This window comes from Streptopelia decaocto (assembly GCF_964273445.1).
Source record: "Streptopelia decaocto genome assembly, chromosome: 10".
In the NCBI taxonomy this organism is placed as follows: domain Eukaryota; kingdom Metazoa; phylum Chordata; class Aves; order Columbiformes; family Columbidae; genus Streptopelia; species Streptopelia decaocto.
Window position 1 is genome coordinate 3,524,680 of NC_138665.1, and position 50,910 is coordinate 3,575,589.

The following is a 50,910-nucleotide window of genomic DNA, read 5'->3' on the forward strand; positions in this document are numbered from 1 at the left end:
GAGGGGCAATTGACTCATGTAGGTGCTCCGAAATGCCCCTGCAATGGAGAAGTTCCTTGTGAGAGGACGAAGAAGTAGAAGAAACTATGCACCAAAAATTAGAAAAAATGTCTGAAAGTTTAAAAAAAAACACCACTTCTTTAGAATGAGATTGTAAGCCACTTTGACCTACACTGCTAACAACTAAAGCACAATAAACCTATAAGTTTATTGGAAGTATTGTATCAACAGACACAGAGCATCTCCATTTCTTTTTCCTCATTTTTAAACTGGCAGATTGATTTGCCCACAAGAAAATCCTCAATCTAAGCAAGACTCACTGTTCAGCACACCAGTCCTGCACTGACCTTCTGAGCAATAGGCATCCTGTTGAAGATGTTCCATAATATGATTCCTGCCACAACTTTATCCCTGAGGTAGAAAAAGGCACCTTTGCTGTTATCTTTTCCTTGCTTTGGAACTTGAGGCGTTGGGGAAAAGCTTGGAGAAATGTCAGCTTCTGAGGCTTCTGCTTGTGTTTCACTCTCTGATCAAATACCTGTCCCTAAAGCAAAGAGAAGAGATATCAAACATCCAGAGCAGAAAAAAAGCAGCAGCTCTTTGCCTGTGATGGTGAGAGTGGACTAAAGAGCACGGCTCTGTAAGAGACCGACTCTGGACAGAACCCTCCAGCACAGACCGGGGTTACTGACAGCAATACCAGCCAACCTGACCAGGCACCCAGCAGTCAGGGCTCAGCAGGGATCCTGAACATCCTGAAAAAATGCAAGAGGAGTTCCTGCCATTTGCCAGAATTTTAGCACAGGAGGAGGAAGTTTCACTGAGTGCCAAATCCCCAGAGTTCACACCTGCCAATAAAACACAAAACTGCAGCTTCCAGTCCCGCAGTTCTCTGCATCTCTGTCACGTCACGGTATCCTGAAGAAAAACACTCAAGTGAAATTAGTGCTTCTGTGGCTTGTTTAAAAGTGAAGAGAGAGACTCTTCTGGGTCCAGAGTCTGTGCAGTACAGGCCAAGTATTCAGGTAAATGACAGCAAGTCATCAATAACCATTTCTGAGGGCATTTCTCCAAGATAGGTAAAACTCTTTTCCCCATATTTAATCTCCTGCTAATTCTGAATTTCTGATCTGTGTCACAGAGGCATCCTAAAAGTCAGTTCAGGCAGGCAACAAACTCTGAATGGACTTTATTCTAACCAGAGCTGTTGAACAGAAACCAACAAACAGGGTTTATGCAAACTTACTCAGCACTGCAACAACATAACACAGGTTTGGATTCCCCTTAGGACTTCAATCATTACACAGTGGGCTCAAATCTCCAGGGGATTAGATCCCCAGACTCTAGAGTGGTGATTCACAAAGGCACATCTGCCCACTCTGTGTCAAAGTGAGGACTCTCAAGGGTACCCAGATGGTCACTGAGGTGTCTCGCTCCCCACGCAGTGTTTCTTAGAAGGCCACTCAGGGGAGGAAAGTCTTCAACTGCAGACCCACAGCTCCCAGAAGCCCAACCCTGAGGCCTCCCAGCGGGCACCATTTCCAGCCATGCACTCTGGGCTGTGCTCACCTATGGCCGCTCTCCGGAGACTTCTTCAGCCTCAACGTCTCATTGGCCAAAAGCCCCGTCTGTCAACCAATGGGTGTTTACATGACCATATTTGTCCATCAGCCGAGAAGTTTCTGGCGGTCTGTGGTGAGGAGAGTGCGACCGCCAGACGTGTCCCCAGTGCGAGCGCAGGAGATGCCAAACATCCAGTGCAGGAAAAAATGAAGCAGTTCTTCCCCTGTGATGGTGAGAGTGGATTTGGGTATCTCCACATGTACATCACTACCTTTCTGGCCACAGCCCCAGCTGACTTGTTGCAGCACGACCCTGCACCAGCAGGACACGTGGCCGGTCACCTCACACTGAGGAGCACAGGTTGGACAGCTGTGACAAGTTAATCGCTTTGTGCCATGTCGATTTCACTCCTTTCGCTTTTCATGAAGTGAGGCTCTTTTGTGCCCTTTTTGTCATGAAGTGTGACTTTCCCTGAAAGTGCTGGCGTCACTTTATCCCGGAGAAGGACCGCGCTGTGAGCAGGGGGAATACACCAGTCCAAGCCAGGAAAAGAAGGGCTCTGCTCCAGGGACATGGCAGTGCTGTGCTTTGTCCTGAGCTCCCAGCTGATCACCATTCGACTCTGCTCTTCCGGGGCTGAAATTGCCCAAAGAACAACTCAGCAGCTGGAGGCTGGGAAGAGAGATGATGCTGCTGCTGCCCGGCGCTGCCCCAGTGATTGCAATTAGCTCGGGCTGTGCAGCACCCAGAGGTGCTGGGGAAGAGGAGGATGCTGCGAAGGCTGCTGCCCAGGGCACGCAGCAGCCACAGACAGCCGTGGCCATTTTGCAATGGGCCACATGTGGATCAGCAGCTGCTGTGGCTCTTGGCTAACTGGGTTCATACCTGAGCCTCTCTCCATTTTTAGACCCCAGAAACCCAGGGCGGAGGAACTCGCATACGATATGAAGCTCTGACCAGGTCGATTTCTTCTGACCTTTCTTCTTCTGGCCCTTCTCTCCAGTGTCTCAGGCCTGAACCTGCTCTCTTGACGCTGGAAGCCTTGTGCAGAGGTGGATCATGGCTCAGCTCTCCAGCAAGGGAGCGAGCAGCCGCTGCTTCCAGACTTGGGAGACCCTTGGCGGAAGCAAGGGACCCCATCTCAGCACCACGTGTGGGTGCAGAGGGTCTCGCCTGTAATCAGCCCGTAAGCCAGCAACACCAGCACCATCACAGCAGCCACCACCTGATGGCACCAGAACCAGGAGGTGGTGCCCAAGTACAAGAAAGCCAGGGGGGTGAAGGTTCATGCAGTAAGAAGGGTACTGCAGTTCAGCAGGCTGGCAGTGACGTGTTTCTCAAAGGCAGGTACCTCCGGGCCAGGGTTTTGAGCTGGAGCAAACGTGCAGACCTGCCAGGAGCAGGAGCTCCGCAGGAAGCATCCCAGCACTCCCTTGAGCAGGACTTGTGTCACAGCCCCCAGCATGTCTCCAGTGGGGGCAACTGGCAGACCCTGGGGCCAGACTCCTGCCTGGGGGATGAGCAGTGGCAGAGTGGCTGTCAACCCCGGCCATGGGCGTCACTGCTCAGCACAGACTCCAGGGGAAGGACAAAGCCAGAGCAAAGGGTGGCCTGCAGCCTCGAGTCGGGGACTGTTTGGATCAGCCAAAGAACCAGAGAAGTCACCAAAAAGGCTCTGGCAGAAATCCACGAATCCCCTGCTGAAAAATCTGAGAGCAGCATCACTACAGAGAATAGGTGGGTAAATGGGATGGAAAAGAACATTTCAGATAAATGTCTTGAAACAACGAGGCAGCCAACAAGGCAGGCATCACGGCGGGGCAGTGAGAAGCGCTGCAGGCAGCAAGCACGGCATGGCAGCAAGCTGGTGTCGAGGCACGAGTCAGAGCGTGGCAGTGAGCAGGTCCCAGGGCAGCAGTCATGGCCCCACCAGCCTGGAGAGGAGCAATCAGGGCAGCCCCCGGGCCCCTGCCAGCGTATCCCTGGGGTCAAACCTGGGACTGCCACGGCATCCCACCAGCATGAACCCAGCATCATGACAAGACAACCTTGGTGTGATTCTGGGGTCAAACCCAGGACCAGACCAGGACCCTGCTGGCATGACATCTCTGTCCGCTCTCATGTAGTATCCATGGTCCTTTCCCTCTGAAGGGCTCTGCATTGCAAGTGCTGGTGTTCAGAGCCTACAGCAGCTCTGTGCAACAGACTGAAATGAGTCTGTGTTTGGCAGAGCACAGAGCTGGAGGCAGGTTCAGTTCCCAAATCATTGAGACTGGCAGAAACACGACAAAAAGAGAATCTGGCCAGATCCCACATCTACTTTCCTGCTCGTACTGCCTTATTTTTCCAGGAAACTACGGCTGCCAGGGAGGAATTTCCCCAGAGTTCCCAGTCCAAAGGGGACCTGCGGTCCCCATCTGTAGGGCCCAATCTTGAATGCCGATGGGGGTGCCGGGAGTCCAGTGCTCTGATTGGCTGGCACCCACGCTGCCATGGCGACACAGAGCAAACACTGCCAGATCGCTGGGTACCACTGCCTGGGAGCTGCTCTGCGGGGCTTTTCCCCCCAGAGAAAAGGACAGACGCAGCAACACTGCCAGGCCACCGGCCACCCCAGTCTGGGACCACCGGCAAAGGCAGCTGGGAAGCACCAGTGACCGCTCAGGGCAACTGTAAGTCGAGCTGAGTGAAGGTGAGTTACAAATGAGGGGTCAGATGAGGGGGACTGGCCTGCTGCTCTTCACACTGTTTTGGAACCCCGTTCCACAGCAGCCCAGACTTTCTCAGATGGGTCCTGCAGCTCTGCAGACCAACTCTCTCAGAGTGCGTTTGTGTCTTTCTAAAGGTAAAGAAAATGGATAAGGGAGAGAAAAACAATGCCTGTGAGGAAAAAGCTCACATTCCCATGGAAAATGGGAGAAGCAGTACAGAGAAATATCTTCCAGAACAGAAGAAAAACGAGAAAGGTAGTGTGCCTGCTCTACTTGCATGTGGCAGGGTCTTCCCATAATGATTTTTCAGCATTTTATCTATTTTAGAAGCCAAGTACGTAATAAAAAATATCCAGTGGGGTCCATGTGACAGCTTCACAGTGCAGAGAGGATGGCAGCAGATCGAAGAATACATTTCTGTGAGTGGCAATTCTATCCACTCAGGAAAGGCATGCCTTCTCACTGTTGAGGAGCATGAAAAATTAAAGGAGAGCACCTCAGTTCCTTTTTAGCATCTCCTTTAAGTCACCTCTGCTAGACAGGAGGAATCTTAGCGCCACGTTTGTTCAGCAGACATGGGAGATTCACGAAAGCTGGCTTCACTGGTCAGAATTTCTCCAGGAAGAAGAACTGAAGTACAGCAAGAGATACCATTACAGAGCTTGCTTCAGCATCCCAACACGCAGAAAACCCATCCCACGAGCAACAGCAAGTGTCTACTTCATTATAGAGATCTCCAAAATCAAACCTGCTGTAAGTACTCAGAAATGGCATGCACCAGAGCACAGGGGGGTTTCCTGAGGCAGGGACACACCAGGGCAGCGGAGAGACTGGCCAGGAGCTGGCAGCTCTCAGGAGAGACACTGACAAGGTCTGGCTGTTGTCAGAGCAACGGTGGGAGATTTAAATGTGGTGTAACAGGAACCTGCAGTCAGTCACTGACGGGAGAAGAGCACAGAGCCAGGGGCTGGTTTAGTTCCCAAGTTGCTGAGACTGACAGCAACTTGACAGAGGATCTGGCAGGATTCCACATCTACTTTCCTGCTCATACTGTCTTCCCCTTCTAACTGCAGCCGCTCTGAGCAGCTGTAAGCAGGACTGAGTGGAGATGAGTTCCAGAATAAAGGGTCAGTAGAGGGAGACTGGCCTGCTGCTCTTCACGCTGCCTCGGCATCCCTTTCTAGATCTGCTTCAAGTTTGTCACCTATACAATAATATGTTGCAGCTCAAAAGAAAAAAAGAAATTGCACTGAGTAGAGTTTTTACCTCCAGAACCCATGCTTAGTCACACCAAACCTTAACTTTCCTCCTTACTGGCTACGCATCCCCAACCACAGATGTTGTGGCTTAACCCCAGCCGGCAACTAAGCACCGCACAGCTGCTCACTCACTGCAACCCCATCTGGTGGGATGGGGAGAGAAGTGGAAGTGTAAAAGTGAGAAAACTTGTGGGTTGGCATAAAAACAGCTTAATAATTTTTTAAAAAATACTAATAATAACAGATTGTAAGGAAAAAAAAAATAACCAGGAGAGAGAAAAATAACAACTGAGAAAAAATAAGTGATGCAAATGAAAACAATTTCTCACCACTAACCGACCAATGATCAGTCAGTCCCCAAGCAGCACGACTCCCTGCACCAACCTCCCCGTGAGTTTTATTGCCGAGCATGATGTCATATGGTGTTGGATATTCCTTTGTCAGTTGGGCTCAGCTGTCCTGGCTGTGGCTGTGTCTCCTCCCAACCCCTTGTGCCCCCAGCCCACTTGCTGGTGGTTGCGAGGAGCAGAAAAGCCCTTGACGCTGTGCAAGCCCTGCTCAGCAGTAACAAAAACATCCCTGAGTTATCAAGACGGCTTCCAGCACAAATCCAAAATACAGCCCCACACTAGCTATGGCAAAGAAAATTAACTTTGTCCCAGCCAAACCCAGCACAACAGCTCATAGCCACTGGTCAGAAATCTTATATCCTATCACAAACTTAAAATTCTAACATCTGAGTCTTTGCCTTCACAAGAAAATATTCACAGAGGCTTTAAACCAAAACTATTCTAATCCAGATCAGAACTGTTGTACAACTACACAGGTTATTCTTTAAGCAGATGATAGATCTCACTGAATTAAAATGTCTGCTTTGTGCGGTTCTGTATGCAAACTATGCCCTGTCTCTCCTCTTGCAGACTTTGCCCGTGGAGGTATTCTTCACTCTGGAGTCCAGCAGGCTGATTCACAGGTAAATCTTATTGCTCTTCCATTACTGACACAACTCGGGAGGTTCTAGCAAGCTTTCCCATGCCAAAAAACAGAGACCTTGATGAAAATAAATCTGCAATATAGCAGAGAGGGGGAGTAAACTGTAAAAATCTTGCTACACAGAGCCAAACGACCCTCTTTATCCTGAGTTTCACTCCACCACAAACATGGCTAGTCCTGGCTTTACACAGGTCTACGTGGTGTTTCTTTTTCAGCAGATAGGCTTGCCCTGTGAATAACAGCCAGCTCTCAGCTGGCCCAACTTGGATTCAATATTATTCTTAAAATTTACCTTCTCTTTATTCCATCCTCCAGGCCAGGACAGTGTCGGTTTAGAGAAAAGTGGCTTAAGGACATTATCGAAAACAAAATAATCCTTGTGGAAAGACTTACTTCCCAATGAAGATCTCCAATTCACCATCACAAATGCTCTGTTGGTATTTTGTGGAGAATATATAAACATAATGAAGAAAGAATGGCTCTTCCTTATCAGCATTTCTACTTTGTGGATGCACAGAAAAAAAATTACAACTGTGCAAAAATTAACTATAGCCTGACCTGGTAGCTGGCTTTGCATGATGGTTCCTTGCAGGTATGGGTGGGTATGGCAGGACAGAAACAGGTTCCAGAGTGTAAACGGGAAGAAGCAGCTAAGCTGGACTTGCTGTTGGCGAACACCAGGTCTGCAGAACTCCAGGGCAAACATTATAGGACTTTTATTTTCTTTATATACAAACATACAAGACATCTCTGCTGCCGAAACTACAACAGAGAGATTTAGGGGAACAAAAAGCCCTCTAGAAAATACTTTGTTTTTAAAAGCACATGCGAAAAAGAAAGCTAAGGGGTTATATTTGGAAATATGCAGTTGAATCAAAGATCACCACCACAGGAGCACTACCCCAAGTAGGCCTCTGAATACAGAGTTCAAAGAAAGCCATGTATTAATAATAACTGCTGAAACAGACCAAATTAAAATACCGCAGGAGTTAAAATAAGGTTTTAATCTAGAACACTTCCACAGACAAAAAAAATTCAAATAAATTGAAAGATAATTCCTTGTTCCCACCTGTGTACATCCAGGGGTTCCCATCACTGCACTCCACTGCTCAATACCTATGTATAACATAGGAGAAAAAGAAGCAAGCAACCGAGTTCTTCACCACGGGCTTTGGTGGACTGAAGGTCAGACCCATGTATTACTATTACTTTCTACCCCAGTTGCGATCCGCTTGCTTTAAAGTAGCTGAAGCCCATCTGTAGTAAATTACAAACTCATTTCTATTTACAAGTCTAGTTTGAATCGCAAATCAAACTGAACTGTTTTGAGAAAAAAATAAATCTAAAAGACTTCTGAAAAAAATACCTAGGTGGACAGTCTTAGACATTAAACAGAACTTAGGAATTCCTTGACTTTTGCTGCTGTTACTAGCAGCTTGCTTCTGATGGCAGTTGAGTCTCGTTAATGAAAATAAATGGAAAAATTGCACTTACAGCCATCAGGTAACAAAGCCCTCCCACAGAATCCTCCTGTTTGCCCGATTCAAAGTGAGCACAGAGCATTGCCACCTCTCATCTCCCTGCCTGTTCCTGCCTTGTAGCCTTTCACCTTACAGGGATTCCTTGTAGATGGTGAACACAACATCCAAGAAAATCTGACAAAAGCAATTCTGTTTCCTTGACACAAGTAATCCAGTCCTGAGGCTTGGCCCTGTGGGGTGAAAGGCACTGCATCACTTGCAGCTTTTTCAAATCACGAGTGGAACAGGCTAGCTGCTGCTTGGTAGCATCTATGCTGTACAGTTCAAATAAAGAATTATTTTTCCTCTTTGCCCTTAGTCTTTCTGTAGACCATCTCTCGAAAGCTTGCAAGGATCTTATTCTCTCTTTCCTCCTCTCCTCCTGGTTGAAGGATGCCAGAGCTCTCTTTTCATCTGCGCTGTAAATCTGGTTCTCTTTACGCAGACGCACAGCTTCCATTCGGCGATGTCTGTGGAGAAGAACATTGCGTACATCACATCAGCACGGGCAGAGGGATGTAAACGCCCCGTCACAGCTTAAATCCATCAACTGACCTGATCGATTTCAGGGCCTTGTAAATAAAGACACCTACACCGGAGAACCCAAACTGTGCTCAAACCTTCCCAGGAAGGAGCATGGCAGAGCAAAAAAATTACTTCTAGGGGTGTCTGCTCTCAGGCTGTCAGCCAGAAGCCCCACCTGTCCCCAGGATGCCAGCTACTGGCTCACCAAAATTCAAGTGAAATTCCTTTTGGACTCATAAAGAAAGTGCAGCCAACCTCTCACATTTTGATTTGCCTCCTACTGAGCAGCTAGCACATCACCACTGCTGTCCAAACACACCAGCCTTGAGCCACCTGACACGAGCATCTTCTCACTTGAAATACAAGGTAATTAGAAGTATGTCACCTGGAAAGAATTTTTGCTCTTGAAGAGAAAGTGTCCTTAAAAATCTCACCATCATCTATCTATAGCAACAGGGAGTTTAGTGTAGACTATTGCAAGGACACAGAGCACCTTCTCTTCCATGCTTTCAACCAGAGCCTGGAAGCAGTCTTCCAACTGGCCAACAGAGGAAGCAACTTCTGAAAATTTCACTGAACCAGGAGCATCATCAAAACCGTACCTGCTGCCACTCATGACATAACCAGAGCTCTCAAACGATGCAATCTCTTCGCTGGTCAAGCCAATTTCACCTCTCCGGGGTATACGTTTTCCTGCTTTTACGTACTCTGCCATTGCTGCACCTTCACCAGGCAAGAGGGCATGTCCGTAGCTTAATAAATAAAGAGAAAATAAAGCAGTGATTTCAATCGGTCTCAAATAGAGAGACCCTGAGCTAAACATCCAGCTTCCCTTGGTCACTACTTGCTACAGTTGCATTTTTAAGCACTTTTGTATTCTTGCACACATATTGGCCTGTTTTTTTTCCATATGGTTAACACTAGCAACATTATCTTAAATTACCAGTTGAATCCATTCTGATTAAACGGTAACAAAGACACTATAAAGTCACAATGCTGCAGAGCATTAGAATAAAGGCATCTCACAATTGATTTTCTAGGAACCAAGGCTACAAAGCATAAACCAGACTTTTCTACCTGAATTCAGGCCAGAGCAAAGGCACCACTACCACTTCTGTCTGTGAGTTTCTGGCACAACATTTGTATCTGATGAAACAGCCCTCTTGAAAAGTGACTTGATTTACTTGATTTGATCAAAGTACTGTTAGAGTTGGCTACTCACTTCAAAGGCCTGTCATCCTGAGATGCATGAGTTTTGGGAGCTTCTGGTCCAATCAGGCTATCAGCTTCTGTATTTTCTGCGACAATCAAATAATGAGAAAGATTAATATTGTGTCCATTGTTCTTTGTTGTCAGAACAATTGCATACGTTGACAACACCTAAAAAAGAATTCATGAAAAGGATGCCAAGAAGTTTCAATCCAGGTTTAAAGTCGGGGGAACCTACTTGATCTCTCAGTCCAGAGATCTTCCCCTTGCAGTGTTTCGTCATCAGAATCTTCACTACTTGAATCACTGGATTCCTTCCTGCTCTTCTTGGTTTTCTTTTTCTTATACTTCTTCCTGTGATAAAGTCAAAGACAGACATGCTATTTACCAAAATTTAAGATGAAAGCAAGTTCCTGGAATCATACTCAAGTCATCCATTTCACAAGGCAACTTCCACCTGTAGGGAGACTGGCTGGCTGCATATAGATTGTTGTTGTTTCATAGAGAATGTCTCACAGAAAACCAAAGACAATATGTACACTGTTATGCCTTTCATATACTGTTAGAAAGTGGCTCTCTAAATTTGCAGGAAGTCCTCTATGCTGCAAGGTTCTGTAGATTTATATTAAACCCAAAAAATTAAGATTATTCTACAGTTTTTATAGCCCTAACTACAAGAGTACTCAGCCTTCCTAACCACCTGATAAGAAGGTGGTGCTGCCCTCTAGTTAAAAGCAGGTAGAATTACACATGACAACATTGGAACTTACTTTCTGTTCTTTTTTTTCTTCTTGCTTTTCTTTTTATCTTCATCTGAAAAAAAAAAAAAAAGAAAGCATATATGCTATCAAAAGGAGATTATTAGCTAAACCCAAGTACTTTACTGCACTGTGAATAACTAACTGCCTCCACCAGAATGCCCCAGTACACAGCTTCTCAGACATGATTTGTTTAGGTACTAAATAGCACTGAGAAAGTATTAGCAGAAAGCTTCCTGCAGTATTGTTCTATGTGAGAACGTATCGAACGTATTCCTGGCATGAGGCACCCAATGGATGCTAAATTCAGAAATCCTATTTCCTAAGGCCAGACTGCAAGCATTCAAGGAAAAGGCACTGCAAATCCAGCAAGCTGGTGAAAGAAAAGAATACTGGATTGATGCTGCCACTCTGTAATTTCAGAACACTGCAAGCATGCAACAAAAGCCAGAAGTGTTGCTTTACATTCAGAGGAGAGGAAGGAGAACTCTTGTACATGCATGTTAGCTGAAACCTTCTTTTCTTACCACTGGAGTTCTGCTCAGACTCCGACTCACTGTCGCTGTCCTCAGAATGTTTTCTGCGTTTTCTTTTGGATGCCTTCCGCTTCTTCTTCTTCCTTTTCTTCCTCTTTTTCTTTTTTTCCTCTAAAAAGTTTTTAAAAGATAACATCAGAGAACAGATCAAGATCATCTAGCTCCAGATGAACTTCCCGACCTTCCCCAAGCAATGCTCTCCTTTGTGAGCCACACTCACACTCACTTCCACCTGTCCAAGTCAGTGAACCTCTTGCAAGCAACAACAGCAGATTCTAGACTTCAGGAGCTTCCCGCTTTCCAAACAAGCTGTGCAAGCAAAACAAAATACCTTCTGAGCTGGAGTCTGAAGAACTACTCTTAGATTTTGCGTCTTCATCTTCTACTGGTGTATGCTCATCAGAACTGAATAAAAATCAACATTTACTATTTAAAATCTATATTGTAGCGTTCAAAGGTACACATATGACCAAATACATGCTTGCAGATTTTGAGTCACTACTTGCAATAGACTAAACTATTAAACAGCTAATTTACAGCACAGGAACTGCTTTCAGAACCACAACACAAGGGTCACCTGATCTACAATAAATCATATCTTGCGTCATTGACATGTTGAAATTATTTGCGGTGAAAAAGTAACAATCTTGTTATTTTGATTCAGAAATAAACTGACACAACACGAACTGTGCTGAAGGGAATATTGTAGGAATATGATACTTTTGCAAATTAAATTGACATGTTATCAGTGTCACAAAAAACAGAAGAAAGAATGTGACTTACTCGGGGTCAGGAACCTTTGGTGACAGCCCCCAGACTTCGGGTGCCCCCAGTTCTCCAATTCTCTCTCTCTCATTGAGTCTCCTGCAAGAGAAAACGCATTCACTGAAGCCCCGTGTTGCACCTGCCACGCCAACATTTTCAGCCTGGTATCTGTTACCATTTCAGGATGGCCTAAAGCAGCCACAGCAAAGAGAAACTGCCAGCGGCCTGGCAGAGCAGCAGCGAACCTCAGCACCGCGGAGGATCGGCGGTAACGGGGTCAGCGCCCTGCCAGCCGAGACCGGCCCGCTCCCCGGCCACCGGCGGGGAAGGCAGAACGCCGAGCCCGCCGCAAGGAAAAGCCGAAGGCGCTTCAAACGCCGGGCTGCCCCACAGCAGAGCGACACCCGCCCGGGAACGGGCCGCACAGAAACGGGCGCAGCCGCCCCCTCCCGGGAACCGCAGCCCCGGCACCCTGCCCGCCCCTCCCCGGCGCAGAGCAGGAACCGGCGCGGCGGGCGCTACGGGAAGCTCGGACAAGGGCAGCCCGGGGCCGGCGCTCGCCTCTGCCGCAGGATCTCCTCCTTCTCCTTCTCGTAGTACTCGGGCCAGGCCTTGCCGTGGTGGTGCCCGTGGTGCGCGGCGGAGCGCGGCCCGCCGGGGGTGCGCTCGCGGGAGCGGGACCAGCTGCGGCTGCGGCTCCGCCGGTGGCTCGGGCGCTTCAGGCCGTTGCGCTCCCTGGAGCGGGAGCGGGACCTGCGCGCGCGGCGCTCGGGGCTGGCGGCCGGCGGGCTGCGGGAGCGCGACGCCGGCGCCATGGCGGCCGCTGCGGGTGCGCCGCTTCCGGTCGGCGCGCGGCTTCCGGCGTCCTCCCGGCCGGGCGGGGGCGGGCAGCAGCGGCGGGGCGGAAGCGGGACGGGACGGCCCCGCCCGCGGGGCGCACCGCCCTACGCGCCCGGGCAGCAACACGGCACCGCGGCGGCTGCGTTCCCGGGGCTCCTCCCTTTGTGCTGCCGGCGGCGGGCCAGCCCCTGCGGCGGCCGGGCCGGGTCAGCATGGACGCGCGGGCAGCGGCGGCTCCAGGTAAGGCAGCGCGGGCGGGGGGGGGGGGCCGCGGCCCGGGGGCAGCGGCGGCGGCGCAGGCCCGGCCCCGGCCCGCAGGCACCGGCGGCCGGGAGCTGTCCACGGCGGGCCAGGAGCAGCACTGCCCGGCGGACAGCTCACGGACCGGGGGAGGCCCAGGCACTGCCCGCGGGGCTGCGGGGGCCGGGGCTCCCCCTTCCCCGGGCACCGGGGCCCAGCGCCGCCCGGCACCCTCGGGCCCGATTTTTGACAACTAAAAAATACGGCACCTCCCAGACCGGCCCGGTCGCGGCGGCGGCACGTCAGGAGCACCCGAAACAGCAGCGATTCGGGGAGACAATGCTCCAGATCGTGTAGTGATGAGACGGGCACTGTCCTCCAGGGTTCGAACACCTCGCAGCGCCGCTTTCTGAGAAAAAACCAGGAGTTTCTGCCCTGCCTGGGCCGTGCGGGGTCACATCGCGGGGTCCTGCGAACATTTGGGGCGGCTGCTCGCCCCCGGGGAGCCCATGCTGTTTATGCTGTCTAGAAATGAGCTCCGAGTATGTCATTCTGTTTTTCACAAACGAAACACTATTTTAGTTCCCAAATTTAACATAATCAGCAAAAAAATTATCTGTAAGAAGAAGGAACCTTATTTAAATGGTGCATTATTTTGCATGCATGTAACCACATGGATGGAAAAGATGTTACCAGAGGTTTGCAAGTGTGCGGTGTTACTGTATCCTGTGTGGGATCTCCCTGCTGCGGGGCTTTGTGAATAGTTTGGAGATAGAGCTACTGCCTGCTTAATTCAAGCAGATAAGGCTCTCTTTTAAAGGGCTGTTTTGGCTGGCAGTGGGGTCATTTGAATGAGACAGCTGGGAGTCTGCAGTGGCTGTGTTTTTGCCAGCAGAATCCGTACCGCATGAATTAGGGCTCGGTGACTTTGTCTCTCTGAGTGTCCAGTGTCCGGAGGAACCTGGAACCTTGGGTGATCCTGCACCCCAGCAGCCGGTGCCCTCGCTGTCCTCACAGGCTCCCGAGTTCGCCTACCCCTCTGGTATGTGAAGTCAGGTGTCCCCAGAAAGAAGCCCAGGCCACTGTGTACTCCCCACACGGGTTACAGCAGGTCGTGTCGCCAGCCCGTGAGAGAGAAGGAAGCTGCTGGGCCAGACACGTAATAGGGACCCATCCACGTGGCAAGTAAATGTTCCCCTGAGGCCTTCAAGAGGGCACGCAGCCCTCCCTAGCTTCTCCCCCGGAATCCCCCACAACCAGGGCTCAGGGATAGCCCCAGAAAGGGGTGGAAAACCCCAAAATGTGGCTGGGGGCAAGCGTGCTGTGCACTGGTGCCTGGGTTTAGCATGTGCTGAGCTGGGCTGGCATGGAGGGGACAGCCAGTGCCCCCCGAGCCCCGCAGCGCCCAGCACAGTGGTCCCAGCCCTCGGGTGCGCTGTGGCAGCTCATGATGAGGCTGCTTGCGCCTGCACCCAGGTCTGCCTTGGCAAAATGGTGACCAAAACGTCTACCTCTGAGGAGCACTCTGCACCTCTATCAGTTAATATTGTGCAGTCATTTTAAGTATTTTTATATAGGTTATACAATGCACAGATATACAGTGCAGAGCAGCATCTACAACTACTGATATCAGTAAAAAGTATCACTGGACTTTGAATTTGGTTATATGAGTCTTTATATAGTGGGATGAACAGGAAAAATAATCTTTGAAAGTTCCTTGAAGCATGAATGGTGGAAATTAGTATTTTAGAGTCCTTCAGAAGCAGTGGTGTTTTATTTGAAATTCCACAGCGGAAGAGTATTTCTGTCCCTAAAAGTAGTCTTAACTAGGATAACTGTTGAATTTTGATTTTACTGAAGGCCCTAACGGGAAATTCACTGTCCTGTTTATCAAATTTCATTTATTTTAATGTAGAATACATTTTTTCATGACACAGAACACTTGTTTTTCTCTCAGATTTGTCGAACCTTTAAAAGAATTTTCTGTTCCCGCAAACTGTACTTTTAAAAAAGGAGAGAGCTCTTGAAATTGCTAAACTGAAAACTTGTTACTGAATTGTGTATTTTTTGGTCTTCTCACAAAAACCTACACATCACTTCTTTAAATTTGTACTTTATATTTTCAGAGCCTCCCTTCCCAGAGTTTTTTTGAATCATTTATATACATCAAAACAACAGTTGCTATTGTGTCTCTTACCTATTTTTTTAGTCCCAGGAATATGCCCTTTAGTTCCATGTGGCTCAGTGGCAGCTTCACTAAATTTTTTTAAGGTGGTCAGAGCATTTGCTCTGCCCTGAGCATGGCAAGGAGACAGCGGGCTTCAGATTTAATATCTGATGTGAGAAGACAACATAAAGAGAAGCTTCTGCAAAAAGTAAAAGTCAAAGAGATGGTGCAACACTCGCAGCTAGACCAGCACCTTTTAAATTAGCATGCATTTCTGTGCCTAAGGGCAAGCAGTTCAAACCTGATTTTTGAGAACTGATGCTGCTCCAGGAGCAGGGCTCCTTCCAAATCAGTGCTTATCTTTATCTAGGAATTTTCCTATTAGTTATTTAAAAATGCAATGAGAAGAAAACTCCTTAAAGACACAGGATAAGAGGTTAAGAAATGCTTTAATGTAGACCATCAGACATTTTTGGAGGAGAAAATAGAACCCTGGATCATATATTAACATTAAAACAATTATAGCATTATTTTCATTTAATATAGCCTGTGTAAAAATGACTAAGAATGTAGATCAAATGATAAAATTTAATTGAAGGTTATATGAGGAAGAAAAGCCTACCTTTTCCCATTATTGTTCTTCTCTGTTAGTTTTTCTTCTTCTCTCAACTCTCTGGAAAAACCTATAAACAGAAACCAGCTTTGGAACATTTCAGATCTGAAGGCTTGCTTCAAAAAGGCACTTCTGCTACCAGCTGTACAAATACCGAGAGCGCGGCAGGTGATTTTCACTCTAGAAGGGCTCGTAAAGCCAGGCAGGACCATGTCGTTGCTGACCTTTGCGGTGAAGGATTGCAGGCGTTTGTGCCAGTGACTGTGGCCTGTTAATGGTTTTGGTCGAACTTGAGAGAAGAACATTTATTCTTGGCAAAGTTTTTGAATCTTAAGAAAAATCAAGAGCCCACATGGTTCACATCCACAAAATCTATAGAGAAAAAAAAAACAAACAGTAACTGAAGATGAAAAATATCTATGATGATCCTGGTGTTCTTTGAGCATTCATGCACAGTGACAGTTTCCAAGAGACCGCACTGTGGGTACGTCACTTTGATGACCGCATGTCGCATGTGCCGAGCGCCGCGTTTTGTCAAGGCGCTCACATCTGTACAGCTCCTAGCGGGGTCTAACACGTGCCGCTGCGCTGCAGAGAACACAAAATAAACGATCCTGCAGTGCGGGCGTGGGTGTTCAGGTTCGGGCTGCAGGAGGTTTCCTCGCTGCTGGGCGGCGGTGCCGGCTGAGAGCAGCGGGCCTGGGCTGTGCCCCGGGAGGGGAATGAGCCGCGGCGGGAGAGAACCCGCGGCCATCGGCTCCGCGACCGACCCTGCGCGGGCAGGCGCGGGGCAGGTGCTGGGGTTGCTGCGGCCTTCGCCTGGGGGAGCGGGAGAGCTGGGGCCCGGCAGAACTGCCAAGGCCGCGGCCAGGCCCGTGTGCTCGGCCCACGGCTGCCCAAGGGCTCCGGTGGAGCGGGGCTGAGAGCGGCGAGGTGCCGAGCTCCCTCCCGCCAGCCCCAGCGGACGGGGCCTTGGGGCCTGTAACCGGGCTGCGCTGCACCCCCGAGGGGCGGGAACGGCGCGGGGGAGGCGGTGTCCGGGGGCTCCTGGGAGCCGCCAACCACTCCGGGCGCCGCGGGGACTGTGGGCCGGAGGCCGGGCCGCGGAGCCCAGGGCGGGCACAGCGCCCCGCGGTCCGGCCGGAGGCCCCGCTGGAGGCGGCTGCAGGGCCGCCCCGCCCCCGGCCCCGAACGGGCCCGAAGGTTGCCGAGGCCGCTCGGGTCAGGGAGCCGAAGGGTGACGAGCGCGCTCGGGCGGAGCGCGGCCGTTCGCAGGGGAGGGCGGCGCGGGGGGGCGGCGCCCGGGCCCGAGCGGCGGCGGGTGCTGGCGGCGGGTGCTGGCGGCCGGAGCGCAGGTAAGGCGGCCCTCGGCCTCCTCCTCGGGCTGCCTCCCCCTCCCGCCGCCGGCGGGGCCGGCCCCGCTCCGCTCGCCTGCAGCCGGCAGCGCTGGCAGCGGGCACGGCCTGGCCGCGCGGGGGGGCGGCCCGTCCGCTCCGGCTCCTGCCGCCGGGCCGCTCCCCGGGCCCGCCGCTTGCGAGCGCCAGCGCCGCTCCGTCTGGCTGAGGCGGGGCCGCCCGGCCGCTGTTACTCCACCCGGGGGGCCCGGCGGCCGCCGCGAAACCCCTCCCGCGGCAGCGCCCTCCCCGCGGCCGCTCGAAGCGCCGGGGTGCGCGGTGAACGCAGCGGGGGCTGCGGGGGCCGAGCGGCCGGGCCGGGGCACAGCGGGCGTGAGGCGCGGGGGCCTCCGCGGCTCATCCTGCCCTTCCCGGCGTATGGAAATAAAGTTTTACGAGTAAAATGAAGAATTTACAGACTTTAACTCGCTGCTTGTATATTTCGATGTTGGGTTTTTCGCGTCTTGTTGAGGAAGTGCCAAAGGATGGCTCAGTTTGACTTTACCGATGTTTTTTTGTTGACGTGCTGCTCAGTATCTCGGTTACAAGCACAAAGCAACCTTGCAAATATGTGAGGAGTAACAAAAAAAAGCTTATTTTTGTGGACAAGGAAGTGAAGGATCACTAGCGTTTTCTTTAACCTCGGTTGACTGGCAATATATGGATGCAGATTTTGTTGTCTGGCCCATAAATAACCTGGATGTTATCGGGCTTTCTCGTAACAATTTACAGAATATTTTCACAATTAAAAATACATCTCTAATAATGTTTAAAGCCTATTGAGAGACCTGATTCTTCAGTCTTCTTGGCTTTCAAATTTACCGTACTTGCTGTTGAATCAGAAAAGCAGTTATTTCTCTGTTCCTCACTTTGTAAGAATAGAGGATGTAGTCAGAATTGCACATACATTGTGTCAAAGGTGAAGGGACAAACAACAGTAAGAAACAAACTTGCAGAGTGCTATTGCATATAAGCTTAGGAGTAGTATCTTGGATTTGTTTTTTCGAAAGAAGGAATAAACCATAAATGTGAGAATGTTGTCATACAGTTAAAACTGTGAATTTGTATTTTTACTAATCTGATGCCTTTTACTTTGTAGGAATGGAGGGGAAGAAAATGATTTCTGCAACAGACACACAGTATTCTAGTGTGCTCCTTCAGTCTTTGAATGAACAACGTGACCATGGGCTTTTTTGTGACGTTACTGTCATAGTGGAGGACCAGAAATTTCGAGCTCACAGGAACATCCTTTCGGCCTCAAGCACTTATTTTCACCAGCTTTTCTCAGTGGCTGGGCAAGTGGTTGAACTGAGCTTTGTAAGAGCAGAAATTTTTGCAGAAATTCTGAACTATATTTATAGTTCCAAAATAATCAGCATTCGATCCGATTTACTTGATGAACTGATTAAGTCAGGGCAACAGCTGGGTGTTAAATTCATAGCTGATCTGGGCGTACCTCTGTCTGAAGGAAAAAACATGCCAAGCAAGGTCAAAGATGGTGCTTCAGAAACGTCAACGTCTAGTCCAGCTCAAAAGGATGCTGAAACCCAGGTACCTGCGATCAGGCCAGAGAGTCAAGAGGTAATGGATGGGATGCCAGTTATAACACAATCATTCTCCTTACGTGGCATAGAATATGAGACTACAAAAATTACAGTGAGTGATTCAGATGATGAGGACGATGATGTAATTTTCTGCTCTGAGATAGTTCCTCCAAAAGAATGTACTAAAGACACAAATACTGCAACCCAGAACCAGCCTTGCCCAAGTCCAGCTGGAGTTTCTGACCAAAAATCTTGTGGCAGTGGTAGCTCTCCCCATTTGACAAGTACCACAGCAGCTCAAAAACTCACTTCATCTGCCACTCAGCTAAACCCAAACCAAACACAGTCAAGCGCCGAATCACTTATCTCCGCAACACCGCAACATTTGACTCCTAATATCATTGTGCTAAATAAGCCTCTGCTTAACTCATCGCTCGGTGCCAGCTCCTCACATCAAACACATGTGACCCCTACAATTAATTTAGTTGAGGAGAACCAGCAGCCTTCAAATAATGGATCCCTAACTGAAGCAGAAACAACTGCTGTTGATGATGAAGAGGTTGTTGAAGATGATGTCGATATCATTAGCTCCTCTAGTCCTGCTTCAGTCAGCAGTAGCTCTTTGGTTCAGCCACCTTCTGTACCCAAGGCAGCAAGCACTGAAGGATCAGGTGTACAGAAAAAACAGGTCGTTACATTTTCACAAGAGCCATTTGCTAAACCTGGAGAATTAAAAATAAAAATCTCAGATGTCCTTTCTGGAAACAATAAGGAATTCAGTTCAGGCGTATCATCAACGCATGTGGCCGAAGGGCAGAAAATCATAACATTAGATACAGCAACTGAAATAGAAGGGCTGTCCACAGGCTGTAAGGTTTATGCAAATATTGGTGAGGATACGTACGACATAGTCATTCCTGTAAAGGGTGACTCCGAGGAGCGCGAAGCCAAGCCCGACGAGACGCCCAGAACATCCGATGGTGATTCTTCAGACAGGAAACGCATGAAAGTAAAGCACGATGACCACTACGAGCTCATAGTGGATGGGAGGGTCTACTACATTTGTATGGTGTGTAAGAGATCGTACGCGTGTCTGACGAGTTTACGGAGACATTTTAACGTTCACTCCTGGGAGAAGAAGTATCCGTGTCGATACTGCGACAAGGTTTTCCCTCTTGCAGAATACCGTACAAAGCATGAAATTCACCACACCGGCGAGCGAAGGTACCAGTGCTTGACGTGTGGCAAATCTTTCATCAACTACCAAATTACGGCCTCCCACATAAGATCGGTTCATAGCCAAGACCCTTCTGGAGATACCAAGCTCTATCGACTGAATCCTTGCAGGTCTCTGCAGATCAGACAGTATGCGTACATCACTGATCGCTCCAGCAGTATACCAGGAATAAACGAGGGCGGCATCGTTTATCGTGTTGGCACCGGGAAGGATGGCACAGAAGGAACAACTTCTGACCCTCCAGCCAAACAAATTTCCTGGGATGACATTTTTGTTCCACAGGGAAACGAAGCAATTTTTAAACAAAATCCGTCAGAGGGAAGTACTGAATTTGAGTTTGTAATACCAGAATCTTACTGAATCATGTTAAATACTGGAAAAAGGATTCCGTGCAGAAATATTGCAGCTGTTTTAAATGAACTGTTAAAATCACTGTAAAATCAAATGTTAAAGCGAAAACAAGTTAACTTGTTCTAGCAAGTCATCAAATGGTAGCACTTAGATGGATCATTAGTAGCTGCAAGTCATTTGTGGAAGCGATTAATCTGAATGTTTACTTGAACAGACAATGAAACATTTCCGAGGAGCTGGCAGTGTTTCCTGGTATCTTAATTTTGATCAAAACATGGGGATTTGTAGCTTGAAAAGGTACAATTTCTTCAAAAGAGCGAGAAATATTTCTTCTAAAGTAATTGAGGAATTTCCTGTACCCATACTTACAATGTAAACCCTTTCATGTTAGCACTTTAACGCTGAATTGTATTTAGATGTTAACCAAGAAAAAAATCAGATTTTTCATCGTAGTCCCTTGAATGTGGAACCATTTAAAAAAACAAATCCCACAACGCATTTTTGCGAACAGCGCAAGGGTCCAAAATAACTCATCCAGTAGTTTGGTGTATTCTTGAACGAGCAGCTTAGTTCTGCTTTTATAAGCACTATGAATCATGTCCTCATGCAAATAGTCTTGCTAACAAGAGCCACTCAGTCAGGGCTAACTTGAACCAACTCCTTTTATACTTGGCACTATGGTGAGCAGAGTATTCAGTGTCTGGACCATTATATTTTACTCTTTTTGCAATGGGAAGAAAACCCCAAAACCCACAAAGCTCAATAGTGAAGAAGCAGAAACAGATTTGGATTTTTCTCCCGCACTTATAGGGTATGGAGGCACGAGGACTAAACCAACAATCAAAAAATACCTTCCACCCACCATAATCCAAAGTATCATTTCTCTGCAGTTGTCTAGTCACCTATTTCAGTTTTAGGTTTATTATATTGTCCTTTTTCTTCTCCTTGCAATTGGTGCATGTTCAGACACTTGGATGACAAATTGGATATTTAACTTGAACAGGAAACAGTAGATCTGAAAAAACTAAACAGCTGCTTACTGGAGTCATAGTTTAGCATTTCAGATTGAGTGACTTGTTGAGTTTTTGTAAATGGTGATATGAAAACTGCTCAAGTTCTAGAGACGACTGAGGAAGATTATCATGCATAGTACTAGTTATTGTGACCCTTCATCGCTTAACTTAAGGGTTTTTACTTTTTCATATTTCAAGTAAGCATCTTAATCGTATGAACTTCAAGGTTAAAGTTTTAGACATATAACACTCTAGACAGAAAGACATTTAAATGGTAAGTGGTTCAAATACCACCTGAGCTACAAAAAAAGGGTACCAGAAATCTCTCGAGTAACGATGTTACAGGCTGGATGTTGTCTGGGATGGCATTTCAGCAGCAAAACATAATCCTCACGAGACAGAAGTACCGATGGCCTGTGTCAGCACAGGTAGCTCTGGCCTAGCTGGCTGCATGCTGTACTGAGACTTCCCCAACTTTTTAACAAGAAAAACATGTTATTTTTGTTACTGACGTGACACATCTGGAATTAAGCATACATCTCAAAGTGTACATTCAAGAATAATGAAACGTAACGGCTATCAATATTTGCTGCTGATATATTTAAAACCTTAAATTGAACTGTGCCTACTAAAGGTCTCTTTTTGGAGGAAAACTGGAAAATTAGGGCTTTGTAACTATTTTTGCTAGAAGACTCGTGCTTGCATGTGTCTCAGGGTCTTCAGTTTTCCTTGGAAGTGATTTTTGATATCCAAAGTCCAGAGCTCATGTAAAGCATTTGTTTTGTTTCACTTCCAGTATTTATTGGTTTGGAAACATGTTAAATCCATTCTTTTAAGACTTTTTATGGGGCCATGAGCTTTTATATTTAGATTTTTGGCTATTGCACTTCTGTTTGTGTTTTTGTTTGTTTTTGTAAACACTTAGCTTTCATTTTAACTTAATGAAAACCTTATGTAAATACTGAGGAGTTGGCTTTGGGGTAACAGATGAAAAAGATTGAATCTGAAAAAGCATTTATATAAAAATTTAAAATGTCAACAGAGTATGGTAACAGCCCTCACAGTCATTTATATGCATATAAAAACATTACCAGATCTGCTGCAAAATATGATGATGGTGGCTGTATCCTCACTATATGGTTCCTTTGGGAATTCGCACTATAGCATTCCAGTATATGAATTAAATAAATACTAAGATAACAATTGACTGCTTATTTATTTTGTCCTGCTAAGGCATGCAGCTTATAAAAAGATGCAGAAGCTGACGACTATATACATTGAACATTGGGTTCTACAGCTGTTGCCCGGGAACTGTTCCATGTGAAACGTTTATCACTTTTGCCAGATCTGTAATGTATATAGTTGTACAGTCTTTCCTTAACATACTTTTTAAAGTTGTGTTCTACTTTTCATTAATCAATACTTGATATTAGTTCTTAGAGCTTTCTATGGCAAAAATAATTAAAAAAAGTTTAATTGTAAAGACGTGTATAGAATGTCTCCTTTTTAATGACAACTCAACTTCTGCAGTCCAACATGTTAGATTATCAGCAGTTCGTAGCTTCCTTCTTCAGGTCTGAACTGGAACAGGTTTGTATTGGGTTTAGTGTTTTGGTTGGTTGGTTTGTTTTGGGGTTTTTTGAAGAACTTTCCAAGAAAGCAAATGAGCAGAAAAACCCCACGATGTATTGTGAGCTGATCCATGCTTTCTCTCAGAACAGGCACAGCTGTTGTGGAACAGTCTGTCCAGCTATTACAGTCATTGCAAATGAGCTGGAAATCAAGAAGAACATCTATAGTGAGCAGAGCAGTGCATTTCAGGTAATTTATGGTTAGGGCTCCTCTTTTTACCAGGCTGCTGACTAGTTACGATTTGGAAGAGCTGGACTGTTGGTGAACTGTAGCTAACACGGAGAAAATTAGTCACTTTATGCACACTTCTTATTACAGGTAAGGAATGCAATTTAGTAAGCAATAAATGATGGCTTAGATGCCTTTATCTCCTTGGCATAGGGCTTCCACCTACTTCTGCTAACATCAAAGAGCAGCTGACCTCAGCAGCACAGAATTAAGCCCAAAGCAATACAGTAAACATGAAAGTAAATAAAGGAGACAGTGACATGGCACTGGCTGGATTATTTGCCTCTGTTAAGCAAAAAGTCACAGCAGTAACGACTTCACAGTGATTGATGATACCCTGTTACGTGGGTAGACCTGCAGAATTGTGAAGCACCTGGGGCTTTTAAAAACACAACTTAAAAACACCTGTCTCTGGCTAATCCTGGTAGAAACACTGGTTTCCAATACAGCAAATACAGGGGTTTTTTTGGTGTATGTTTTTTTTTTTTTTTAAATGTGTGATGCTATTATACCAGAATTCCTCATCTAACATTAAGGCTGCTTGTAAAACAGGAAAGCTGCTACAATATAAAATGCAATTTATAAATGTTTACAAAAGTCACACAACTTTATTTTACTTTGGTAAAGTAATAAAAGGGTACATATGGGTCACAATCTTGACATTCTCATAAGAAATGATGAATACAGTGCAGAATGTTGCATTTACATTAAATGCTCGTATTTACTCAAGCAGAAGGAAACAGGTAATTCAAGAGAAAATCCCATCTGTAATTTTTTTTAAATGTGAAAACAGACTTGTCCTTTTATAGTTAATTTAAAGCAGCAATGTAATTTTTGCTTAAATATGCCTTAGAAACAAATGAGAATTTGGATAATTCCTAAGTTTAGTATTTGTCAACTCAAAACGAATGACACAATCATCTCCTGATTGTTTCTCTGCCACTAAGTTATGTTCCCCTCATGAGTTTCTTGGCCGTGTCCTGTAGTGTTCCCTGCTCCTTCTAGCCCTATTTAGTTGACAGACACAAACAGCAGAGTATGTTTGTCAGAAGTGGGACAGGACCATTAGTTTTTATTTCAAAGATGCAGCAATAAAACATTTTTTGATATCAATGTGCCCTTCTGATTCTAGTTTTGTGGGGACTTTTATCAGGAGAAGTACTGTTTTGAAATTGCTTATGATCTCTTTATCAAGATTTAATTCAGGAAAACGTAATGTAAAATGGATGATACCCTAGTATATAAATTTATTTCCAGTACATGAATTTATAGGAGCTGCACTTCAACAATACCATAGTAAAATCAAATGTCACCCAGATATGTTTTGCGTACACTACTACTTTAAATCTTATGAGTTGTTTTTCTTTCTTAAGCTGTTTATGTTTCTTTGTTACTTGAGAAAAGTTACACTTGCTTCTGGATAAACAGCATCATCCTTTAGCTTATTACTGTACTGATTAGTATTTGACAGTGGAAACGATATGGTTAACACATAGCCAGGCCCAAAGGCTTTGCAAATGCATAGGATTAAAAACAGCACTATAAAGTGTGGGTGTACTTTGAAAAGTGAGATCAGAGGCTTCAGTGTTTGTTTTCCATTTTGACAGGTGTTTTGTTTTGGTTTTGGGTTTTTTTTTAGATTAAAAATAGAGAGACACCCCCGTTTATAATACAACTGGATTTCCCCCGCACCCCTCCCCGGGATGCGTTCTACTTTTGGTACCTAAAAGCCAGATCTAGCTTGTAGGTACTTTTCTGTCTGCATCAGTTGAAAGTAAAGGCAGACAACTGAGGATTAGGGTCAACAATCTGATGCCAAGGAAATCAAATTTTTAGGAAAGAAGGAGTAAAATGTCAATACTTTATTTTTATCCCTGAAGTAAACAGTTGAGAACACTCAGGCTGAGCAGCTCAGATCTGAACGCTGGCATCTGAAATCACTTCTGGAGTAGAACCGCACTTTACAGGACAGTGTGTCCCACAACAAAGCTGACCTTCTTTTGTTTTGCAGGATGCATGCAAAATCTGTTGGAATCTAGATCAATCAGCACGGTCATCAGCTGAAGATTAAATGAAAGTCACAACAATAATTGCAAATTCCTATCAGTTTCATCCTATATTACAGGGTGTTGAATTTTATCCATGTGAGACTTACACCTTGGAGAACTAGTAGTGGATATTCCTCATGTGCAGCCCATGATACAGCTACTAAAACAGTGCATATTTAGGGTGCTGATTCAGTCCATTTAAAAAGTTAAAAGTACAAGCTTAAAAAAAATTCCCAACCAAACAGAAGGGGAAAAAGAATGTTTTTCACTGCACCGTTTGAGTGGCTTGTGGACGGTTCCTGATGCTCTTCATAGGAATACAAGGAAGATTTAGGCAGTGCAACCACCCAGACTGTCTGACTTCAGCATTACTTACACAGGATTCAGAGAGAAACAACTGCATTTCACCTTCTATCTTATCAAGTCTCCTGAAATAAAAACGGCTTTCCTGTTAAAGCTTTTCCCCTCAAAAACATTCACAGAATCACAGAATGTTAGGGATTGGAAGGGACCTAGAAAGATCATCTAGTCCAATCCCCCTGCCGGAGCAGGAACACCTATAAATGTTTTGCTAGACACACATGAAAATGCCCTATGATGTGATGTCTTTTCATTAGCCTTAAAGTTTGAGACGCCGTCGCGGTTCCCCCCAAGATTTTTCCAGTGTGTAGGCTGTAACCTGCATGCGATGTGAACCAGGTTCTGCGGCCCCAGAAACATCCCAGCAACTGGAGCCCCACGGCCAAACAAAACAGGCATCAAGCACCCTCCTCACCTTAGGCTGGTACTCTCCAGCAGATATCCACCTCGGTTATCCTTACTTCAGCTTGGCACAAGATGGAGTAAGGCAGACCAGAATCTATCATCTGTGTTGTACCACTTTATTAAAAACCAAGGACTACATGAACCTCGCGGTAACACAAGGAGGCTGGAATTTAGGTGACCCACTACTCACCAACACTGCAAAACATCAGTAGTATGTCTCCTTCCTCATACTCCATTGACAAACCTCTGAAACAAGTCTCGCAAGAAAGAACAGTCCACTCTAATATTCATATTTGCAATTATCTTCTGTATCTATCCTCCTGCTCCCTCCCACAGTAAAATATAAGTACAAAATGTTCACAATTATTTAAATGGTAAATATTTGTTTCTTCTTTCCCACATTCTTTATGGTGTATAAGGTGGTGGCTTTTCAAAAGGTGGAAAATACGGTGGTGAGTAACGAGGTGGCGCATTAGAGGACCACATATAGCTGGGAGATGGCGACATTGACTGGGGGTCATCGGAGAGCCCAGAAGGAGTGGAGGCAGGAAACACGCTGGAATGCTGCAGGGAGACAGCAAGAAGGCTGTAATGTAACCGCGTCTTCATGTAAAGGATATTTCATTGCCAAGCAGTGCAAAAATAACATTTCATGGCTCGCTTGTGCAAAACATCTGTACCTACAAATAAATATTCAAATAACTTCTGGCATTCAAGGTAAGCACAGCCTGTAAGGAACAGTTTGCATAGTGAGACTCCTTAAACCTAAAACTGAAAAAGGCATTAAAAAATCTCATCGCTTCTGTGTACCCACTGCATTTCACAGAGGCTGGACAACCAAAACCGGATGAGTCTCTCTCAAATCTTGGGTTTCATACATCAGCCAGCAGCAACAGCAAACAGGCTGCAGATAATTTTCTTTTTACCCTACCTTTTCTCTTCATCACAAATAAAAAAAAGCCCAGAAATTAATAACAAAGCAATTTATTCCTTCAGCAAGTAAAAAGCTGGCACAGACACTGCTCGGGTCAGAGTAGGACTCAGGCAAGAGAGAATCCCCACAGCCAGAGGCCTCAGGTAATGCCTTCCTGCAGGCCTCCAAGTTCCCTGGAAGATAAGCAAGGCTCAGACTTGGAATTGCATTTGAAAGAGAGACTTGGCTATTTTAAATATAGATTTCCTCAGCTTATGCCCAGCTTTTGTGCCGGCTCCTCAGCCAACACCTGTGCTCGCAGCAGTGAGACAGAGAGGCTTTAATCCGCCCAGCTGAGATGTAAGTGCTAGCAGAGCCCCAGCAGCACTCCCAGCTGAAAGGCAGGGCAAACCCACCCACGCTGAGCTCTCTGCTGGTGCCGCGACTGCAGTACAGACAAACCTGGAATTAAAACAGCGCTTAGTACTAGCCAAATGGCTGAGAAGAGGACTTTGCAGCAGAGCTTGCTTTGGTATGCGCTGAGGTTGGTATTTTGCAACTGTAAAAAGTTTTACAACACTAATGACTGTCCCAGGTTGCATTAATCTCAAAAATGAGTCACAAATCTGCATAAATAAGTCCTAGAAATTCTGTTGTAGGTGTTCAAATATTTCTAGGAATCCCTGACAACAGTGTTGTCTAGTGGCACTAGCAATAAAACCAGAAAGGTTTAGATTCCTGTTACCTCTTAATGCGTGGCTCTGATGAGGGAGATGGTGGCTATCATAGGGCACATCTCTCAGTTATGTCCAACACCTTAAGCCCTTGTTAATAAAAAAAGTCTCCAGCCTTGATGCTTGCAAAGAAAATATATGATGTGTTAAGCTAATATGTGGTAACAGCCACCTGACAGAAGAGCTGAGGAGGAACTGTCATCGTCTACTTCACCAAGCAAAAGCTGATGTTGACAGCAAGGTTCACACAAAATCACTGAAGCGTGTGGAAAAGAACCGCAACGGAATAGCTTTCCAGTCAGTACGTGCCTTCATGAGCACAAACAGCTTGTTTCCAAAAGCTCATTTGCTTCTCTCAGACATCGCAGTTGGCCTAACAAAGACTAGCACGTGAACACCTCACTTCGCCTCTCTCAGAGCCCTCACGCATGCCAGGGGCAAGGCCTATTTCTGATGTGGCCTCCAGCAGTGAACGACAGGGGAGGCAGGCAGCACGTTCTGTTGCCTTCTCTCCAAGGGCAGCTTTCAGGAAAACACTACCACAGCAAGACAGAACACTGCCAAGGACCAGCGCCGAAGAGGAAACATGTGGTATTGTCTGCAGGAACAGGAAAATTAAACTGTGTGAATGACGGGACGACAGGCTTACTGAATCCTGCAGATCGGCTGGGTTTAACCTAAACAAGAAAACATCCTATAATTTTCCCTACCTGAAAGTCGTATGCGGAGTAGGGAGGCAGGTGAGGAGTGCTGTGGTAGTAAGTGTTGTAAGATGTCACCTGTGGCCTTGAGTAGTAGGACACCGAAGGGTGCGCATTTTCAACCGTACAGTTCAGCGTAGGGAGGGATGGAGTCTGTTAAAACAAAAAGAAGAGGATCTCAGGCTGCTAACCAAGTCACAGAAAGCTGACAGCTGAGTGAAAGCAGAAATTATTTAAAGGAGCAATGTGTGTCTTTAGAGCTCAACTCTTGTCAAATTAGCAACTGGCAATCCGGCTCCCCCTCAGGCAGCAGGTAAGTCTTGAGGTCATTTCATTCCTCAGCCACCGTTTCCTCTCAGACCCCACAGAACAAGCTGGCAATAGCAAATGCACATCACTGCTCCAACAAAGCAGCCGTTCAGATTGCAGTTTCGCAAGTAGGAGAAGTAATCCGTTAATTTTTATTACACTGTTACTCAGTGCTTTTTGAGATCAGCATATTTCAACCCTATTTGTACTGCTGTTCACAGACACTCCCATACAGCTTTTTTTGCAGAGGTTTACAGGCTGGCTGGTGTAGATCACCTCTCAGAAGGCCCCAATGCACAGCTGGGAATGTGCCTCCTGTTTTCTTGGGGAAGATCTTGATGAGTCTGAAAAGCACGTAGGAAAGTTCAGAGTTCTGAAATACAGCACCCTTAGCGCAGGGCCAGAGACTTGTTGGTAGGAAAAATGTATTGCCAGGATAACAAATGCGCTTTTCTGGGTATCTCATTTTGTATTATCGTGAATGAGTCACAAGAGACCAAAACAGACCCAAAATTTATCTGTTGAATGTTCAGTTCTCTCCAGTCATTCATCCTCTGCAAAACAAAACTCTATGGAAGGTAGCAGGCAGCCTGATTAAGAAATGGTATTTCAAAGCCCACGCTGTCAGAACAGCATTTTTTTCATTATCTGAAGTTTAAAATCTTTCACCCGGTTTTGGTCCCCAGTTCACCCTCTCAGATTCTGCATCACGAAGAAACTAGATGGAGAGTTTCAGCCTAACACAGCTGCTTAAACAGTCTGTAAAGCTCAGAACCCTACTACTGCTATGAAATCAACAATTCATGAGCAACCACCACACATGCCCTTATGAAAGGTCAGTGCCATGAAAAGGAAGATCAGTTTTTAAGAAAGAGCTTCTTTTTATTCATCCTGGCATTACCAACACCTCACAGAGGGTTCCTTTTGCAAATACAATCTCCCAGTTCTCTTCATCTTTTCTAATCATGTTCAGGTGATGACACCAGATCGGAAAAGTGAATCATTTCCACTTTCTCCTTACAGTTATTTCATGCCCTTCTTTCCAGCCCAATTGCAGTGATGCATAGATCATTTGCACTGAAATACCAATAGCTGTTTTCATTATTTTTTTAAAGGCAATTTGCTTGATTAATTTCATTTAATGCACAGAGAAATTGGTACCATCTTACCATGTCTTTAAAGCCTCCAAGTATCGCTGCTGTAATGATCCCTAGGAACAGCCCCACTATGTTCAGAATCGTTGCTGACCAAAGCAGGTGGTAAAGGTGGATGATGTCTTGGCAGCTGCTGACATCAATGTACTCATAGTAGCCTCCAGAAATCTCTACTCTGCTAGATTAGGAAAAAAGAAAAAGATAAAAAATGCACCACACGTCATAAAACTTAAGCACTTCTGCAGGGCAGTAAAATGCATTCTGAAATATAATGATAACCTGGACCCACTATAACTCCCAAGGGCGTGCAGATAAAGCCTGCTAGATCCCACGCTTGTGGCATCCGAGATCTCCCTGTATGACAACAGCAGAAGATGGCTTGATCTGTTGCGAAACAAACAAGCCCTGCAAGCCCTGCGAATGCCCAAATCACCTTGAGTCTCAATCCGCCTCTTATTTCTACCATCTGCAATCTCCACAGGGATCCTGGAGGCTTCCCAAGGACAAACCGGTCTTGGCACTACCCAGGGAAATCAGTCGGTGCCCCAGGGAGCGGCAGCTCTGGCGTGGGACAGCACAGGACAGCACAGCTGGCCCCCGGCACCGCAGGGCTTGGCCACAAACACATCCAGCTCGGCCACCCTGCTCCAGCCACCTGTGCTTTGCAGCTCTGCAATGGCCGGGGCCGGCAGGACCCCCGGGACCTGGCAGGGAGAGGTTTATTTGCTCACATTTTTAAGCTTTTCCACATGCAGAAAAGAGAGGGAGAAAACTGGGTCATTATTTTGGAAAGGGAAGAGCAGCTCTTACAACACGTGGGCTGGAGTCTCACAGGCGGGATTCTTCAGTAATGACTTCTCTGTGACTGCCGCTTGGGGACCAGCGCAGCCTTTGGCATGGCTTACCAGATGCAGCAGGTTACAGCAAATTCCCCTTAAGAAAACATATTTATCCGGGACAAACAATACTAAGGGCTTATGAATGACTTAACTCCCAGCTCACACGTGGGGTTAGGCTCAAACTGCACCAGGGTTTTGAGGAAAAGGGGAAGAACAGGCTCATATTTAAGGCCAAGAGTCAGGAGAACCAGACTCAGCTCCCAGCAGACTCTGCAAGGCCTGCAGGACCTGTCCCCTTTCACAACAGCCATCTTCCTTCCCTCATTACTCAGTTTCGCCTTCTTCTTTTCCTTTTTCCCATGTCTTGTTGTAGCAGGCCACTGCAGACGACATTGCAACAAGCAGACAGGGATTTCAAGCAGATTCGAGGCAGAGCCTAACCACAGGCTGCACAAACCTGTGTGTCCGCCTTCACCTCTGTATAACCTGAGCACACACCGTGACCGCCTTCAACAATACAGCCTGTGTGTACTAAACAAGCAAGAGCCTGTTCCTATGGAGATGTGTGAGTGCAGAGCTCTCAGCAAGCCATTCAGCATTGTACACTTAAGTACAGCATGTACTTATCAACGGGAAGGGGCTCATCCCATGCTGCCACAGCTGGGGTTCCCAGCATCAGGAGGGATGCAAGATTGCTGTCACTTTTTCTATAATTTCCATCCTTTACATAATACATGAGCTAACCAGCTTCGAGTGTCCAAGCCTTCCTCACTGAGATCTCAAAAGAACCAGCACCTGCTCAGTGCACAGCACTTGTGTGGCACTAAGCAAGACTAAGATGGTAACAACTGGTATCTTACATCACAGAGGGGAAAATGGGCCAGATGCAGGACCTTGAACTAACCCGACTGGGAAAAAAATACAGAGAAGTTACAAGTTTTTCTATTCAAATCACTTCTTTGTGTATTGCTCTTTTCAGTTTGTAAAAAGGGATCGCATTCTGTAAACCGTCAAAGGAAAGTGTGAGCTTCAACCCTCTGCAGTGGCTTCCACAGAAACAAAGTCCTACAGAGATCACCCTTCCCAGCACATGGCACCGACTTCTCCCAGCGGCAGCTTTTGATCTTCCTCACCATAGCCAGTTATTTAAGTGAGGGCCAGCCCAACTAAGTACCATGATAAATGCTAAGCCTGAAACAGCCCTAGGCAAGAGCCAGCACTGAAAAAATCAATTTATTAATCGCCTGCTGACACACATCAGACACTCCAAATGATTTAAGCAGTGCATGCTGTAAATTAAGCTGGCTGAGGCGCAGTAGCCAGACCTAATGATGGTGTGATCACTACGTAGTGGTTCTGGATAGGCAACCGCCCTTCTGACGCATCTTTGCACAGTGCTGGTACACCTTCCAACCTCTTGTGACCACCAAAGACATTCACAGGGCAGAGACGACACTGATTTATGAACAGGCAGGTGGAACCCGCCTGCGAACTCCCCTCCCTGTTAGCAGGGCGGGGAATGAAACGGTGACAAGGTGAGGAAGATCGGTGTCCCGGTTTTCGCACCTTTCATCTTCTAAAAGAAAATAAAACCCAGCAAACAAGCGGTGCTAACAGAGAAGGAAGGTGTTAGGACAAGGGACACTCAGTAGGAGAAAAAACTGGGGACGACACGGAGCACGGAGGTAATGGCAACTCCCGCCATCTTCATTTTTCCAGCCGAGTTGGCCCAGAGCACGCTCACCCGCGGCTCGGATGGCTTTAGCACATTTCATACACCCCTTTACCTGGTTATCTTTTTTTCTGCGAGTCCCTGTGGCTAACAGCCACAGCTTAAGCTCCCTTCCCACAACAGTCGTCATTAACCGACACTCTGCTCCGGCCCTATCCTGGCCCTTCAGGCCCCTGCAAACCAGCATGACCACTGCTCGCCCTTCCCGTGGCCAGGAATGGTATTTTTAGCTTACTCACTTTCCACAGTTATACAGGTCACAGCAGAAGCAGGTGTTGGTTTTTATTTTTGGTGTGCAGGGTGCACGGCGCTGCGGGTGACAGATTGCCTGTGTGAATACAGAAAAAATACATAAAGCACATAATCACCAAACATTTTCTGCTACTATTTGGCCTGCATTACATGTAGATTGTGCACTGATCTCCAGATTAGCCCCAGGAAGGTTTTCCTTTCCTTATCTTGCAGCACAGCCCCTACAAAGTACACAGTTATACTGGAATAAAGACGCACTAGACTAGACCAGACCAGTGTTTCTTTCCACCGTGGGGAAGGCATTGATAAGCACGTGCCTGCACAGGAAGGGGGTTGTGCAACTCTTACAAGCAGCCACAGCCTTGCTGAACTAACACTCCTCACCACACAGCAACCCAGAGCAAAGAGTTGTCAATAGGATGATACAAACTGGGAGCAAGATTCCCATATTGGTGAATAACTGACTAAAGCTGTTAATTGTCTGTCTACAGGTAGTAACACTCAAGCTCATGTGCATAGTCTTTGGGCTGAAAAGTGAATGGACCCCACCAATGCCACTGGGTAGTATTTATTTTGCACCTCAAGCAGGCATTTTAATTTAGAACACAGTTATTATTCAAAATTACTTGGAAACTTGTGAGGAAATCTGAGAGAAGCTCTCAGTGCACAGCAAAGGCAGCCAAAGATGTACATCCACACACACCACTGGTATGTGGCAGGAACATCCATGCCCAACAGGCTTCTCTTTGGAGAAGTCAATAGACAGCAGAGGTGCCGAGGCTGGTGTATGTTGCCCGAATCCACAGAAATCAGTGCTGTCTGAACTCTTAACCCACCACCCCGCTCCTGTAACAAATGCACAGCTGAAGATCTAGAGAAACTGGTACATTGTCCTATCCCACATCCTCTCACAGGGATTGGAAGGGACCTGGAAAGCTCATCCAGTGCAATCCCCCCATGGAGCAGGAACACCCAGATGGGGTTACACAGGAAGGTGTCCAGGCGGGTTGGAATGTCTGCACAGAAGGAGACTCCACAACCTCCCTGGGCAGCCTGGGCCAGGCTCTGCCACCCTCACCAGGAACAAGTTTCTTCTCAAATTTAAGTGGAACCTCCTGTGTTCCAGTTTGTACCCATTGCACCTTGTCTTATCACTGGTTGTCACCGAGAAGAGCCTGGCTCCATCCTCCTGACACTCCCCCTTTCCATACGGATCACCATGAATGAGTCATCCCTCAGTCTCCTCTTCTCCAAGCTCCAGAGCCCCAGCTCCGTCAGCCTTTCCTCACACGGGAGATGCTCCACTCCCTTCAGCATCTTGGTGGCTGCGCTGGACTCTCTCCAGCAGTTCCCTGTCCTGCTGGAACTGAGGGGCCACAACTGGACACAATATTCCAGGTGTGGTCTCCCCAGGGCAGAGTAGAGGGGCAGGAGAACCTCTCTGACCTACTGACCATCCCCCTTCTAATCCACCCCAGGTACCATTGGCCTCTCCTCTCCAACCGCTTCTTTACCAATGTGGCAGTACCAAGCATGGAGGAATTGGCTCCCCAAGTCCTCCCAGCACCCTGCTCCCGTCCCAGCTCCCACCCCCTGATCCCTCTATGGACCTCCCAGGACAGCCCAGAGCAGCCTGGCCGCAGGTTCCTCCACCCGCACCACGAAGCCGGCCCTTTCACAGAGACAGCACAGCCGAACGCTCTCTCACCTCTGGTGGGGTCGTACTCTTGGAGTAGTACTGACATCGCCCCGCGTACAGCGGCCTCAGGTCCTGCCGATGAAAAAGCACCAGGCTTAGCATCGCAGCAAAATTAAAACCAGCCAGCTGGTCTGGGGAAAGGGGCCAGGCTTTAGAGAAACCTGCTCTCACATCAGCACCTCTGTACAGGGGCTGTTCTGCAACACCCCAACCTGTCCCAGCCCCCCCGAGCCCCAGGTGATGTTTAACCCTGGTCCATGGCCACATGCATTTGTTGCAGCTACCATGGGAGGAGCAGGCTCTTAAACTGGGCTCATTTGGGTGAGGGCAGCTACCCTGAACTGAATGATGCATTTCTCATCCCCCCATACACATCCAGGGCTGCCTGACGTGTTTCCGATGATTCTTCATGCTGAATCACAACAATTTCTCATTAAATTTTTGGCAAATTTGTCTTTCTGTGCTCTTGAGTCACTTGTAGGAAAGCTCTGGTGGGTTACCATCCTGCAAACAACCTGCACTAACATCTCACTTCAGGGCAGCCTGGTCCCCAGGACACAGCCTCAGGGAAGGCAGTGCTGGATGTGTATCCACCTCGGCGAACCCTTCCCAGGAACAGCCCGACTCACACCCTGGGTGTCCCATCCAAATCTCGGGGTGGCGGGGCAGCAACAGACGATGGCAGGAACGCTATGTGCTAGCATGGCAGGAGCACGTCTCCAGCTAGACAGCGACATTCTCGGACGGTTACGGGGTGAAGCGAGGCCAAAAGCACGTCTGCTCATCAAGAGACAGAAACCGGAGCCCTCGCCACCCCAACTGCTCAGCTCTGTCTGTGTCAGCCGCGCAGACAGCCCCGCGGCCAGCCCGCAGGAGCTGCCAGCTCATGCCATCACCCAGCCCCTGAGCTCAGCACTCAAAAATCCCAGAGCAAGTCTGCAGGGCTCAGGTCCACGTGGAGTTGAAGGAGCTTCACCTTTTTATCAAAGCTAAAGCTCCACATGCCCTCGCAAGGGGAGGTCAGAGATGGCCGAGACCTGCTGGTTGCATCCAGACAGATGGAGACCCACCATCCAGCTGAGCAGGGCTGCCTTTTGCTCGGTCAGCAAACCCTGCTGTCCAGCCGTCCTTCTACCACCAGAATGCTCAGGGGCAGGAAAGGGGAGCCGGCTTTGCAAGGAGAATAATGAGTCGGCTGACAGAGCGTGTTTCTACTTCATGGGTGATTCTGACCTTCTCAAATTCCTTGCCATTCTGATCATAAATAAACCTCAAATCTGTCTTTTTAATCCTATTTTGCCAAAAATTTCAGAGAATGGCATCAAACTGTAGAGCTGAAGGACAAAAATCTGTTTGCACTTATAAATTTTGATTATAAAGTTGAAATGGAATTGTGTTTTTTCTTTTCTATACTAATAACTGAAACATTTGCATGTCCCACTGTACTAGCAATACCAGTAGCTCATATATTTTTAAGTCATTGAATGGAAACTGAGAACCTACTGCAAGTGCTTCCTGTTTATACTGGAAGACTTTAACGAGCTTTGTATCAAATTGCTTAATTCTACTGCAATATCCAGCAGTTCAATCAGCATTAAGAACTGCCTCTGCTAATATTTAAAATATGATGGATGTTATGCTCATACATTGTCCCTCGGCAATCGCGGTAATTCACATTACACCTTACAGTTTTGAGACTCAGTAAACACATAAAGTACACACAAAAAAACTAAAGTGAAGTTTAAAGATCTTTATGGTTGCTGCTACTTTCAAAATATTTTTGCAAAACTGATAGACTTTTCCAAAGTTTATGATTTAAAAAAGTATTCGGCACATTGACATACATTCACAGGGTTTAATGTGGCCTGATACGGGATTAGGGACACCACCACCTGCTTTCCTAGAGCACAGCATTGCAGGACCCGTGTTTTCCTGGAAGCACTTACTATGTGTCTGGCGGCAAAGACACCGTCTACTATGGCACAGCAGAACGCAGCAATGACGCCAAAGCTGATGAAGACGATCGATGCAACCAGCTGAAAAAGGAAAACAAAGCAAAGTATCATCTGCCTCTGCACAACCAAGCGTTTAGTGCCCTCTCCGCGAGGATACGTAAACCACGGTCAATGAGCCCTCAAGCAATCAATGACCCAAATGTTTGCCCAGGCTGCACAGGCTGGTCTCATTGAAGGCAAAGGGATGTGTGTCTGCTCCTGCAAGGCAGCAGAAGTAGCAGTGTTGTGCCAGACCAGTTCTCTGGGGACTTGATATTGTAACGCAAGTTCTTCCATGACTCCAAAGCGCTAAACTTAGGCTGAGGATACACCTCCTCTTCTGGCTGCTGCTGTCCTTAACTCTTCCCTGGAGAGAACGGAGGGGATTTCTTCTCTCCCCATCCTGGAGCGCTGTGGGGAGCTGCTCTTGCGAGCAGCTCCCAGGCTGTAAGGACACAGGAGACTGTATGCCGGCCTCTGGTGGGACTGTGCCTCCAGGAAACAGCGCTTACATGCAGGCACAAGCACAAAGCCGGGCGATCAGAAGACGGATGAGCAGCCTACGCCATTGGTGTCGTACACCCTCACAGCAGCCTGGCTGGGCTCCTTGGTGCCACGTCACGGTAAACATGACGCATGGGGACTCCCCCTGGCTTGGGGAGCTGCAGGGAGGGACATCCCCAGCTTCAGCTCAGGGAGGGAAGTCAGGCACATCTGATCCTCTTCCACTGGACCCATCCTGCCCATTCTTAAAATTCAGGTGAAGGCAATCCAGCAATACTCAAACCCCAAAACAGGTATGAGGAACAACGTCTCTACTCCCACTACACCACTTCACATACAATTGTGCGGAAGTGCCAGTGCTCAGCTGGGGGGACCGTGCACGAGTGCCGACACAAGCCCCCCTCGCTCCCCAGCAGCAGCTCGGCCACTGCCAGCAGCCTCCAGACCAGCTCAGCACACACAGAGCTCCCAATACCGATCCCAATCCGCCTCGCCAAAGCACATCGGGGATATCGACGGGGCCATGGAGGGACGGCAAGCGGGGCGTTATAACTGACAGGTGCACAAAGATGCAGCTTGGGGAACAGCAGCATTTCCATTTCAAGAACTGAAAGCTTTAGTGGGTTTTCCCCTGGTGGTTTTCCAGTCCAGCGATCACAGCCCTTCAAGTGTGGGTCACTGGCAGCTTTTAAAAACTGCTTCTCCACAAGTACAAAGGTGACTCTGGTCATCAGGAGCTTTGAGCAATAGTAAAAACCACTAATAGCACAAACAGAGAAATAGCAGTTAGCTTGGCCAGCACTGACAGATATCTTGGGTCTCCTGGCACCGGGATGTTTATTTTAAAGCTCTAGGTGCTAAGTGTGCTCTAACACCTTGGTTCCTGCCACTGCGTGAGGATCCAGTTCTCAGAAAGACAAGTCAAACCCCTTGATGAACACAAGCCAGATGGATCCTATATGTATTTTTAAAGTGTCTCGGGATTTTTAGGTTAATCACACTGTTTTTACTTCAATCAGTGACAAAAGACCTTCCTCCAGCAACATCCATGTGCAGACCAGGTCAGCTTGAGCAATGATGCAGGAGGGCTGACTTGGGACAGTGGAAATGGTCCCTGTACAATTGCTTACTTCAGATAGCTTCAAAATGAAAGAAAACAAAATGGCTTTGGAGATGAGGCAAGTATTCAAGACATACGCCGTCCCACTGCAAATAAAAACTGCAGCAGCAGACAGAGCAGACTGTGAAATGAACCCAAGGACCATACAAGCAGGTCATGGTCACGAGTCACAAGCTGTTCCTGGAATATTAGACGCTGTGCCACGAAGTACTTGCAGATGGCAGCAGGTGACGGGTTTTCTAGGATCGGGTCCTATGCTGGGACCCTGTTTCTGTCAGCTGTAAATGTCAGGATTTCCTCCCCCTCAGACCCACGCCATCTCCACATCGGGATTGCAATTTGCACTGTTCATTACAGCAGTCGCGGTGTTTCAGTGCCACAACCGGGGAAGCCACGCAAGGGCACAAAGCACAGCTGCTTACTGGGAGAAATGGGGTTTACGCCTTCAGTTATTTGTAGCAAGTTTAGTTTCTGTGCTCTCCTTGGTTTCATACAGACTTGAAAGAGGATATGCTCCCTAAATAGTATGACCCTTGGAGATAGGAAGTGAGCCAAACAATAAATATATGCAATTAGGTTATTTATCAGTTGCCCCTGCTGGCAGGTAGGAGCTGCTAATGTGGTTATTTAAAACAATACAGGGCTAATGATGATACTTTCCTAACAGCCATACTAGGATATAAGGATCTGGTGTTAGAAATGGATTTACTCACTTTATTTACAGTTTCCCCTCAGCTGGCAAAGGAAAATCCTGAAAACCACACACTGAGAATTTATGAATAAAAAAAAAAAAAAAAAATCAAATGACAAATAAAAACATACAAATTCATTTTAACAATCCCACGGTTTTCAAGTAATCTCATGAGTTAACACAAGGTTTTGATTTGGGTTTGACAAGCAGAAGTCGCTCTCAAGAGCTGTGTGATATTGGTGATGGGTGGTTGCCAATCTAACTCCTGATGAAGTCGGCCACAGCGAGCAGCACTCGGACGAGGAAAGGCAAACGGGATTTGGGCAGTGCAGGAATCGTGAAGCAGGAGCGCTCCGGGCTGCGGCTCCTTTGGGCCTCGGTCCAGCGACACATGAGCCATGAAGCAGTTGGTTATTACTCTTCCGTGGCACGGATGACTGTCACAAAGCCACACAAAACGCCGAAAACCGCTGAGCAGGCAGCTCGGGTGTAAGTCAGAGCTGCTGGCAGACTGTGCTGTCCCTCCCCGGGGACACGAAAGCTCTCCCTTGCTTTGACAAGTGGGAAGCGCAGACGTATGGCGTGAAAGCCAAGACACTCGGGTGGGCAGAACGAAAGAGGCTTATTGCTGTCGTCAGGCTGGGGAGAAGAGCCGGGCTGGCTTGCTCGACTCCTCGCGCTCTGCACCCAGCTTGCGGGCAGAAACACGCACAAGAACACGGCAGCAGAAGTTGCTTCTAGTTCTTCCTGCCCTCAGGGAGGAGCAACTGAGAAACAAGCAACACCGAGACTGTCTTTTGGCAAACTAGGGCACTGGTGAAGTTGACAGAAGAGAGGGAAAAAAATAAACCCTGCGCTGCCAGCGGTATTACGGAAACATGTAATGGACAAAGCTGCCGCTGTAAAATACTCCTGGGCAAGGAGGAGACGCGACCAAAGCACAGGAACAAGCAGTGACGGCTGCTGCATGTCCTCTCTGCGGTCAGAGCAGAGACACGGTACCTGCCAGCCGAGGCAGCAGTGACGCAAGCCCTGCAAAGCTGGGTCATGCGTGCCTTTTAGGGCACAAATGATAGATGGAAAGGATAAAACACAGGCTACCCAGGGCTCTTCAGAATAAACAAACAAGTCAGAGCCACATTGCCACTCACGGGCACTCCTGTGAAGAACGCAGGACTGGCATAACATGGTCATTGCTCAATCAGACCCTGACATGCTGCTAATATACGACGAGCAAGAGGCTTGGAAACCCTGCTAGGACAAAACAGAACATGTTGCTCTTGCAGAGTCAGGGTGAAAATAACAAAAAAAAACCCAAAATATAACAAAGAATATCCACTAGGAAAAAACAGCTCCCCTGCACCCTAACTGGGGAAAAGGCAGTTTTCCTCTCCTACAGGGTCTGCCTCACCATATCAGGTATCACATACTGTGACAGCTCAACAGAAAAAGTGCCGGGCGTGAGTTGTGAAGTGCTGAGCATCCTGAAATGTCCAAACGCTCCATTTCAAGCCCTTGGAAAAAATCCCACTGAGTTCAATGAGACTGCGTATAGTCACATTCTGCTTCCTAGGGCATTTTTTTAATTCTAATTTTCAAATATCAGGGTTAACAGCCTTGTTCTCCTGGGCTGCCAGAAACCATCTCTAGTTCCCAAGAGGTATGCAACACCACCCTGGAAGAGCTAAGAAAACCAATAACACTCCTTACATACAAAATTTCAGTTACTGTCATTTTTAAAAACAGTTTTTTTATAATGAACTTACCATTTGCCTTTTGTTTTCTATCAAGTTTGATCCAATTATTCCAAGAAACGACCCAAAACCAAGCTGAAAGACAACATACTGTTAGCATTTAGATCAGGACAATATCCAGCATACTTCACATACAGGCAGAACACAATTAAATCCAGAAGCAGCAAAAGAACATACTGCAGATGTGCGAGCACGCTTCCTTCAGCAAGGAATCAGTGGAGTCTCTCACTAGCAGGAACTATAAAGTGTATCCCTTATATGACACTACAAGCGTGTGTAGAAACCAAAAGGATGAATTCTGAATTCCATCCCCTCCCCGGTGATGCTAAGAAATGGCTGGTGGATGAAGATATGCATTGCTGTCTCGGAACAATCCTATGAATGCTCAGGAGCCTGCAGACACAAACCTAGCAGGACCACACCACTGGCATCTGCAGGATCAGGCCCCTGTAAACTCACCAAGGGTATGAGCAATCACCTGTGTTTTCAGAGAGTTTCTTGATCTGAACTATGAAATAAGGGAGCATTATACTCAGGAAGATTTAGCAGTTTCCTGTCACCTTCTACTCCTCCCTCATTTCCAGGAGTGAGGATGCACCAACTGGGGTCTTCTACCAGAAGAGCTCGTGCCTTTTGCTCCAGCAAAAGCATCTTTTCTTGCTGCCGTAACTGACAACACTGTTCCTATTTCAGCTCAGTGATGTCAGCCAGGAGTGCGATTTCCCACCTCCTTTCTCCATAGCCTTAAGCTATTTAGGCTGCACTAAATAGAAGTTTCTAGGACAAGCACACCTCAGCCAGGCCAGAAACAGGGACTTCAGCCAGGAACCACGGACTGTGGGGGGACATGCAGAAGTACTTCTGTGTCACACCAAGAAAGGTCTTTGAACAGCATGGAGCATATCCAACTCCACTTCTATGGGTCAGCAAAATGAGAAATGCCAGAAAAGTTCTACAGCTGGACTGGTCAAAAGCAGGTACAAATCCAGACAATAGACAAGGGGGTAGCGAAGACCTGACGAACTCCTCAGGAAGCAGAATAAGGCATGAGACAAGCTGCAGTGATTCAAGAATGAGTCAACTAACCTGGACTTGATATTTTAAGATCCAGGAACAGAAAACAAAGGTTTAATAAATCCAATACTAAGAAGCAGAGGCATGTGCAGAGATTAGCAGACACATACATGATGAAGAGATGGGCTTAAATCCTCCCCTGCTCTGCTTAAGCCCAGTAAGGTTTGGTGCGGTGCCGCTGGCAGCCAGGGCTGCTGGCTCAAACGGCAGCGACTGAAGTGGAGCAGCTCACCAGGATGCTGCTTCCCAGCAAAACCTTGCACCCTGAGCCCTCGGAGATCCCTGTCCCCACATCAGGGACAAACTATCATGGTGGGAAGCCCAGCAACGAAGCCAGGTGCTGCTTAAGACCGGGGCAGCAGGCAGGGCAGAGAGCTGGGGGCACTGCTGAACTGCCCCAAACTGATCTACCAGGGCTTCTGGGCTTATTATTTTGCTGGGCAACCAACAACTCCTGCCTTCCCCAAGTAACAGTTCAATTCCAAGAACAAAACCCAGGAGATCCAGGCATCGCTTTCAGTCTGGTGACATTTAGCAGCGAGGAAGTTGTGTTGTAAGACACACCTAAGGCAAATGCTCAAGAAAGATGTTTTGTGCCCTTTGAGCTTGATTCAAGATGTTTAAGAGAAATGCCCATGTGGTGTTCCAGAGCAGCCTCAAACCAAAAAGTGAAATACTTAAGATATTTCAAATGAAGAAATTAGAGCAAGTCTGTACATCCAATAGGTGAAGACCAAACAAATCAGCAGATTCTCATTAACTGATATGAATTCTCATTGCATTAATGGGAAAAACACCCATTTTTCTACGCATGGGACAAAGAGATCTTGGTAATCTGCATTAATTGCATCACTTATTTGCTGGTGGATATGATCCCCTGGGATGTCTGTCTGAAAGGAGGACAAGACAGAAAATGAGTGTGTTTTTGCATAGTAAAGTGCCAGGAGGAGGGGGAAGGCAGCCTGGCTACAGGACATGTCGTTGCACTGTCTGTTTCAGCTCCTCCAGGTGGGTCAATGAGGAACTGCACTGTTTGTGGAGAAAAAAATAAACAAAAACATGCACAAAAACCCCCAAACAAAACAAAACCAAACCTCCAACTAAACAAAATCGCATTGATGTGTGGAAGGTTTCCAGTGCCTGGTTCTGCCCTTCCTCGGGAGCAAGGCACACAAGTTAAAGAAGGAAAGAACAATGCATTAAGCATGGCATCGATAAGACATCTGACATTCCCTGAGATGATCCAATCCATGGAGCTTGTCCACCCAGAGAAGTCACCCGGCACACGAAGAAACTTCTGGCTCTATCTTTTCCTCACCAATGCAGGGTACTCAGGGTACGACTAACGGTGGGGCACAGAAACCCCTGATGGAGATGCATGCAGGCCTAACATTTGCATGAAGTTCTGGATGACAAGACCTGCAAGGAGTTGCTTCTTTGGAGCCATGGAAGCCACCTGCTCAGGGACAATTCACCAAGTACCCATCCACCACAGCAAGCCCTTTTTCCAGAGTAAAGGCAGAAATCCCAGCTTGTTACAAAACAGCAGCTATTTTAAGCACCTGCTAAAGCATGAAGCAGCGCACTGAAATGTTTTCCTGTGCAGGGAGACAAATGAGGTCATCACATATTCCCACACAGCAGATTAATGAACAAACCAAGAGGGAGAATTTGGTGACAAACACGAACTGTCAGGGTGCCTCTGAATAAAGCAACTCAATGTCCTTCCCAAGTCCAGGAATCCATTAATTCCTTGAGTAGACTGCACCTTACAAAAGCCTAAGTGATGCTGATGCTCTCAGAGCATAAATAGCATGGGAGATGTCAAGGGGACACGAGCAACAGACTCTACCCATCTGCATTGGTCTGCAAGACTTGCTCTGAAGCTCAAGGTTCAACTCAGGCTAACAAAGCGTAGGCTAAGTGCAGAGAGTTTGAAGCCAGCCTGCCACCTTCCTCAATCCCTTCCTTCTATATTTCTTTTTGAAAAAGATCAGGTCTAAATGCAGGAATTACTAGGACAAACCAGAAAACCAACCCTAAACCAAAGAGGCCCAACACAGCCTGTAACAACGTTCCACAATAATGGCTGTAAAGGGGCTTTCTTCAGTCATAGAATAGCTTGTCCACAGAGAAGTATAAACCTCCCTGAGATCAGCAGTGTGTGACAAATAGATCAAACCACAATCAGGCAAGAACAAGCCTCCGCCTAGTTATCTGAACCAGCTTTAAGCTTCCAAACCTAAATGCCTGGCACTGCACAGCTGTTAACCAGGACCCCCTAGCTAGGGGGCTGCAATTACACTCAACCTGCTATTAATAAAACACCTAACTTGTCCGCAGCCCAGTCCTTTTTGTGCTTCTTTTTCAGCATGTCTTAGACACACACAGGAAAAGCCCAGGACTTGCTTTCCAGCTTGTATGAGACCTCCGCTCATGCTGGGAGAGGCATGATGTACTTGCCCCTTATCCTTCTGCAGGAGGTTATACGTCTACTGGCAAGATGGCTGAGGGGGTCTTCTCTAAATTAAGCCATTTGAAGCTATGAGATTGTCCTTTCCCATTTTAATCTGTTGATAACGAAAAAGAAGAAATGGATGTGCTAGCTGCCTGGATGTGCGTGCTCCCCTGGCAAGCTGCCACAGCTCTTGCTAACATGCTGCTCCTCGTTCAGGGACTCCAAATCGTTAAACACTTCTGCCAGTGAACTTTACGACCACGAGTTCATGTGAACAGCATTTCAAGCCCTGATCTCTCAACTGTTCTTGGTACCTATGGTCCTTCTTTGCCTTATTTCTGCCTGGGGTTAATGTGATGCATGCAAACAACGAAGCTCTAAAGTTGCTTTGACTGACATAAGACCTATTTATCTGTCTTTGTTGGCTCAATAGCACGTTATTACCTAAGCTCAGAGCAAGCTGCCACTTGGATGGGATTTTTGCATGGGAATGAGCAGCAGGTGCAAAATAATAATAAAACAAATAAATCAAATGGCAATGAAGTAGCTGAGCATAGTATTCAAGACACCATCACCCTTTATAACATTTGCAGCATTACAAGGGACTTTGTAGGCAATAAGTTTTCTAGACCTACCTAGGAATTCTATACTTACAATAACCCCTGGGTAATAACCTCCAACAGTCACATTTTGGGTTCTTGTTGTAGCAGCTAGGCCCACCGTTAGAATTAATACTGACACAATGAGGAGAGTCACAGTTACGTAGAGGGAATTTCTTTTTCTTCTATTGAACGACCCTAAAAACACACATATACAACAGAATTTGCTGATTCCATCTGGGGACAGTCACAGTACCGCAGATTTCTCCTCCCACCACCAACCACATCGTGGTGAATTTTCTTCCTTCTAACCTGGGGATATTTTTGGGTTTGGCTGTCACTTTTCACCTTCACTAACACGCTTTATCAAGCATTACTGGGGCATCTGAATTCACATTTACTTATCATTGATCTAACGTAGATGAAGAGAGCCTTAAGAACTGTAACTCTGCAAAGCTCATTTGGATACACCGGAGCCTCCCAGCCCCTCTGGCCTGGGACAATTGAGCTAATGAGAAATATTACCATTAGGCATTTATATATTTTCTGATCTGTCTACTGACATCAAGCTAAATAACCACACTGTACGCCACTTGTTTTGAGGGGGGAAATCTTGGCTGTAATCATATCGTAAAGCATCCACAATTTTCCATATAAATGAGACATCACCAGTAACAGCCACATCTCCTCCTGGAGCATCATCCCCTGCTTTCAGCAAGGACCAGGTATTTTTAGATGCTTGAATAATGAATTTGTGGATTAGTAAAACTCATCTACAGCTGCCTGATTATGGTTTGGGTTTTTTTTTCTTTTATATATTTATAGATCTCCCAAATGAGCATAAATATAAAATAGTGATTCCATCAGCCAAGAGGAAGGCTGGCTGCGATGTTACATTCAGCAACATCTTTAGGCATGTGCTCTGCCATTTCTACATCACTGTGGAACAATCCTTTTGATCATATTTCATACATTATGTAGACATAACCCAGCACCTGCCAGAGTGACTGGTAGGAGAATGGGCCACAGCGGTGCCCTGCTGCGGCGACACTCAATCCCATCCCCACAGCCTGGGGGTCTCCAATGCACCCCAGGAGCAGGCAAAGATATTTCCCACCCCGGAGGCTCCCAAGTGATGCTCATGCTACCAGCACTTCTCAGAGTGCTTCAGAAAAGGGCAGGGATGTGTCCCAAGAGCAAGGAGCTGCTTCCACCATCTCTGAGCATATTCCCTAAAGCAAACCATGTTGGGGACTCTCATCTGAGGTGTTCGAGGGCTCCCTGACAGCCTGGACGTGATGAGATAAAACACCTGCAGAAGGGCTGGGAGGAAAGACTTGGCCATGCCAAGCACATCTTCCTTGTCCAAATTCTCCAGAAAGAGGAGCACACGGGGCCTTGGTGGGCAGCTTTGTGTCTTGAAGATGTATACCCCAGGTGGCCACAGGCCCTTCTTTAGGGTCTGCACATACCTGCAGCACAGCTAGAGAGATCTTTTCAGCCTAGTGGCTACACTGATACAGCCATATGGACACACACTGGTACAAATTATCTCCCTTCCTCTGCAGGGACATCTCTCCCCAGGGAAAAGTGCAGCAGCTCCCTGCTGCTCCTGCACACCCGCTCCAACCTGACCCACCAGCCGTGCTGGCAGGAACGTTCCCTCTCCACGCCGGTCCCTGCTCCAGGCTGGCACAGCTGCCATGGGCATGGGTCACTTCACCCACACCAACTAGATGAGCTTGAAACCACAGAAAAGTCTTGAACTTGGAGCTTAAAACCTCAACAGCCCAACACAAGCAGATGAAAGGCAAGAGGGATGTATAAACAAAAGCAACACCCTTTTTGACTGCTCGGTGGCTCTGGAAGGAAAGGTCTACACCTGCAAGCCTGCTCATGTCCCAGAGCACAGTTCTTCACAGGATGGAGATAAAGGTACCCAACTGTTTGCTGCAGGTTGCATTTGGGGTTAATCTTTTTATTCTCTTAAATCTGCCAAATAAGTTAATAATATAAAATCTAGACTTCTAAAGCATTCAAAATGCATTGTTAGGCCATTCTGTTTGTATTGCCTCCTCAATACTACAGCTTGTGCCATGCTCCAGTTCCAGTGCAGTCATTTAAATGCCAGTTTCACATAAACATCTTAAAATTCTGAAGTACTGGGTCCAAAGTTTTAACTGAACGAAACTTCAGTAACTGGAGAAAAAAATTGCTACTTCTTACATAGATTAGTTCTGAAAGGAGAGAAAGAATGAACCTGTCTTGCTTATACACACGGTAGGTTACCAAACCTCTGATCACTGCTACAGTTTGGCTGGCAAATGAGCAGAAGATAAATAAAACCAGCCATATGTTCCTTACGCAGCTTAAACTCTTCACAGTTGGGCTGTGTGGGCATGCAGATGTTTGTGCCACGCAAAACCACCCCGCAGAGCACGTCCGCGTGAGCAGCGTGGGGACACAAGCACAGTGTTTACACACACAAACCGGTATTCCTGCATTTCCACCAGAGATGCTGCAAAAAGCTGCAATGAAAAAACCTGCAAAACGTGCTATTTTCCTCAAAAATCAGAGTACTTTGTAACAGCACTTCCGCAAGAAAATGCACTAAAAGAAGCAGCTTGAAAAAGCGTTTATGGATTCTGAACTTGTCTCAGAACCACCATGTTTTCCACTCTTACATTTCTACATTGTTTTCCAGCACAAACAGCACACATCAGCCTGTGATACATAAGTGATACAAAACGTTGCCAACTGGAAAATTTCTGAAAGCTTTTTAATATTCCTTCAAGAATAAAAAAAAAACAAACCAAACAAAACCCAAATGCTTTTGTTCCAGGCCCTAACAAAACCTACCATAGTCCTTTAAACTGATATTGGAGAGAGATGCGAAATTGAAGAGATAATGTGATTATGTTCATTTCATCTCTGTACTGGGATGCTAATTCCATTTCTTTCTTTCTCTGCAAACACATTTTGATACGTGTACCTTAAGAAAGTGGTTCTGTACTTCTGTAAGGATGCCTACAGCTCCTTCAGCCTACATGGACGCATACTCAGTATCTCCACTGATAGCTATTGAAGGGCAGCCCTGGTAAAATCATCTCTCTCAACACCAATTTTTGCTGAAAGTATTCCCCATTAGATCGCTTTCCTCTTTTCTACTGAGCTTGGTACAGCTTTACACACAGAAGAGGAGCTACAACAGCTTCACTATCTCTGCATTTAAGATACAGTAATGGCCTTTTCTCTGTGATTTATCCAAATTAGATACCTCAAAACTTGCAGTGCTTACCTCAATGTGAATATACAAGGTGTTTTGAAACACTGTGCTTAATTCTGTGAGGAAAACATAAAGAAAACAATGCTATCTCTAGTCTGGCTATTTCTTTTACTAAAATGGCACTCAACGTATATAGGCTTCAGAAAGATCATTTTTATTTTATGCCTCAGAAACATACCGTTATTACAGTTGTCATATATAACCCCACTCTAAAAAAAAAAGGTTGCAGCAGGTTTTTCCAAGATTACTTTAAAAGTTTGCAACAATATATATCTTTCTACTACCCCTGATTTACTTGATATTTTCCCGATTATCAGAAGAGATGGGAAGCCACAGAAACAGCACTCACTTCTCCATCACGTTATTTGGGAAAACAAACAAACAAACAAAACACACCACCACAAGTTAAGAATAAGCGCAAGGAAGCCAGCTTTAACTTTTACCCCAGAAGAACCGGGGGCAAATGGCACCGAGCCGCTCTCCCTACCAGCCCCTCTCCTTTTGTTCCATTTCTCTGTTAAAAACGCGTTCGTGTTGGAGCTGGGACCCGAACGGGCTCTGGCCGCGGGCCCCGCCGGCAGCCCACGGGAGGGTCTGCAGGCGCCCGGTGCTCCCCTCCCGCTCGGATGGGTGCACGGGTGGGGAGAGCGGCAGCGGCCGCCGGTGCGGAGCGGAGCGCGGGCTCCTCTGACCCACTTGGCGAGGTGCGGCAGCGCTGCGCGGGGAGCGGGCGCAGCGGGCTCCGAGGATGCTGCGCGACCCGGGGCTGCGTCCGCCCGGCAGCAGCGACCCGCGGGGGGCTCCGCCGCAGCCCCGCGGGACAAAACGGACCGTGCTCCTGCGGCTGACACCGCGCCTGAACAGCGGAGCGGAGCCGGGGGAGGCGGCGGGGCCTCGGTCGCTGCAGCCCCTGGTCGCGGCGGGGGTCCGGTCCGGTCCCGGGGACCCACCGCCCAAAATGGCCGCGCGCCCCCGGCCCCCGCCTCGCATCCTCCCGGGCCGGCGGGGCCTCCCCCGCCCCCGGCACTTACCCACGGAGTCGGGCAGAGCAACGCCGCCCGGGCGCTGCTGAGTCAGGGACTGCCGCATGCTGCCGGCCCCGCTCCCGCCGCAGCCCGCCGGGCCACGGCGGCGGACAGAGCCCCAGCAGCGGCTCCGCGGCGCCTGCGCGTCGGGGCGGGAGCGGCGGGGCCGGGGCGCAGTGCACAGCACCGCCCGGGGGCGGGTCCGCGGGGCCTGCGGGTCTCGCCGCGGGGAGCCGTGGATCGGGCTGTTCCCTCCCAAATCACTGCTCAGCCCCCGGCGCGGGGCGGTCTGGGCCCGCCTGTGCAGCTGGTGCCGGTCTGCTGGGAAGCAGAGGGGTGGGTTTTCTCCAGAAGGGTCTTTTGGGGGAAAGGAGGGAAGTTCTCGGCACGGGACCCCCCGCACTCGGAGGGGCTCAGCACCTCGTTGGTGTTAAGTCTCCCCCGCCCTCTCCCCATCGGTCCCCAGCGCCTTCGCATCCCAGGAACTCCCACCCCACCTCCAGCTATTCTGCCCTTCTCCAAATGACTCCCCGGTGCCCCTCTGTCCCCCCATCCTCCCCATCCCTGTCCTCCCCGCAGCACCGAGCCCCAGAGCGGTGCTGGTGGCACTCTTGGGCAGCCTCCCACCACGGCCCAGGTTTTTAATTCTTGTTGCTCTGAGATCCCTGCTCCCATGGCGATGCCTGTTGCTGCCCATGTCACATCCCACCGAGGCAGCGCTCCCATGGGACCCTGCAAGCTCCCCACATCTCTGGCTGAGGAACCAGCGCAGGCCCTCAAACTATACCATGTCTCTAAAATGGGGATAAAAACATCTTCCCAGCAGGCTTCGTAATTGCTTGTAAATCACTTTAATGCCCTGGGCTGAGAGGTGCTAAGTGCAAATCATGTAATTATTTCAAGCCAAAGCATATTTCATCAAGTTAAAATAAACTAATCCTATCTCTGCTTCAAAAAACCCACACTTTGATTGGATGAGAGCCTAATTACCAACTTCTCCCAGGAGAAAAGAGAAAGCATACACTGACAGTGGTGCAAGAGGCAAGTTACAAATGCCCAGATCAATTAATGGCAAAGAACATGTCGCCTCCGGAGAAAACAGTGGTTCTCCACCTTGGATGAACTAGAGGACCCCTGTGCTCACTGCCTGTGCCCCACTGGGCAGCGGGGCCGGACTGGCTCCTCCCGCTCCGTGCTGGTGATGGAGGGGATGGGTTGCTCAGCTCCCTTCTCTGCTCGTGTCAGGGCCAGGCTGCGCAGCAGCACAATCACTGTGACAGGGTGTGTGTGGCCCTGGGGAGCTGCTGGTGCCACACAATTGTCCAGGCCCAGTTAAATCCCTGCACCCTACCCCAGCTGCCAAGTTTTGGGCAGACAGCTCTCCAGCCCCTGATGCCCAAGCCCAGCTGTGGAGCGCCAGGCTCAAGCAGGGCTGCCTGTGTGTCCTCCTGCCTGCGCGCCCTCCTGCCTGCACGCCCGGCGGTGGGCAGTGCCAGTGCCGAGCCAGCACTGCTTGTGTAGCTGGCAGCAGGCATGCGGCAGCCCTGGCCAACTCGGCGCAGACTGGGGCAGCTGCCAGACCTCTTTCCTTCCCTCTGCGCCCATTTATTAGCACAGCCGGTGCATGGCGTTCAGCCACCTTCAGGAGAGGGAAGGGAGAAATGGTGCTTTGCTCACTTGGCTGGCATGGTGCAGCCCTGCGGGAGCTTGGGACAGACCTCCTCATGCCTCCAGCCAAAGCCCCAGCCTGGGGCAAGGCAGCATTTTGCCACAGGGCTTGGCTCTCTCATGAAGGGAAGGGTCGCTGGCTCTGTTGGAAACACGCTGAGGGAATGAGCTGGTGGACGGTGCTGAGCTCTGGCTAGGGACAGAGTAAAACAAGCCATGCTGTTCTGTGAGAGCTGCATGGAGCACAGCTGGGGACAGGCAGCTCTCACTCGCTGCAAACACACTGCCGAAGCTGTTTCAGGCACTGCTGCACATGCAGCAGCAGACAGGGCTTTGGTGATCTTGGCCTGACCCCAGTGTCCCGTCCCCCTGCTGTTCCCCAGCACTCCCACCACGCTGGCCCCCCACAGCAGTGGAACTCCAGCACGCACCCCCTGTGCCTCTCATGCACCATCTTGTCCCCATAATTCACTGATGGGGGAAAATCTGATAC

The 50,910-nt window shown here is 47.8% G+C and overlaps 3 protein-coding genes and 1 long non-coding RNA gene across 11 annotated transcripts; 1 reads left to right on the forward strand and 3 right to left on the reverse strand.

The window, feature by feature from the left end:
* Window positions 1–8,194: 8,194 nt before the first annotated feature.
* Window positions 8,195–12,727, reverse strand: NKAP (NFKB activating protein). Its single transcript, XM_082061560.1, is given in 10 exon segments — window positions 8,195–8,416; window positions 8,419–8,516; window positions 9,174–9,323; window positions 9,794–9,869; window positions 10,019–10,134; window positions 10,551–10,593; window positions 11,066–11,185; window positions 11,406–11,479; window positions 11,858–11,938; window positions 12,401–12,727. Coding segments are annotated over 10 exon segments (1,086 nt in total). The 5' UTR covers window positions 12,655–12,727; the 3' UTR covers window positions 8,195–8,342.
* Window positions 12,728–12,767: 40 nt separating this feature from the next.
* On the forward strand, window positions 12,768–22,721 carry ZBTB33 (zinc finger and BTB domain containing 33). 2 transcript variants are annotated; one of them, XM_082061558.1, is made up of 2 exons: window positions 12,768–12,919; window positions 18,193–22,721. In XM_082061558.1, the coding sequence occupies exons 1-2, from the start codon at window positions 12,892–12,894 to the stop codon at window positions 20,232–20,234; spliced, it is 2,070 nt and encodes a 689-aa protein (XP_081917684.1). In that variant the 5' UTR covers window positions 12,768–12,891; the 3' UTR covers window positions 20,235–22,721. The 2 variants fall into 2 exon arrangements, with proteins under 2 accessions (XP_081917684.1, XP_081917685.1); XM_082061559.1 differs by lacking the exon at window positions 12,768–12,919 and adding an exon at window positions 17,014–17,054.
* On the reverse strand, window positions 15,095–15,985 carry LOC309444049. 2 transcript variants are annotated; one of them, XR_014184919.1, is made up of 3 exons: window positions 15,854–15,985; window positions 15,709–15,769; window positions 15,095–15,253 (listed from the first exon to the last, which is right to left on the reverse strand). It is a non-coding gene; the product is annotated as an uncharacterized lncRNA (long non-coding RNA). The 2 variants fall into 2 exon arrangements; XR_014184920.1 differs by having other exon boundaries at window positions 15,095–15,285.
* Window positions 22,722–26,011: 3,290 nt separating the features above from the next.
* TMEM255A (transmembrane protein 255A) lies at window positions 26,012–48,913 on the reverse strand. Of its 6 annotated transcripts, none has more exons than XR_014184916.1 (10): window positions 48,756–48,913; window positions 44,494–44,636; window positions 40,320–40,382; window positions 36,191–36,280; window positions 34,254–34,316; window positions 32,533–32,621; window positions 29,738–29,897; window positions 28,269–28,412; window positions 27,570–28,156; window positions 26,336–26,475 (listed from the first exon to the last, which is right to left on the reverse strand). XR_014184916.1 is itself a non-coding variant. In XM_082061562.1 (9 exons), the coding sequence occupies exons 1-9, from the start codon at window positions 48,811–48,813 to the stop codon at window positions 26,317–26,319; spliced, it is 969 nt and encodes a 322-aa protein (XP_081917688.1). In that variant the 5' UTR covers window positions 48,814–48,912; the 3' UTR covers window positions 26,012–26,316. The 6 variants fall into 6 exon arrangements, 2 of the variants coding, with proteins under 2 accessions (XP_081917688.1, XP_081917687.1); XR_014184917.1 differs by having other exon boundaries at window positions 29,738–29,900; XR_014184918.1 differs by lacking the exon at window positions 44,494–44,636 and adding an exon at window positions 47,737–47,780 and having other exon boundaries at window positions 29,738–29,900; window positions 48,756–48,889.
* Between the last annotated feature and the right edge of the window lie 1,997 nt (window positions 48,914–50,910).

What these genes read in the sequence shown, in the direction of transcription:
- ZBTB33 (XM_082061558.1), top strand. Translation starts at nt 12,892, where the DNA reads ATGGACGCGCGGGCAGCGGCGGCTCCAG. An exon ending in GCGGGCAGCGGCGGCTCCAG is followed by an intron (nt 12,920 to 18,192) that starts GTAAGGCAGCGC and finishes TTTACTTTGTAG; the next exon opens with GAATGGAGGGGAAGAAAATG.
- TMEM255A (XM_082061561.1), bottom strand. Translation starts at nt 48,813, where the DNA reads ATGCGGCAGTCCCTGACTCAGCAGCGCCCGGGCGGCGTTGCTCTGCCC. An exon ending in GTTATTACCCAGGGGTTATT is followed by an intron (nt 40,383 to 44,493) that starts GTAAGTATAGAA and finishes GTTGTCTTTCAG; the next exon opens with CTTGGTTTTGGGTCGTTTCT. An exon ending in TAGAAAACAAAAGGCAAATG is followed by an intron (nt 36,281 to 40,319) that starts GTAAGTTCATTA and finishes TTCCTTTTTCAG; the next exon opens with CTGGTTGCATCGATCGTCTT.